This window comes from Talpa occidentalis, unplaced genomic scaffold (genome assembly GCF_014898055.3).
Source record: "Talpa occidentalis isolate TD23 unplaced genomic scaffold, MPIMG_talOcc4v2.1 talOcc4.14, whole genome shotgun sequence".
Classification (NCBI taxonomy): domain Eukaryota; kingdom Metazoa; phylum Chordata; class Mammalia; order Eulipotyphla; family Talpidae; genus Talpa; species Talpa occidentalis.
In genome coordinates, this window is record NW_023601433.1 from 3064718 (window position 1) to 3133489 (window position 68772).

The 68772-nt window shown below is 57.8% G+C and overlaps 2 protein-coding genes across 14 annotated transcripts; both read right to left on the reverse strand.

Annotated features, from left to right (window-relative positions):
- Positions 1-35263: 35263 nt before the first annotated feature.
- On the reverse strand, positions 35264-43815 carry ISG20 (interferon stimulated exonuclease gene 20). 2 transcript variants are annotated; one of them, XM_037510009.1, is made up of 4 exons: positions 43555-43815; positions 43063-43311; positions 36753-36953; positions 35264-35471 (listed from the first exon to the last, which is right to left on the reverse strand). In XM_037510009.1, the coding sequence occupies exons 2-4, from the start codon at positions 43288-43290 to the stop codon at positions 35385-35387; spliced, it is 516 nt and encodes a 171-aa protein (XP_037365906.1). In that variant the 5' UTR covers positions 43291-43311; positions 43555-43815; the 3' UTR covers positions 35264-35384. The 2 variants fall into 2 exon arrangements, with proteins under 2 accessions (XP_037365906.1, XP_037365905.1); XM_037510008.1 differs by having other exon boundaries at positions 43063-43314.
- A 4841-nt stretch (positions 43816-48656) lies between these two features.
- AEN (apoptosis enhancing nuclease) lies at positions 48657-59009 on the reverse strand. 12 transcript variants are annotated; one of them, XM_037510015.2, is made up of 5 exons: positions 58948-59009; positions 56591-56710; positions 54034-54590; positions 52148-52348; positions 48657-50459 (listed from the first exon to the last, which is right to left on the reverse strand). In XM_037510015.2, the coding sequence occupies exons 3-5, from the start codon at positions 54529-54531 to the stop codon at positions 50277-50279; spliced, it is 882 nt and encodes a 293-aa protein (XP_037365912.1). In that variant the 5' UTR covers positions 54532-54590; positions 56591-56710; positions 58948-59009; the 3' UTR covers positions 48657-50276. The 12 variants fall into 12 exon arrangements, with proteins under 12 accessions (XP_037365912.1, XP_037365909.1, XP_054550709.1 ...); XM_037510012.2 differs by having other exon boundaries at positions 58929-59009; XM_054694734.1 differs by having other exon boundaries at positions 54199-54590; positions 56591-56839; positions 58929-59009.
- Between the last annotated feature and the right edge of the window lie 9763 nt (positions 59010-68772).

Genomic DNA, 68772 nt, shown 5'->3' on the forward strand with positions numbered 1-68772 from the left:
TGGGTCCTGGGCCTCCCTCTCTGCGAGGCCGGCCAGGAAAGCCGGAGCTGCTGGAGCTGGGCTCCCCCACCCCAGGGACCACGGCTGACGTCCCAGACGCCCCCAGCTTCCTCAGCCATCACTGGGCCTCCCCTTCCTGCAGGACCAAATCCCTATTTCTGTCTGCCTCCTGCCGTCTCCAGGGTGGATGCGTTCCAGATGTTTGCAGTTTCCCAGGGACAGTACGGTTTCCGGTTCTTCTCCCCACAGCACCCCTTTCTACGCTGGTAGGGGGTTCCCTGCTTCCCCAACTTTGAGGCACAGAACATTCTGTGCGCGCTCACTCTCTCCCCGCTTCTCCCTCCCCTCAATTCTCCGGAGAATGAAAGACAAATACTTTCAGTGACAGTCCCTCCAGCCCTGACAGGTGTAATCGCTCCTTCCAGAACCTTCCCTGGTGTGGGGAGGCCTTTCTCATGGGGTGGAGGAGAGTGGGGCTGGACTCCTGGAGGTGAACTCTCGCAGACAGGGACGCGGCCGCACCTGTGCAGACGCCTCCTCAGGCACATCTGGGAGAGACCAGCAGATGCCCCACACCCCTGTGCCCCCAAGTCCTCTCAGCTTCCACAGCCCAAGCCTTCGCTCTTGGGGCTGCTTCTCCCGAATGCCCGAGCCCCTGCTCCAGCACTGCAGCCGCGGCCTCCCTGAGGTCCAGGGTGGTGGGTGCCCGCAACACGGGCCCCGAAGCCCCTGCTCCCCCTCACTCAGTGCCTCCAGCACACGCCTCTGTAACCATCAGTTTAGGGGCCCCCATCATGCTGGATCATTTCTCCCCAAACTGACCCATGAGTGGAGGGGCCTTGGCTTCGTTGAAATAGCTGGAGTTGCTGGTTTGAGATGCTGATGTAAGAAGTTCCCGGGACCATAACCGTAACAAGACACCCCAGGGAAGGGGGCTGTGGATGAGGACCCAGAGTTTCGCCTTGGAGGGCCTTGCCTTCCAGGAGGCACAGAGTAGGAAAACAGGGGCTTGGGAGGCTCCAGATGTGATGGGGGATGGGGCAGCCTTGGCACCCTCGGGAGAGCACCCCAAGGGGAGCACCCTGGGGGGGAGCATCCTGGGGGAGTACTCGGGGGGGTACTCCTTGGCAGAGAGAACCTATTGCCTCTCCGGAGGAGCTTCTGGGTTCTGGGGCTTACTTAGACCCTCTTCCCACTTTTGAGGAGACCCCCATTTCCTCTGATGACCCACTATTTCACCAGCTGCAGAGCGTGGGATTTGAGCGGCTGCTCCCCGGAGTGCTAGCCCATCTTTCCTGGACTCTACTCGGGATTTTTAAATAGCCTTGTGGCTTCCCGTGGACTTATTTACTTTTAAAGCAACAAAAATGTTTATTTCTCTTTTTTTTTTCCTAACAATATTTTCCTGTAGTTCCTTCTGCTAAAAATGGCAGCTCCATTCTGCACCCCCCATCACCAGGAGGCAGGGTTTAATCGGTGTGTTGAGGTGGCGGTTACCCACACAACCCTGCGTGGCTCCCTGTCACCCTGCGGACGGGGCCCAGTGTGCTCCCACGCTCAGGTGCTCCAGTTCCCATCCGGGCAACCATGGCATGTCTCCTTCTCAAATCTTCCTTCCCGGCTGATTTTGAATGAGGTTATTTCTGCTTTCAGAAAATGGGGGCACACGCAGGGCCCCGGACCAGGGATTTCCAGAATCCCACATGGTGTTTCCCTGGAGGTGCTGTGGGGAGCTGCGTGGCTCAAGGCTCTGCTCCCTGGAAGCAGAACTGGCCCTGCTGTGGCCTGGGACCTGTGAAGGGGTTTAGTGTTCACAGGTCCCACTGGATGGTGGGTGCCATTCATGACATCACAGGAGAGCAGCTCCCCTCAAAGACCTCACACTCCCCAGCTTCTCTGGGGGAGCCCTTTTCTCTCGCCCCTCCTTTCCACAGGATTCGGACGGTGCATATGGCCAAGCACCCCACTGGCTGGGCACCAGTTCCAGGCCTGTCTCTGGCCTAGCCACCCCTGCCGCACTCACTTAGCCCGCTCAGCACCCCTCTGCCTCCAGGCTCGCCCACTGTCTAAACCATGCCTTCGTTGTCAGTCCCGTTTCTACCCTGAACTCTCTTGGGACACCAGGCTCTTGGGGGCCATATCGGGTCACTGGCTACGTCCTGTCAAGCCTTGAATGGGCCAACTCCTGGAGGCATGGGCCCAAGCTCCAGGGCCCTCTCCAGACAGTCAGGCTGAGCCCTCCCATGTTGCAGACGAGACATCTGAAATGATAAAGGAGGGGGTCTGCAGAGGCAAAGTGGGGTGAGTGTGTGATTCTCTCCCCAAAAGCCGAAGGACTTCTACCGTCTCCCTCACCTTCCTTGTCATCTCGGCAGCTGAGGTTTGGAGACACTCCAGCCCTGCATGACCCCAAGCCTGATCTAGCTTATCCTCCTAGTAAGCCTGGTAAGCCTGAGGGTGCTAGTGCATGGTGTGGGTGAAGAGTTGGGGGGCTCGGGGAGGCTAGGTGGCACAGCCACATCTGCATGACGTAGGGCTCACCACTTCCATGGCCTGTCACTGGGTGGGCCTTGGAGCTCACACATGTCTAAGTGGGCCCTTCTGCTCTGGAGTGTCCTCATGGTGCCCCCAGGGGGACCACGGGGTCCCTCTGGTCCCTCAGGCCATATCGGGGAGCTGCCTCCAGCAGTGCTAGCATGGGCCCCCTCCCCTCTTCTCCATCTTTGGGGCTCCCTGTCCTTGCTGTGGGGTTAGGCCAATCCCCGTGGGGCTTCCCTCACAGAGCTCAGCGTTGTGTGAAGCTGCATTTCGTACAGACTTGTAGAAGGCTGTGGGCAAGTGTGAAAGATGACACCTTCTCACCACAGCTCCCCACAGCCCCCGGCCCCAGGGCCATGTCCAGATCTGCTCAATCTTTCCCTTTATAGACAGAGGTGACGCATCGAGGAGACACCCTAAACCAACTGGGATTCCTCGCCCACCCACAACTGTGCGCAGTGTCCATCCCTATGTGTGCACACACACGCGGGCTCCAGCCTCCCTGCCTTGTCCACAGAGCAGGCCCGTGAGTGCGGGAGGGCAGGGCAGGGCTGCTCTGTGCTGTGATGGGCCTCAGTTGGGAGGCTTGGCTTCCTCGGTCGGGAGCCCCACAGCTGCCATAATGCTGGACCCCAGGAGCTAGAAACTGAGGGGTGTCCATCCACATGCAGGGGCTGCAGTGCTCACCAGGACATCTTCCGTGGTGAGGGCGCTGGGCTGGACAGCCCCGGATTCAGGGACTTTACTACTTGTTCCCTGAAAGCCTAGACTAGGGGCATCCTTCAGTGCCTCCCGAGGGAGAGAAAAGGGGGGAATAAGGTGGAACGAGGCAGGAGGGAGCGGGGTCCCCTTTCACATCTCAGATGCACACCTGTAATGCCCTTTGGGGCCCTGCCCTGAGGGAGAGGTGGTGAGGGTGAGGGAGAGGAGGCAGACGCCTGGTCCCGGAGAAAGTGGTGGCCACTTCAGGGGCTGCTTCCACACGGGCCCCAGAAGTATCTCTTTTCAAACATAACCATGGAGTCGGCGTGATATGTTCAAGTGTGTTGGGGTCAAAGGTCATGCCCAGGCAGGCAAAAAACAGGACACAGATCGTCATATTTATTTGTCCACCCAGCACATTGATGTGCAGGCCCCAAGGGGCCAGGAACCACCGCCCCAAGGGCTCTGGGGGAGCTGGGTATGGAGGGTGCAGCTGGGGAAGGGGAGAGTAACGTCCTGGGGGCGTGCAAGGAGGCAGGGCTCTAGGCCGAGGGCTACTGCGCAGGCCGCAGCCCCTCCTTGCCCTGCCGTCCTGCGATGGCCCTCACAGAGCGGACGTGGCTGTAGCAGAGACCACTGAGTCCCCAGGCCTGAAGCAATTACCAGCTGCTCCTGTGCAGAAACTGCAGCCCCAACCCAGGCTTTAAGCCACCCAGGGACAGGAACGTTTCGTGTCTGGGAGCCCTGGCCCCACAGCACCCAGACCCACAGCACCCAAGCCCCACAGCACCCAGCCTGCTAGGTATCAGCTGCTCAGCACATTTGCTGTGGGAACAGAGGCGGGACAGGTGGGCCACAGGTGGATGCAGCAGACACCCTGGAGGATTTGGTGAAGGAAGGAGGGGGCCCACATGGAGCATGATTTTGCTCTTTGCCTTCTTGCTAAATGTCCTCATAATCCAGAATTGCTACCTGGGGCGGTCACTCTCGGAGGCCCTCAGCCGGCTTCCCCGAGCAGGTCACAGGCCCCTTCAGGGCCCATTTCATGCCATATTTCATTTTCCAGTTTCCTGTGCCTTGTGTGGGTGGTCTCACTGTTCAGAATGGCCCCAAGGGTAGTACTGAAGAGCTGCCTCGTACCCCCAGCACAGGAAGGCACCTGGTGGAGCCGCCATGCAGGCCCGATGAGCTCTAACCGGCCTGACTTGCAGGCTGAGGCCCTGAGTTTGAGGCTGGGACATCGACAGCATCCACTCAGTGTCTTTGGACAGGAGCACCCAGGGAACGGGGTTCTGCAGGGACGGGCGGTCAAGCTTGCTGCCAGGGGGCTGGCAGGAACCGCAGACCGAGCTCCCCAGGAGCAAGAGGCCCTCAGTGTTCACGGCACTGTCCAGAGCGCAGCTGCCTTGGGCAAGGAGAACGGGCTGTCGATCGAGTGAGTGGCGAGGGACAGACGGTCCATCCTCAGGCTGAGAGGGCAGCTTGGAAGGGCCAGAGGGTGGGAAGGGACCCAGGGCGGGAAGTGGTCCCGAGCAGGTTCTGGGGTGGAGTCGGGGCCAGCAGAGTGAGCCTGTGAGGACCAGCCCTGGGAAGCCGCAGCGAGGCCCACCCCTCACCCCCCACGCCCGCAAAGGAGGACTGAGCCCTAAAGAGGCAGCCAGAGGAAAGCAGTGGCGGTCAGCTGGGAGGCGGGGTGGCGGCCAGCCCCTGGGAGGGCAGGAGGGCACTGGGGTGCCGTGGGGAGCTGGGCCTGGTGCAGGAGGGGCATCTGCACCTGTGGCAGGGGAGATGGGGCTTCCTGGACAGGGAGGCACATGCTTCAGGGTCTGCCTGGATGCGCCTGGGAGCAGAGGAGGCTGCTGGGCACCAGGCCTGCCAGTGGGCCGGCTGCTGTGGGCAGGGACAGGGGCCCCAGCAGAGCAAGGACGGGGCAGAAGGCCAAGGCTAAGCTCCCCGGGGACTGGCCGTCCTCTCCCCTGTGTCCCTGGGAGGGGCAGTGAGAGGAACCCTGGGGCCCTCCGTTAACAGCCTGCCCCCCAGGCAGACTGGCTGGGTTGGAGCTGATTCAGTCCCCACCACGGTCCCCACCCCGTCCCACCCCAGGCACACCTTGTTGTTCAATGTTCTGTTTTCACACAAATAACCACTTATGAGTGTTTTAAAAAGAACCGTTAAGTCATAGGTTTTCAAAGTGGAAAGTCCCTCAGGAAGCCTGCTCCCCCGCCCCCAGCAACCCGGTCACCCCGCACATCACAGGTGATCACAGGTGAGGGCCATGGGCATGGGGCAGCCCCCTCTCGGTGGGGCTCCCTCTGCTCACACTGCCCCCCTTCTCTCTCTCAGCACTTTCAGGACTTGATTTGCTCCATCCCATCTCTGTTTGCCCCTAACGAGTCTCGAGTCTCGGGGTGCTAGCGTACCCTCCCCCTGGTGTTCTGGCCCCTGACCCCTCTGTCTCTGTCCTTGGCTGTTCTCTGTGGTCCCAGAGGCGCTGACGTGGGTGGGGCGGGCTCAGACCCTGCTGGGTTGCACCCTGGAGCAGGGCTCTGTGGCTCCCCAAAACAAGCCTTGCTCTGTGTACCAGGCCGCAGAGGCCAGCTGCTGGGGGAAAGGAAAGGAAAGAAATCTGTTTTAAAAAGCTCAGGTGAAGATGACCAAGACAAATACAGCCAGCCTAGGGAACAGGAGGGCTGGAAGCTTCCAGATTCGAGGCCTCCCTCCACCACTGTGCGGTCTGGGCCCGGGGCTGGGGGTGAGGGGTGGTGGGATGTGTCAAGCCCTGGGGCAAGGCCTTCTTTACCTGCTGCCTCCCCAGCCCCAGCCAGGGGCGTTTTGAAGGACAGGCCATGGTTGGGGGTTGAGGGGAGCCAGGAGGACTCAAGGCAACAGTGCGGCCTCAGGTTGCCCATGGAGGTCACCCACGGAGGTTGCAGTCAGCAAGCAGTGTGGACAATGCTGGGCTTTGTCCCGTGATCCCAGTGAGGGCACCCAGGCTTCTGCTCCCTCACCCACTCACTGAGTCAACACTGGGCTGAGCAGGGGGGCAGGGGAATGTGTGGGTCCCTCCTTTATTGCCGTTCTGGAAATCAGCCCTGGGCTTCATGGAAATGTACGCACAGAGGCAGCTCTGGTCTCCCGCGTGGACGTTTACCCAGGGCGGGCCATGAGTCAGGGGCCACGTGTCCCGAGAGGGTCACGCTGGCGGGTCACGGGCGGAAGCAGGAGGGCATTCTACTGCTGCTCACTCCTAACCCTGACTCACCAGCGCCAGGGAGAGCGCGGACCAAGCTGGCACTGGGGAGGCCACTCAGGCTGGAGTGGGTCATGGGCCTGGTTGGCAGAGGCTGGGCTGGGTCACAGCAGAGGCTGGGGTCACACACGGCAGCCCAGTGAGTGTCAGAACCAGGGGCATGTTGGCCCAGTGCCAGGGCGGACAGGAGACCTCACCACTGCTGAGGCCTCCAGGCCAAGACCAAACCTCTTGTCCGAATTCTCTGAGGGCTGGCATTGAGGAAAGAGGGAAGCCACCCTGTGTGGCTTGAAGAGGGACCTGGACCAACAGAGCAGAGTACCTGGGGTAGAGTTACCTTTAAAATAAGGGGAGAGCTTTTGAGTGGGGGTGAAATCTTGAAGGACAGATGATGTGTCTGAAAAGGTTACGAGTTACCTTCCTTCAGACTAATGGAGTAGCACCCCCGTGTCAGATGTCACTGACTGGGGGGACGGCTGCCACCGACACCCTGTAACTGCTCCAGGGACACGCACAGTGTAAGTGTCTTGGGCTCCCTGAGCCTCAGTTTCCCCATCTGAAGAGCTGGACTTGCCAGGCTGTGCAGTGGTGAGTACCCAGTGGGCCTGACCCCTCCAGGCTCTGCGGACATACGAGGTGGCTCTTAAGTGACCATGGTCAGCACTCCAAAGGGCCCTCAGTGTCCAGTGTGAGCCAGGCCTCGTGCACATTCCCTATGCCTGCAGCTCCCCAATCCCCGAGCGCCTCTCCGCTTTGTCAAGGGGCATCGGCCTCCTGCAGCCACCACCTGCCTTGTGAAGAAGTTTGACCTCAAAAATGGCCTAAGTTCCACAGGTCCGTGTGAATAGGATGGCCCCTCCGGCACCCCCTCCAGCCCAGGTGTCGAGCAGGCCATGCATCCAGGCCTGGGGACCACAGAGCCCCTCACAAGGCATTTCTCAGCCCCTGTCCCTGCTGCTGAGTGACAGCCATGAGCTGAGCTCCCCTCGGTGGGGGGCAGGGATGGCCCCAGGGGGAGAGTGTGGCTAAGGAGGATCGCCTCAGGATGCGGGATGTGGCCTCCAAGGGGTCCATCGGGTGAGGCTCCCCTGCATGGAGTGGGGCTGGGGAGCTTCAAGCAAGCCTGTGGGCTGCCCAACCCGGCCCAGGCACTGCAGGCAGCTGCACTCATGAGCATCTGCGGTGACAAGGGCACTGATTTGGGGGGAAGGAGTCAAGGAGCAAGCTGAGCCCCTGCAGGACAGAGAAACAGAGGATGAGGGAGCAGGTTTGACTCCCCCTACCCCGGGACCACCAGAGCTGCCTCACAGGGGCCCAGGAGGGCAACCCTTCCCTGTCCCTGGTGCCACAGCCCAGCCAAGACTCACACCAGGCTGACTGTTGCTCCTGCCCTTTGTCAGGGAAGTGGCAGGAGCAGGGACACGAAGCCCCGTGGCCCAGTGGCCTCACAGGCCCCAGTGCAACAAAGCTGCCCATTGAGGCGGAAGGCGTGTCCATAAACAGCCTGCGGTGGGGACACCGCTCCACGGCCAGGACGCACAGGGCCCGTTTAAAGACCCATGTGCACCAGAGTAGGCCGGGCAGGCCCAGCACCGATTGTCCCTGGGGCCCTGGGATTCTCTCCGAAGAGACTCCGCTTCCTGTTGACCCAAAATAACCTCCCCTGCCCGGTCCCAGCCATTAAAACAAACGACTTAGTCTAGCAGGACTTTTTCCCCTTTTCTTTTGAAACAGGGCTCAGCTAGTTCCCTCTTTGAGGACTCAGCTTCGGCCAAATATGGATGGTTGTGATTTAATTGTTTTGATGTCACCGAGCAAAGAGACTGGGGCTGTTTTGATTTCCACAAGGAGCTGTGACCTGGACACTCGGGCCACCTGCACTGGGTGCCCCTGGTGCTCGCCCTCTCCGCCTGATGGAAGAACTTCGGAAAGTCCAAACAAGAGCCAAACGACCCTGGGCAGAGCTACCCTATTGCACCCCGCTGCTTCTGCAGAAGGAAGACCCCACATGGCCAGGCACCCACCCTGGGGACCCCGCAGCGGTGGGGCTGGGGCCAGGTGGGAACCTCACCTTCTGTCCCCTCACCCATAGACGAGGATAACAAAAGAAGCAACTCCTGGGTGGTGGCCGAGGTGAAAGCATGTGACGTGTGCAAAGCGGCAAGGGGGGGCTGACTCCTGGGTCTTGCCCCATCAGCCACCAGGGTCATGCCCCCCTGCAGGCAGGAAGGGAGGCCTGCAGATGTCAGGAGGGCTGAAAGGGACCCTGCCTGGCCTGGCCCACACCTGACAGGCCCAGAGAAATCATGAGTCCCAGAACCCTGGCCTTGGGGACCCTCTTGGTGCCGTGATTGACACACTCAGCTCTCACCCGTGCTGCCCTGTTCCAGGCTCTATGGGTAAATGACTCCATTTGGTTCTTGTAATAATCCCCTGGGAGGTGGCTGCTTTTGTTATCATCTGCTTTTACAGATGAGAAACCTGGGGCACAGAGAGGTTAAGTAACTTGCCAAGGTCACACAGTGAGAACATGCTGGGATTTGAACCCCGTCTAGTGTCAGAATATCAAATATCCTGTGTCTAAAAACATTGAATCCGGCCGTCTGCCCCTCACCCTGCCCTGGCACACCATCCTGCTCCCTTCCTCCCTCCCTGCCTTTCCATCCTCTAACTTGGCAGCCACAGTCACGCGTCACTCAGCCCTGGGGGCGCGCTCTGACAAACGCGTTGTGGAGCCACGTCGTGCGTCACGGCACTCTTGCAGACGGCGCAGCCTATGGGGCCGCCGTCTCCCCTCCCCTTGCGAAGGTAACAGCACCCAGAACAGAGCTGTGCCCCATCCTGTACACTTTCAAATTTCCAGGGCTCTGCTTCCCAAGGTGCCCCCGCAAAACGGGCGGGAGACCTCTCTCCTCCTTAAACTGAGCTTTCTGGAAACGTGGCATTACCAGAGATGAGAGTTTCAAGAATGAATTTTGGGGTACAAATGAAATTTCAGTGGGGTCTTGGTATCAACCTCGGTCGACTGAAACCGTCCGTCCGACCAGACCAGAGCTGGGTCCCCAGGGCTCCTGGCGCCCCACAGGGGCCCCTGCCTCCCACCACCCCTGCTCTCCGAGCAGAGCGAAGCTGCAGCCACAGCAGGAGGCCGAGCACCCCTCCCTGCCAGGACGAGTGCCAGCTTGGGCACGCGTCACCTTGGGGGCTGTTCCCGCTGCCCCAGATGTACCAGGATGGAGCCTAAGCTCTTCTCTGCTCACAACTGGGAGTTCTGGCAGCCCCGGGGAAGGGTTTATATGTGTCCGCTGCTTTTCTTTACTAGCGGACGGATGGAAAATGCAGAAAGCCTGCTCTCAGCAAAACTGCCTGGTAGGAAATAGCTGGAAACCGCGTTCAGGACGCGCACAGGCGGCTTAGGTGTTTCTTGGAGCCTCTGACTTGGTTACATAATGCGCCGGCCTGGCCCCGGGCGAGCTGGCACCCTGGGGCTTGGCAGGCAGGCCCCCTCCGCTCTGGGAGCCCCCAGCCCCAGCCGCTCAGGGCCCCGGGAAGGCACAGACTTTCCCTGTGTTTAATGCTGCTGTGCTTCATGCTGGCTCCTCCCGAGCCCCTCCTGCCCCCCGCCCCCCGCCCCCTGCCACCGGCTTATTTTTCATGGAAAAACAGCCAATTCCATGATGAGCTCAGTGTGGAGGCAGGAACTGAACCTGCCTTGGCCCCTGCCTCCCCCTGGAGGGTGCAGATTGAGCGAGCCGTGGTTTTGCGCTCGGAGCCAACCTTCCGTGAGCCGACGGCTTTTCTCGTGGAGCAGAGTCTCCCGCTGCGGCGTCTGCAGCCCGGCTCTGGGGCAGGGCTCCAGGCTCAGCCAGCAAGGCCCCTCCTGGCTGACGCTGACTAACTTTGTCCTGCCCCCACCTAGCAACGCCAGACACACACATACACACAACACAGCGCACCGGGGTGGGGGGGGGCGTGCCCACGGGGGTTCTTTCCTCCTTTCATACATCCGCCATCCATTCATGTGCCCGCGCTCCACCCACCCATTCATCCAAACATCCATCCACCTGTCCATCCATCTATCCATCCACCCACCCACCCACCCACCCATCCATGTATTCATCATCCACCCCTCCGCTCATCCTAGCAGCCAGGCAGCCAGTTATCCATCCATCCATCCATCCATCCATCCATCCAATCCACTTATTCATTCATTTATTCCATGACTGTTCATTGAGCTCCTGCTAGATCCCACAAACACAGCTGGAATGTCCCCCCTACCCTTGGGCCCCCAGACTGGTGGGGCAGGGCAGCATGTAGGTCAGACGTGGTGATGCTGAGTGAAAGGTCTAGAAAAGCAGCCTGGCGGTGCACACACTAGAGGTGTCTCCCCCCCCTCAATTTACGCTTGTCCTCTCTGGACCCAGAATTTAGACTCACACCTTGAGGTGCCACGGTGGGGCTTGCGAGTGCAGAAGCTGCACCCACACCCAGAACCCCGGATAGTATCATGTAGATGATTCTTATCTTGCAGCATTAACTCCAAGCTCTAACATAAGAAGAGCAAGGAAGCACTCCGTCCTCACTGCAGAATTCTGGAGCTAGTATCACCATGTGCTCCAAGTCCTCTGGGCGGTCAGGGAAACCCAGGCACAGACTGGACAGTCACCTGCCGGCCTTCTGCAGCCAGGAGGCCTGAGGCAGGAGCGGGTCTTGCGGGTCCCGCCGTCCTTTGGCAGGCTCCAGTTCAGGCACGCTGCCGTCATGGCTTACATCCCTGCTTCCTAGAACTTTCCCTGGGAGGTCTTGAATCAGACGCCCGGCCGCAGCAAAGGCTGCTGTGCTAGCAGCGGGTGAGCTCATCCCGCGGCGGCGTGGCAGGCTGGGGCGGCAGGCTGGGCTGCGGCTCCCCTCTGAAATCCTGGATGGAAATAGCTTGCTGCGGTCTATTGATACCCAATACCCTGCCATCACATGAGGAAGTCAGTTCAGTGTCTGGCTTCCCCCCGGGCCTGCGAGTTGCACGGAGGCCAGGGACCAGAGCCCCCGGGAACAGGCTGTGAACCCTCTTGGACGGCACTGCCTCTGCCCCAAAAGCCAGAGGCGAGAGCTGCACCTGGCTGCACAGGGGGCCAATCGGGCAGCTCCCTGGGGCTGGTGGCAAGAGAGCAGGTCACGGCTCAGGTTGCAGGAGCGTCTGGCCCTCCTGGAACATGCACTGGAAACAGCTCGGGATGGGAGCTCAGGAACTTCCTGTGGCCGACGGGGCGAGGCCAGGCGGCTGGCTGGTATGACTGTGGCTGTTCCAAACTGGACCTCGCGACACTGAGTGTCCAGACCAGGCAGGGGCACGAGGTGTGGGCGCCATTCGGGCCACATGTGATTGGCAGGACCCGGGCCTTCTCCTCTCCAGCTCCTGATGGCCCCTGTGGGCCGTCCGTGGGAGGCAGAAGCCAGGCTCTCCCGGCACCCTCGGGCTGGAGTGAGCTGCAGCACCTTCCCAAGGAGTCCGGCCCCTGGGGGGCTGCTGGCCAGTGTAGCTGCACCCCTTTCCAGCCAGCTCCCCCTGACCCCCTCTGTCCCTCCTCTCATCAGGCCCTGGGGTCTAGCTTTCCTTGCTATGTGGGGAGAAAGGGAGAGCACAGATGCTGTGCTGGGCCAGCGGTTTTCCAGCCCGAGGATCTAACATCCGTGTCTCCCTTGGGCTTCTTGAAGAGTGTCCTCCCCCAGCCCCCAGGTCCACTCAGCGTGTCGGGGGAGGTTCCAGGAACACACATTGGAACAAGGTCCTGAGTGAGGCTGATGCTGTTGGTCTGGGAGTCACACTTTGAGAATATCTGTGCTAGGAGGTGACCGGTTGGGCAGGCGCAGCCTTAGCTGACAGTCAGGGGAGACCTCCGGGAGGAGGTGACACGGAGCTGGCACCTGGCGGTCAGGGAAGAGCTTGCACGCAAAGTCTAGGGCTTCCTGAATCTTGTTTGCCCCTGTTAATGGTACAGTCTGGTGGGGCCTTCGGTGCGTCCCCATGGGTGCTGGTGGGGGCGCAAGGTGATGCATACCTGGCTGAAGAGGGAAGTGACTATAAATTGAATTGCAGCTTGGTGCAGGAATAAGAAGCCCTAGAGGAGTGTTGGGGAAGAGGAACAGTGAGTGCCACGTCCCTGGGGTGGAAATGAGTAGGCGGGTTGGAGGACTAGGCAGTGGGGGGCTGAGCTCAGGGGAGGGAGCGCCAGCAGGCTCCTGGTATGGGGCCATGTTTGTCTGTGTTCCCAGGCAGGCTGTTAACCGGGAGGTGTGGCTGTCAGATTCATACACCACAAGACCCCCCTAGCTGCTGAATGCAGGGCGGGGTGTTAGGGGCTGGAGGGAGGGTGGCAGAGACCCAGCCGGACTGCACAGGAGCAGGGCTCTGCCTCAGACGCAGTGGGGGGCCGAGGCATAGGTGAGGGAGCTGCCCAAATGCTGCACACAGCAGAGGCAAAGGAGGATGCAGCTGGGTGAGAGCCTGGCACCAGCTCCAGTCCTAATCCACCGTGTGACGTGGACCGACGTCCCCGCCCTGGCCAAAGGCTCCAGCGGGTGCAGGGAGGCTTGGACGAGGCTCTGACTGTCTGCCCGACTGCTGCCCGGGGGTAGGTGACACAGGCAGCACGGGCGCCCCTCTGGCTGTCCACCCAGGCCTGGGGGCTGTTTTGCCTGCGAAGGGGAGCTTGGCACCAGGACGGGGGCAGCCTCGGCAGCCAGGTGGCGAGGTGATGGGGAGACAAGGTGGCGAGACACCTCCGTTCAGCGCCAGCAGAGGCACAGGGCGATGGACTGAAGGCAGCTGAGGGGGCGGGGCTGGCACCATCCTCCCCTCTTCCTGCTCCTCCTCCTGCCCCTCCTCTCTCCTTCCTTCCTCAGCTCTTCCTCCGTCTCACCCTCCTCCTCCCCTTCTTCCTCTTCATCCTCCTCCAGGCGGAGGCACTAGAAAAAAAGGAATGGGCAGAGGGACCGACAGGGCAGTGGGAAAACTGCCGCCTCCCCGCCTCTGCTTGCTGGCTCCCGGGCCAGGTGCCTGGAGAAAAGAGCCTCCCCACCCACGGGACTCCTCCGGCCTCCTGTAGGGAAACTGCTTTTTCCCACTTCATTCCCACAACTCTTCTTTCCCTTGCTCAGATTCTTGTCATTGCAGTCTGGCAATTGCCTCTGGAAGGCTCCATCATATAGTCATTCAACAAACTTAATTGAAAAACTGGCTCTGAATTGGGCTCTGGGGGCCACACATATGAAGACTTAGTCCTTGCCCAGGAAAAGCACTAGCTTAGTGGTGGAGGCAGAAGGGCAGAGCAGTGAGAACTGAGCACCCACTGTTGGCCTTGTCTTTGAAGGATGGGGCGACAAGTATCACAGTCAGCGCTCTCTGTCAATCGATGGGCAAAACTTGCATTTACGGTAGCGAAAGCTCTCAAGAGGTGACTCTCTTAGAATGTACAGGCCCCTTATGAGGCCCGCCAGGATGTCTACAACTAAAAGGATGGAAATGTCAAGTGTTGGCAGAGATGAGAACAATTGGGGCCTACATGCTCTGCTGGCCGGAGTGTCAATTGCTGTAAACACTTCAGAAAAAGATTTGGCAGTTCCTGTGAAAGCTAAGCACACAGACTCCACTCAGTGTAGCAGCTCCACTCCCCAAAGAACCAAGTGTTGATGTCCAGCAAAAGATGTGTTTGAATGTGTTCATAGCTGCTTTATTGATGTCATATTCAGTGCCCCAAAGAAAAAGCATAATCAAGGGAAAGGATGAATAAAGGGCGGTGGGAGCACACAGTGGATGGAATATTAGACAGCAGTGAATATGGACAATCTAGATGGAGTTGGCTCTGATCCAGCAGGAAGGGATGTCCTCATTAGGGGCCTGCCTGACCCATACTAGGACATCAGTAATGTAAGTTTCCTCCCTGGCTGCTCCCTGCTCCCAAACAGTCACAGACTGTGCCTAACACCCATCACCGGGCACTGCCCGCCCCAGCCAGGACCAGAGGGCAGGCAGTCAGGGCCCCAAGTCCCAGGCTAGCAACGCCTCAGCCAGGTGGAGGGAGGGGCTGTTCCTGATTCTCCGCTGTGAAAAAGCCTCATTGTGGGGTCCTTGGGGGGAGTGTATTTATTTTGTTTCCTGAGCTGTGTGAACAGCGCACTGTGCCTCCGCCGGGATGAGAGGGCTCTGTGTGCCCGGGGAGGGCTGGTTCCCTCCCGGGTGGTGTGAGCGAAAGGCCCCATTCAGCCAGGCCAGGCTGTGGGGCTCCCGCGGGGCGTCCTGGTTCCCCCCCTCTCCCTGAGGTACAGCTTGGGGTTGGGGGCTGGGGAGGCATTTTATGCTCAGTCCTGAGGGCTCAGCTCACCTTAAGGAGGGAGCCTCATGCTGCCCACTTAGGGGTGAAGTCCCCAAGGGGTGGGACACAGAGAGCCGCAAGTGGGTCTCACACTCGCCAAGGGCCTCTCCCGGACACAGAGATTCTCGGAAGGAGAACTTCACCATCAACACTAAATTCACGTTCGTTCCGGGTCGCGTTGCCCAGGGCCCTCTGAATGAACATTTGTATAATTTCTATGATTATTTTGTGAATAGCATGATTATGTTGCATTATGTCTGCAGGGGTGTGTGTGTGTGTGTGTGTGTGTGTGTGTGTGTGTAAGGAGTGTTAATTTGTTCACAGGAAATGTTTTAAACACATTTCAATTTTTGCAAGCCTGTTTTGGCATTTCTTCCTTTTTTAGCATACCAGGAACCTCAGTCCCTGGAAGCGGACCTGGATTTTCTGGACCCTGCAGGCCCCTGGCAAAGGCAGCCTGAGTGTGGCAGGGGCGAGGTGGGCAGGTGACCCCAGCAGCTGCAGGGTGGGTTCAGGGCTACCTCCTGGCCAGGCACCCCAGGGGAGGCTGGATCCCCATCTGACCAGAGCCTGGTAGGAACACGCAGTCAAGGTCTTAACTGGGTGTGTCCTGCCTCCTGCCTGGGGCCAGGCTCCCGGGCCTGGCTGCCTCTCACTGGACGCGCCCCAAGCCCAGCGATGATTCCCCCACTGCTCCACCATTCTGTGCTTGCCCCGTCTGCGTGTGCTCGCAGCAGAGACAATATGAGCTCAAGTTTGGGCGACAATGAAGCCACAGAGCCCCCTGAAGCCATGGGGCCTTATCTCAGGGAGATGAGGCACTACCTTCCTGTCTGGCACTGTCGCCACCTCATGACCTCCCCTTGGGAAGGCACCGAGACTTGCACTGGTGGGGGTCACACTGATTGATCTCCAAAGGCCCTCTTGGCTCTGAGTTTCTTCCAGTCTAGGATTCTAGATGCAGATATAACTGGGGTCAGATGGATATCTTTACACGGGCACCTGGGGATCATTCTGGGGTGCTGGAAGCTCCTGGACATTGGTACCCACACTCCTGGGGAGTTTAACAGTGTTTGGATAATACATAGTCTCCATGTCCCTTCCCCCTTTTAAAACAACCAGAGAGAAGCTGGCATTTGGAGCTGAGGCGGGTGGAGGGAAGTTGAGGCTAAGGAGGGAGGGCGTGGGCTGCCCTGGAAGGGGCACTGCTCAGCCATGAGATACCTCGAGCGCCCAGCTGCCTGTCCTCAACTAGGTGAGACCTCAGATGATGGGGAAAGAGACCTCCCCGCCACCCCCCGCCCCGGAGAAGCATGAGGACCTTTTACTCTCCAGAAAGGCCTCCTGAATGGGAGGCCCCTTTGTGTGTCAGGAGGGACCAGAGCTTCCTCTTGACCTTGACCTTGTGCTCGAAGGTAAAAGGAAGGTGATGGAGGGGGCATCCATGAGAGGCCAGATTCACTGAGGCTTACCCAGGACATTGTCTGGGCTGGGGGATGGGCTGTGGCTTCCCTGGAGTATTCTCGAAGAACCATAGGGTGGATTCATGGATGGATGGAGGAATACAATTGAACCAAACTGAGGGAGGAATCCCTGATAACTTCTTGCAGATGACTGACAGGTAAACAGGAGAAGAAAACGAAAGTTTGCCTCAATGCTTTGAGCCTGAGGGACTAAGAGAAGGAGGCAAAGCTTGGACTGTTGGCCACATTGAAGGAGGCAGAGGTGTGCCATGAAGGAGAATGGGAGCAGGCGGGAAGACCTGGGTTGAGAGCTGTTGAGTCTGAAGCAATGGACGAAGAGCCAAATGGGTCAGGGACCCTGGTCGAGGTGGGGCGTGGAAACTTCATGGCTAGAGACGGTAACAGTTTCCTATGAATGGGTCAGTCCTCAAAGGAAGGATACTAAGAGAGAAGAATGAGGACATAGGTAAGGATGTTCATGGTGGGAGGACTGGTCAGCAGGGGCCGGGGGTGGGAGAAGTATGGGATCCAAGGCAGGAGGATGTTTTAGGAGAGTCAACAACATCTAATGCTGCAGAGTTCAAAGAGCAGGAAAGCAAGCTGGGTGGCTCTCTCGGAGTCCTGGGAGATAATTTTGGTCAATAGTTGGTCAGGGAAGCCGTGATGGAAGGGCTGAGCGGGGACTATTGGTGCTCTGGATGGTAGATGGAGTGGGTTTTGCCTCTGGCTCCTCCATCACGTTGTCAGTGGTGAGACATTTCTGTACAACCAGCAATTGAAACTGTTGTGTACTGTGCATCAGGACAGAGTTCCCAGACACAGAGCACACTCCATTGTCTGCCATCTAGTCACTTGCTAGTGATAGTGTGGCACCTTCAGAGGCAGGAGAGCTGGTTCCTGGTCCTGCTTCTGACCTTGACCCATGGGTTACCATGGCCCGATTAATCAACCAGAGCACTTCCCTCCCACAATCTTGGTTACCACTTCTTATCTGGTACTGCCATTCATGTGGAACTCCTCAACACATTTCCTGGCACATTGCAGCTGCTTGATAAGTATATTTGTTGTGTGGATGTTTGGATGGATGGATGGAGGATGGATGGATGATGGGTAGAAGATGGGTGGATGATGAATGGATGGAGGATGGATGGATGATGGGTAGAAGATGGGTGGATGATGGATGGATGGATGGATGGATGGATGGATGGATGGATGGAGGATTGATGGAGATGGATGGAGGATGGGTGGATGACGGATGGATGACTGGATGGATGAATGCTTGGACGGATGACTAGATAGATGAGTAGGTAGATGAACAAACTCTGGAGCTCACTTTGCCCATCTATAAACCAAGAGATGAATTCAAGCTTCCTGAGATTCTTTCTATCTCTGTCACCTATGGCTATACTTTCAGATCTCAAACAAATTTCTTCCAAAGTTGCTTAAAGCCAGCACACCTGGGCCATTTAGACTCTCACAGGTAACTTGACTTAATCTTCTTGAGGATAGGGACTAGGGCATCTTTATCTAAGCATTTGTTGAATGAAAAATAAATCACTTCCAGCTCTACTCTGACTCCTGAGAGCACTCAGGATATGGAGCATGTGTTCTCACAGTGGACACCAGGCTCAAGATTACCCTTAATGATGGGTCAGTTCACGTCCCCAGGGCCAGCGTCTGGTGTGACTTTTACATGTGGTTTTTCAGCTCCAGGTTTGGGTTCGCACCACCAATGGCCAGCCCATCAAACAGCCTCAGGAAGCACCGTATTTGGGTGTGAAGGGAAGCCAGCAGCTTGCAAAGCAGCAAGAGGTGAGTGGTCAGGATGAAGAAGGGTCTGGAAATGACCGTCAGTGAGGAGTGGCTGCAAGAAGGGTATGAGCAGAAATGAGGAAGACAGGCGAATTGTCAGTGAGTACGGGAAGTGATTCTCTGGGCAACTTGGACTCGATTTGGACTTTCTCCCTGCCGGGGCCTCCTGAGAACAGTCTCTGGGGATGCAAGTTCCTGGGAGCTTGGTTTCAGCTCAGTCTGAGAACTTAAGAAGTATTTTTTTTCTCAACTAACTTACGGGAGCCCAGGCTTGGCTGCCTGGCAGCTGCTAAGCGGGCGCAGGGGCTCTTCGGTGTGGAGACTCCAGGGTGCTAGGGGTGCCAGGGCCAGGGCCAGGCTTTGCCTTGTCCAGGGCCACGGCTGTGTGGTCTAGCACGGCTGCATGTGGCTGGTCCCCTCTAAACGGTTCTCTCTTCAGCGGTTTTGCCTTCCATCTGAAACAACTCTAAACCTCCCGTCTCCCTGTCTTGAAATAAAAGAGAAAGATGTTTTTCTTTTCCAAATGAAGACCTTAGGAGGCAAGATTGTACCCAACGGAGCAATCCCATCAGAAAGAATCGAGCAAACAAACAATAAAACTTCAGACCAAAATTATATACCAGTGAAGGCCAAACCTCCCAGGCCTGTTGCCTGGCTGGCCGCAGGACAGAGCTTCTGCCTGCTTGCCTGCCTGTCTGTCTGTCTGTCTGTCTGCAAGAGCTCTTCAGGGATGATGGGCTGACATGACCCAAGATTGGACACATCCTATTCAAATCTGGGGGCTGGTAGGTGGGAACCCTTTGGAAGCTCACCCCCCAAAGTGGGGCGGGGGAGAAACCTGTTCTCCATGGCAACTGGGGTCCCAGCTTTAAAGCCTCCCTCCCACCTGGAGCCGAGTTCTCTGGGGTCTGGGAGCCCAGGCCCCCTATCTGCTGGTGATGTCAGCGAGGCCTCTGATGCAGCAAATTTCTTGGAATCACATGTCGTAGAGCCCAGAAAAGGGAAGGTGTGGATCGGCTGCGAGGCTGGAAACAAGGAGGCCTCGGCCGCCACGTCGTGCCAGGGCCCCACCAGCCTGGAGTCCCCTTGGCCCCTTGGTCCAGCGCCTCTGTTCAGAGCAGCGCCGGCTGCCAGCCCCAGAAGGCTCGCTAGGCCCGCCAACCCCCTCATTTCGCAGATGAGGTTTTGTTTGAAGCTGAGCTCCGCGCGGGCTTGGCGGCCCACAGGAAAGCGTTAACATTTTCCAGAAGCGCGCTCCCCGCCCGCTGCCGAAGTCTCCCTCTGCCTGGACTGCTGTCTTGTTTCAATTAGCTCTGGGGCTCTGGGCACCGTTACTGGAAATGGGTGAGCAGCAGAGAGGAAGTGATGTCACGGGAGACCCCAGGTAAAAGCCAGGCGACGTGATGAAGGTGGCTGCAGAGCCCTCTGGCCTGCTGGGCGGGCAGCTGCTCTGGACCCTCCAGGCCTGGGAGGCGGTCACTGGCCAGCAGCGGCTACTCTGGGAGAAGGCCCCTTTGGAGACAAGACTGGGGCAGCTTGGGGTCCTCTCGCCACCAAGCTGGGCCACCGGCACAGGGCACCCCCAACTGATAGCAGACATCCAGGGGCTCCCCTAGAGTGTCCATGGTGGGCAAAGCATCCGGATTGAGCTGAGTGTTCTGGCTGCGCCCCCAACACTATCCCCCCACTAGCTGAGCCCCTGCCTGCTGCCTCTTGCAGGGAAACTGGAATCTCGCGCGTGACAAGGTGCCCTACAGGGCGTGAAGCCCTGGGGTGTGGGGACTCCACAGACCCACAGAAGCCTGAGGCCTGGTTTCTTTTCTGAGATCCAGGGGAGGGGACACTGAGGGGAAGTAGTTGGGGTGGAGGTTGTGCTGACAATTGCAAGTCTGTTCTGAAGTCCAGGGGAAAAAGTTAGTCCAGACTAAGAGAAAGAAAATTTCAGGGTTTCCAAGAATACTTAAATAATTGCAGTTATTCTGGCCCCGGGATTGGCGGTTTGTTTGAGTAATAACTCTGGCCGGAGTTCTTCACCCCACACTTTGTCCTGGCGGCCAGACTGACTCTGTCAGGTCTGTGAGGGGTATCCTGGGTGTGTGGGGTTCTGGGGGCACCCCATGGTGGTGCTGTAAGGTCTGGTGGTGAAGAGGGCATCACACCACTCAGGGACATGTCCACGGGCTCAGGACTAGCCCCTTTGGGGGGCCCCTAGAGATTTCACGGGAGAACTCTCTGGGGAGTGAGCTCTCTGCCAGGCCAGCGCCCGGCTGCCCCCAACCCAGTCTGGGTGCACAGAGGCAGCCAGCATGCTGGTGCTGGCAGGAGCACTCGGCTTGCTCCGAGCTGGGCTCAGCGGGACCGTCTCCGCTTCTCGTGTCCGCGAAGTGGTGGGTGTCGCTGTCTGCGCGTGTGTCTGGGCTGGGACTGTGCGTCAGCCCAGATTTGTGCTGACGCCTCTTCCCGCCACACACCAGGATTCCAGCATGGAAGTGTCTTTTCTGGAGGCCCCAGAGGTGCCAGAGCAGGAGATGCAGCGGGCCAGACTCTGGAGACTGGAGTTCTGCCCTGACTCCACCATGAGGTGGCTCTTGGGCACGTAACCACATCCTGCTGAGGACGGAGGAGCAGGACACCCCTGTCTTGGGACATACAGGCTGCAACCCATTAGCCTGGAGTCAGAAGATCAAGCGGCCCTTCTCAGGGTGTCTGTCAGGGAGCTCTGCGGATCGCCTCCCCTGGCCTGCCTGGGGATTCACCCCAGGGCTCAGCACATTTGCCCTCTGACTCCTGATGCACAGAATTTCCAGGGCAGAGGGGCTCTTGAGCCCCAGTCCTGACCCCAAGAAGCTGGTAGTTTCCAGGGGACCCAGTTGTCCCCTCTGTAGACTGCATCAGAGATGACTTCCCAAGAGTGGCCATGGAACACCTGTGGTTAGAACAAGAGCTTGCATGTACCACTCGTGGCCCATAAGCGAACGCGGCCCTTGGGCCCCTGGTGCAGTCTCCCTCCTGCCCTCCCCTCCCCTGCCTGCTGGCCTGTCACTGCTGAGCTGAGAGCTCCCTGGCCCACACCTTTCCCTTCAACTTTCAGCCAAGTGTTCACTGTTCCTGGCCTGCACTCCCTCCCCGCATGCCCAGCTCTCTGACACACCACCCCTCCTGGCTGACTTGCTCCCATCTCAAGGCCTGTGCCTGCCTGGAGGTGACCTGGGACATGGCCACCTCCTTCTTGCCCCTCAGTTCTCAGCTGAGCTGCCACCTGCTTAGAGAGACCTTCCAAAAGTAGCATCTGCCCTCCTCTACCCCTGCCTCCTTGTAGTGCTGGTCCCTCCTCCAAGCCAAACCATTTATAGGTTTGTCATCTGATCTCCCGATTCAAGGGGGGCCCCTCGAGCACAGGGCCTTGCCTCTGCTGCCCCCCGGCCTCTGGCCTAGCACCACATTTGTTTGGCATGGACACAGTGTACTTTTTGGATGAACAGCTGAATCCGTGCTCCTGGCTGGGGTGGGGTCTTATCACACACATGCTAACAGAGGTGGCGGAGCCAGGAAATCTGGGGGTGTTTATGTCTCTGCCTTGCTGGTGGTGACAGTCCCGGCGTCTGCGACCTCCCAGATGCCTTGTATTGGATGCAGTAGAAACCTACAGCCACTAAGATGGTTTAAAAAAAAAAAAAAGGTAATTATGAGCCTTGCATGGTACCAGGGGAAAGACATCATATATTATAATTATAATCATCTAAAAGCAAGTTTTTACATGCGTGTAGGTCACACGTTTGTATCCATGAGAAGAGAGGCAGAAAGGCAAAGACAAGCATTGGAGCGTGTCACATACAGGAGCAGCAGAGGCTGGTGAACTGGGAGCCACACAAATACAAACTAGTGGAACCGCAAACCCCAGCCAGGGTTTAGGAGCTGAGGGGGAGGGCAGTGGAGGAGGGTCGCGGAGGGCTGAGGGTGGCGGTGGGGAAAACAAGTCAAGACAACACTCGTGGTGCTGCAGAGAGGATGCTGGAAGGGACCATGTGTCTGAGCACCGTTTCCACCGAGGGTGGCCCCAGGCCCTGGGCACCGCGCAGGCCCTTCCTCCATGGCGGCACAGACGCCAAGTCCATGCGGAGCAGGAGCGAGCCCGGCCTTCCAACACAGGCCGATTCAGAGGGGCGCCTAGGGCCGCCCGGCCAGCTCGGGGCAGAGGGGCCTGAAAGAGGCCCTTGTCGGTCTCACTGTGTGGTCATTCACCGGGACTGGCTTGCTTGGCAGGGGATTTTAATTTTTTGAAAAATGCAAACCATCTTGAAACACACAGCCAGGCGTCCAGGTGCAGGTAGGAGGATGAATACTTGTATTGGGGAGGCTGTCCCAGGAGCCCACAGGAGGCAGGCTTCCCCCCAGAGCACTCCCAGAGTGGGGGAGCTGGGGCAGGGGCGGGGCAGCAGCTGGAGGGGAGAGGTTCAGGGGGCAGGGGAGAGAGGTGGGGTTACAGCTGCCCCAGGGACCCCAAGAGTCCGGCCCTCTTGTCCCCCATATCATCTGGACTCATTGACTGCTCCCTAAATATTTTGTACTCTGCCTTCACCTGCCACCCCCAAATTGTGCTTCCTGAGGCCCACATCACACACCTGGGCTGTGGACGAGCCTCCAAGCTGGCTACTCTGCAGCCCTAGTCCCCCGCTGCTGACGGCTCCCAAGGAGGCGCCCCAGAAAATGCCTGGGAGTGTGTCCAGAGAAAACCCAGCTCGCCCCTCTACTCCACGTGGCATCCCCACATCTCCCTCCCTCTCTGTCTCCCCCTCATGTGCAGGTGAGACCCCCCCGCCACTGCCGTGTCCCCCCTCAGGCTGCTTCACTGCGGGCAGAGCCTCCTTATCCTGTTTCAAACGTTGATGGAAAGACCCAGCTCTGGCGCAGGCGGTCGCCTGGATCCAGGACCCAAGGGCCTCCGGGAAGGTGACCCCATGGAAACTGCTCTCCTGATGCTACAAAAGAAGCTGGTGTCTGGATTTTCACAGGAAATTAAAGTGCTGTGCTGCAACCAGATGCTGAAGGAAGAGCCGGTACCACTTGGACATGGGCTCATCCCGAAAACCAGCACACGCAGGCGCCAGCCAGACCTGGAGCAGCGACCCGCCCAAGCCGAGCCGAGCTGAGGGTGGGCCCACCTGAGGGCCGGCCTGGCCTCCAGAGCCGCTGTGAGCAGCGGGGCAGGGAGGCAAGAAGAGGACATTTTTAGTCTTTTTAGCATTTAATGAACTATGTAATTATAAATCGCTGCACATAGGGGAAACTGAGGCTGTTAGGTAACATGTCCAACCAGAGTTACCTCCACACCCATGGCCTCTTTGTAACTCAGTGACCCGCTTCCTCCTCTGTCCTTGCTCCTCTTCCTTCCCTCCTTGGCCCTGCCATCACCTTCCTGGCATGCACAGGGCATGCAGGGCTCCCCCAAATCTGGGGACACCATTTACATGCTTACCCATTAGAATGAGGGAAATCCAAATAAGCCTCTGGCTTTTTATATGGGGATTTGAGGCCAGAGAGGGCCACACCTGGCCAGGCCAAGCCGCTCCCCCAAGCCCTCCCTCCGTGACTTTAAATGGGGCCCCCTAAGGCCCCTGAATCTCCCTTTCCATTCCATTCTAGGCCGCCTCCCAGACTGGGAAGGCTGGCACCCCCTGGCACCCTTTCTGGATCCCCAGGCATCGCTTGTTGCACCAGGGCCCTGGCCAGAATCCACGCAGCCCTCTCCCCCTGCTGCCCGGACCTGTATGGCCCTGGGAGTGTTCTGGAAAGGGCCACCCCCAGAGGTCCAGGTATAGGTGTCCCCTCTTTCAGATCCTGACATTCAAAGGGGACCTATAATCCCCCAAGTCCCACCATTGCCCCTGGGGCACATGAAAGGCCTTGAACCTCAGCGTCCAGACACCAGGCCCTTTCACTCCCAATGCCTGTCTCCTGTCTGGAAGCTGCTCACGGTCTCCTGGGTCCAAAAGACCCTCGACTCACACCTGCATGGCAGCCGGGGAGCTTGGCAGCCGAGCTGTGCGGGGCCCTGTGGCGTCTGCCGTGGAGTAAAGCGTGCTGTGTCTGAACTTCCCAGATGGAGGGAACAAGGTCTCGGTGGCAAAGCATCTCCCGGATGATCAGCGCCGAGGTTCAGACCCAGGATGCCGGTGACAGGGTCATCCCTCCCTGCAAGAACGGCTCCCATCGCCCAAGTTCCAGTCTAGTTTGTATAAATAGGAACCATGATCGCTGATGTCAAAAATGCAGTTATTCTTTGTGTGGGGGGAGACCTGTCGCCTGTTGTTTTGATCTGAAGATATGCTGACGCCTCCTATGTGCAGAGGAGAGCAACCTGGGGTTCAGTCACCTCCCCGATTAGAGCGCCCTGCAGAGACGCAAAGCCTGGGCGCCCCCCCATGAAGTCCTCAGATCTGCTCCTGGCAGTGCACCCCCGTGTCGGGAGGGAGCGTGTGGGGGCACGCAGCAGGGTGGGCTGATGGGGAGGCTCACCAGACAGCCGACGGGGGCCCCAGGGCAGGCAGATCTCAAGAAGTCAGTCTGCATTTTACTCCAAAGGTGGGGGACCGGGCTCTCGGGCCTTACATTTTCCTAAATCAAGTTGAGCGCACCTGGGACCTCATTTTTCAGGATGATGGGAAATCCTGCCCCCGACCGAGTCACAAGGCAAAAGCCCCACGCAGCTGCTTGTCCAGGCCTCAGGGCTCATGAAGATGCCTTCGCCCTCCCTCCCTGCCTGGAGGGGACTGAGGATCACTTGTCACAACTCCAAGGCCGGTGCCCTCAGTGTGGAGTTCCAAAGAAAGCCCGAGTGGCTCCCACAGAGTCCACCCTCCTTGTCACGGAGAAGGCACCTTGAGCCCCGAGGGGAGGCAGGAAGTAGCCAGAGTCACCCCAAGTGGGCCGAGTCAAGGACAGGACCCTGGCTTCCTGGCTCCCCAGCCTCCGTCTTTGCAAGGCCACCTGCTTGGTACAAGAACCTCAGCAGCATCCCCGGGCTGGCGCGGGGCCATGGCACCCCAGTGCCGCCACGAGCCACTGCATCACCCCAGCAGGGAATGTTGCTCCCCACTGAGGATGCAGTCCTCTCATCCACAAAAGGGACCGGAGTTTCCTGTTCCTGCCCAGCCCTCCCTGGACTGTGCGGCCTGGAGCTGCCACCTCCCACTCCTGCCCGCCTCCCTGCTGGTTTTCCTCTGGCCTGCTGGTTCCTGTTATTGGTAAATCTCACCTGATTAGATGGCCTTCCCTCCCTCCCTCCCTCCCTTCGAACTCTGCTTGGCTGTAAACATATTTCTCTTTCATAAAATGTTTCCTCGGTCACTGACCGGTGGTCACACTCCTCGGTGATGCTTTTCAAAACACAAGTGATTCCATGTGACCCGGATCCCGGCTTCCTTGTTCCTACCCATTCTCTGCCTAGCCCTCTTGGGAGTCCTGCTCAGCAGCCCAAATTCTCTTGTCCAGTTCGGGTAGCTCGTCCTTCCTTTAGTGGACAGGGCCTTTCTGCCGGGAGCACCAAGAAGCTGACCCCAAGGAAGGGAAGGAGAAAGGGAAGCCCAGAGAGAAAGCGAGGTGCAGACGTGGGTCCCCAGCTGGCAGCCAAGGCTGGTCCATGATGGATCCACGGCTGGTCCATGATGGGTCCATGATGTGTACGTGACCGGTCCATGGTGGGTCTGTGGCAGGTCCGCCTTGGGTCCAAGGCTGGGTTGTCAGTAACATCAGCCTCTGACCCCTGCCCACATGACTGCAGCCCTGGTCGTCCCCTGTGGACGAAGCCTGAATGCTGTGGCAAGGAGAGCCCGGAGCGCTAGCTTCCATCCAGTTCTGCCACAGGGTAAGTCATGGCCACGTTCAGTCTGATCCCTGATCTGAGTCTCAGTTTCCCATTTATAAAATCAACAGACTGGGCAAAAATCACGTTTTTTAGGCTGTGTTCTCTGGAGTCCTAGGGTTCTGGTGAGGCCCTTCAAAGGGCAGGCAAGGGTGATGCAGGCAGCAAGCGGGTGTTTGTGTCACCCACTTCTCTAACCAGCACGTCCTGGCATGCAGCAAGCCCTGCAGAGTTCTCATGTGAAAAAAGATTGGAAACAACCTTTGTGCTCATCCTTGGGATACTGGTTAAGCAACCTTCACTCGGTGGCAAAATTGTCTCTCTTTCTTAAAATACGCTTTTGTCTGTGAAGTTGCCTAATAATGTATTTCTCTGAATGTGCTCCAGCCATTAACGGATACATAATTGTGCAGTCACATGTGGAATACTATATAGCTGGTAAAAATGAGGAAACTCTCAAAACAATGATAAGGCACTGTCTCCATGGTATATTCAGTAAAATAATGTGATGCAACGTTATATAAATAGTATCATTACATAAATTACATCATTGGGATACTGGTTAAACAACCTTTGCTCGGTGGCAAAATTATGATACGATCATATCATAAAAAGCAAGGTAGCATTTACTACTTTTTATATAACCAAAGTGGAAAAATATATTTATAAGTGTTTGATTTGCATACGGGAGCACTGGCGGGGCAGGGGCTCCTCTCATGGCCGGTTAGTGGTATGGGGCTGGGTGGGGGGCTGGGGAGAGGGAGGGGAAAGGTTGATAGAGCAGCAGGTAAAGCCCAGGTTTCTTTTTTTTTTTTTTTTAAAGATTTATTTATTTATTTATACAAGCACTGGGTACAGTCAGAAGCGCGGGAGGGTGAGAGAATTCACCAGAGCCAGAGCGGGGAGCAGAGCAGGCAGACAGACGAAGTACACTGCTGAGGGGAGCAGCAGGCAGCAGGAGAGGTCTATGCGCCATGTGGGACCCTCCTCCGGTGGCCGAGGAGCAGCCCGGGATCGAACCGGCGCTGCAGAGGCTGCGGGCAGCTTCACAGCCCAGTGCTCAACCGCTGCGCCACCGGGGAGGCCCAAAGCCCAAGTTTCTTAATGTAGCATTTTGATTTTGAACCCTGCAAATATATACCTGTTCAAGAACATAAAATTTAAATTTAAAAACTACCAAGTGGGAAAAAGGTCAGGGGAAAAATTCGTCAGCCAGAGGACGTGGGAGCCTTGGTGAGCTGGCTGGGAGAGGAGCTAAGAGATGCCCACAGATGCCTGTCTCCAGCAGCAGAGGGGGAAGGGCTGTGTCTGGGGCCCAGGAGAAGGGGGAGCTGGAGACACAGGCTCACCTGCTGGGTGGCCAGAGTGTTCCCCAAGCCTTTTGCACAGTCTGTGGAGAATCTCCCCGGGACCCAAGCCTCGGGCCTTTTCTCGCTCCCCTACCTGGCCTGGGCTCCCTGTCTCGGGGCAGAGACCAGCGGCTGGCCTCACCAGCCGGCCAGCCAGAGCGGTCCCACCCACTGGCCAGGGCCTCCTCCAGGCAGGGCAGACTCAGCTGACGCCAGCCCCAGACTGTGGCCTGAGCTTCGTCCAGAACAGAACCCAGGGCACAGATGCTCCCATTCTCTGGCTCTGGACGAGCTTCTTGGAAAAATCACGGAGCCAGCCTTCCTCAATCCACCTTTGAGAGGAGAGAAGAGGGGCCCTTCTCTCCTGCAGCCGCGGCACCTGGCTGCCCGCCCTGGGGGCCAGCCACCACGGCCAATCCATGCGGCCCTTGTCTGTGGGGCTGGCTCTGTCGGAGGCCCCTGGAGGGAGGCGGGTGGGCCGAGAGGAGGTGGCGAGGCTCCAGCCAGCCTCGCTAAGGTCTCCCTCTGGCTTTTTCTGGCTGACTCCCCAGCAGGAAGTGGTCTGGCGGAGAGGGTGGTGCGGCTGCAGGACCCCGAGGTGGGGCGCCGCAGACAGACCAGGACTGACTCAGACGAGAGGGAAGGGGTCCACATTTATTGAGGCGCTATTATGTGCCGAGCTTGGCATGGGACAGACTTGTACTCCGATGCAGGCCCCGTCAGGGACCAGCTCTGACCTGGAGCCAGCTACTCCGAGCCTCGGTTCTGTCAGCTATTAAGCGGGATGACAATAGTAACAGCCCTGAAGATGAAATGAAGCAAGGGTGGTGTAACACCTAGTCGGAGGCTGGCACAGAATCACGCTGACCACCCTCTCCCTCTGGACTGCGAGGTGCGGGCAGGGCTTGAAATCCTAAATCCAACAAGCTGGGTCCAAATTCCACAGCTAACACTGCTGTGTGATGTCTGCCTGGTTACTTAACCTCTCTGTCGTGTGAAAAAGGGAAACCCAAAGTGTATATTTGGGAGCACATATGTGAAAGGAAAAGACTTCAGACCCCAACCTGGCATGCGCGGGCTCTGCACGCTGTGCCTCTTGTCACTGTCAGCCAGTGTGACACGAGACGTGTGAGCTGCAGTCTGAGGGTGCCCTTAAGAGCCAGGCCGCCTGCTGGGGTCTTTGCTTGGGTCTGCTGCTGACCAGGTGAGAAGGGACAGGGGAGGTGGTAGGCGCAGGTCGGCCCCCTCCCCTTGGGAAGGTGGAACCAGTCCCCACCCCCAACCAACATCTGTTTTCCATAAATGCCTGCAGCGGTTGCCTGGGAAGGAGAACCAGTTTCCTCAGGCAACAAAGGCCTTCCCAAACCACCCATTTGGGCCCCCAGGCTGCTCGTGGGGGGGCGGGAATCCCTTTGGGCCTCCTCCCACCTCCATCTGGCCCTGAAGCCTCCGGGCCTTCACCGCCCTCTTAGTGCTATTGCCCAGGTCAGGCTCTCCTTCAGGCCGCCCCCATCTGCCTTGCGCACACCCAGCTGCCCGCTGCTGCCAGCGGCACACCCCGGGCCACCGGATGACCATGGCCTTCAAGTCCATGCTGAGCCAAGGACCAGCTGCCCATCGACCCAGAACTACTGCCCCATCCCTGTGCTTATGACCCGTAAGAGAAAGAGCATGTGGTTCTCTCTGGCATTTCAGGTAGAAGGAGGGACTTCCAGAGCATTCTGTTGCTGACCCGGGTGAGCACCCAAAGGATCTCAGCCCCCCAGCTTTCTCTCCCCACTCCCATACACTCAGCTCCAACTTTGTTCTTGGTGTCAGCCAGAACTGGCTCAGCACTCCACCGAGGCCGTTTTCAGCATCCTCCGGCCAACAGGGTGGACGGCCAGCAGCCTGTTGGTAGGCGGCATCGCTGTGTCCAGGAGCCAGCCCGACCACGTCCAGGCCTGCGGCCACAGCCCCCTGGAAAACAGAACCCTGTCCTCGCCTTCAAGGGCAGCACAGGTCTGCAGAGATGACCGCCAGAATCGGCCCTGCCTCACTGACCACTCGTCGGCAGCGCAGGCAGGTACGAAGGTGTCCCGACCTGCTGGGTGTGTCGTGAGCCTCCCCTGGGGGCCTGTGATGGCCACACAGCCAGTCGCCAGCGACACGCCTGGCAGGTGCCCTTGCCCTTGGTGACGAGTGACCGCATGGACCCGCCGCGGCTGCAGTCTCCGGTGGGGAGTCCCGTGCTGAGAAGACCTGTGCCTATGAGTGAGCACAGCAGGAGCTCCAGCCACCCGAGTGGCCTCCGACCTGACTCCCACCCCAGCCTCCTTTAAGGGGTCCTTGGGGTCGTGAGGTGAAGTGCCGTCTCCCTGAACCCTCCAAACAATTGTGCAATGGAGATCTTCATGGAGGGAACCACCGAGCCCCTGCATTTTCCCATATTTGAGGATGTCCTCAGTGTGTGTGTTAGTGAGAGGGTGGGTCTCACTCTAGTTCAAAAGGCCAGTAAATGTCTGACCTGCCCCCACAATCAGGGCCTGGACACACACACCAGGAGCAGGGGACCCTGGATGCAAGATGAAGTTTGTTTCCGGGGGCCTGCAGTGGTGTCCACTGCCAGAGAAGGCCGGTGCAGGTGCCGTGGCCGTTGGCAGTGCCCTGGCTGCCAGCCTCCCTCTTTACTGCCCGGGCTCTGGGCCTGGCCACACCCTGCACTCCTCCACGCGCCCAGGGTCCTTCCTGCAGAGCTGACCCCCACTAGTGCTGCCGAGAGTGCTTCTGCAGGGTACAGTCCAGAGCCACGATGGCAAAGGCAGATGCCCTGAGCCCCATTTTCTGGATGAGGGAGCTGGGGCTGCTGCACCCTGGTCTCAGGGGTCAGAGGAGACAGGGCAGCCCATGGAGGGGAGGCCGCAGATTGGGCAGGGCCAGCTAGACGGACAAATTAACATCAGACAAATTAATGGGAGAAAAGGCCAAAACTGAATAACAGGCATGGAGGATTTACATGGTTGTAAATTCTAACAGATCGCAGAGAGAATGGGTATCTGTGTTGGGGTGTCAAGGAAGGGGTGGAGACCTCACATGGCACACAGAAAGCTGCACCCTCACCCTGATCTGGGAGTAAGGTGAGGTTCTTAGAGAAACGCTTTGCCGACAAGCCCAGACAAGCCCACGACTGGATGAGATCTCCCCTGGGGGACCTCCCCTGGGGGATCGCCCCATGACAGAAGGGGGACCAGCGGTTGCTTCTGTGATCCAGGCAGGGAAGAAGCTGAGTGACGGCCCCTCTCAGTTAGGGGGAAGGACTCGTGAGGACAGAGCTTTTCCCCAGCCTCGAGGGAATTCATTGCTCTTAGTTCCAAATACTCCGCCTGCCAGTGCAGGGTTCTGGAGGAGACCGGGTCTGAGAATCTTGGGGTGGGGGGCAGTCTAATCTGGCACCTTCACTAACTATATTCTGGGGGCACAATTCGTTGAATTGAAGTGTTTCTTCCCCTCAAATGGGGTGTGGCAGGGGTGCAGCTGGGGCAGGTGGGCGGGGCTGTGGATGATGGGGCCCAGCTGGGGCAGGCTGGTCCGGCAGAGTCCCTGCGTTTCCCTACCTCTGGGTCAGGGGGTAGGGGACAGGAAAATGCAGAGGCCAAACTACCCAGCCTTGAGCCTGGGCAGCTCTTCACCAACGGTGTGCCCTCGTGGCAGCAGAGACCAGAGGGCCCCGCCCCGTCCCTCGCAGCACGTGCTGGAAGTCAGGGTGCAGACCAGCCGGGCTCGCCTGCCACCCACGCCCCAGCGAAGCTCCTCAGACTCCGTCTTTCCCTACAGGAGACACATATGGTCCTTCCACATAGAGGGGAGATTGTTCCACCAGTGAGTAAGCCTCTTGGCCCGGGCCGCAGCTCTTCCCGGGCAGGAAGCTGGGCAGCGCTGGGCCGGCTGGCTCCCCACCCTAGAGAAGAGGGCCTTTGGGCTCGTGGGGGCGGCAGGTGAGCCCACCAGGGCATGCTGGACACCCTCAGACATCGACGGGGAGGATCGGCTCTGGCCTGGAAGCCCCTTCTCCACTTGGGCTGGGTGAGGTGGGAGGGCAGGGCAGGTCCTCTCCTGACCCCTCACTCTGTGGCCGCCAAGGGTCTGAATCAGAGGTGACTCAGGTGTGCTCAGCAAGACAGGGCCATTTTTAGACTGTTTCCAGCCACCCTAAATTCTTGATGCCTTTGGGGTTAGGTGGCAGGTGATGCCCCCACCCCCTTGTTCACTGTGCCCGCTGGGGCTGCTGCTCGTCCCGCGGTGCACGGAGCCCCTTCCTTCCCGTCTCTTCCCTATTTGCTAAGAATCCACTGAGAGGTGCCCGGGGGAAGTGGGCAGAGAAGGGGCAGGGAAGACAGGGTGTTGGGGTGCTGTGCTGGGGAGGAGGCACATATGAGCTGCACTCCTCCACGTGCCCAGAGCCCGCTGCTCCACCCACCCAGCTGCTCTTCACCAAGAAAGTCATAGGCTGAAGACGCGGGGCACGTGAAATTCTTTGGTGTTGGCAACAGGCCACGTGTTCAAGAGACATTGCAGTTATCCCTGGGGGGAGCTTCAGTAGGGCAAGCCCTGCTGTGAATTAATCGGGGGCCTAGTCTTCTGAGGGTACATTTTGGGAGGTGAGGACTCTGTGGACACCTCCCAGCCAAGGGAGGAGAGCCCTCCATCCAAAGGAGAGGTGTCAGGTGAGGTCAAACCAGGGTTGAGGACTCAAACTGGTGCCGTGGGCCAGACACAACCCTGAAGTTACCTCTCCCAGTCAGCTGTGTGGGCCGGCGCCCTCAGGTCGGTGGGCACATCAGGCTGAGCCCTCTTGTCTCTCACCGGGACAGACCCCTCAGGAGCAGAGGCCCTGACCACACGCGCCCTTCTCTCTGGGTTCATGCTGCAGGCCCAGCACACCAAGGCCTCGCGTGGGCCTAACTCAGTGCCCCACAGCAGAGCCCAGCCTCCTGATCTGGACCAGCGACAGTCTCCCATGGTGTGAGGGGCAGGGAAGCATTCCCGGGACAGACACCCTGAGACTCGCACCAGAAGGGACAGAATGAGAACGTGTGCACTCCCCTGGCCCAGGAGGCTGGTCTAGGGAAGGATACCAGCTGCAGTGGGCCTGAGGGAAGATTAGGGGGAAGCATAAGTGGTTGCTGGACACTCACCTGGGGAAGCAAAGTGGGACGGCTAGAGGGTTTGGAAAGAAGAGACAGGAAGGCAAACCAGCACAAAGCAGCCCCACTCTGCCTTCTCCCTGGGTGCCTGGAGCAGACCCTGATGTACACTTTCAGAACTATGGGCAGAAGCCCTGAGCACGGGCATCCCTAGGGAATGCGCTCCACCCCCTGCACGTACAAGCTGGGGCAGAGTCTGAGAGGTTGCACTTCCCTGATCCCTCTGTTTCCACCAAGGCCATGAGATTTGGGACTGATATTCCCATTTTGCAGAGGAAATGGCGTTAGTGTGCCCACGGCTGAGCCCAGATGCTAGGTGACCGTGGGGCTCCGCGATGCGGCCCAGATCTGCTTTCTGAAATGCTCAGGCCACCGTGAGCAGGTCTGCAGGGGCACAGAGCATGGGCCTGGGAGCTGGGCCTGCTTGCCTTTGGGTGGCATGGACATCAGTCCCCTGCTGGGGTGCTGGAGGACCAGATCAGATTGTGTGTGAGGGACCAGCACAGAACCAGCCACAGAGCCACCTCCCAAACTCCACCTTCCTTGCTCTATGTATGCCGAGGCACTGACTGCTTGAGCCCCACCTGCCTGAGTGGGGAGTGGACCTGGGGGACAGCCTGGAGGTGGCTTTTTCTTTTTACTATGAGCAGTAGGAGTGGGTGCTATCTCAGGGTTTGACCACCCCCGGCCCCAAGCTGGACACCTGAGTATGAGCTCTTAATCCTCTTCTCAGCCCATTTGATGGAAGAGAAAAACTGAGTCCCATAGTGGGGGACACACCTCTACAGGGCTCAGGATCTGTGCCACAAACTGTGCTTGGCTGAGAAGCCAGCTGCGTGAGCCATGAGGGCCGCAGGGCCCGTAGGGGTCATGGGGGGGCCCATAGGGGCCATGGGGGGGCCCTCTGGCTGGCATTCTTCCTCTTAAAAATGAAAACCTGTGCCATAGACTGTAACACGACTTGGAACATGTTATGTTTGTATGAGAATTAAAAGTGGAAAATGTAAACTTTTTCTCCAAAAGCTGAAGTGAACCTGTTTCTTGATGTTTTTGCCTAATGTAGAAGGATGATTCTGTTTCTCCAGCATTTGTAGATTCTAATGTTCATGTCTCTTTATTTTCATATTGTATAGTAATTTGATGTTGTGATTAAATTTCATTTAGTTCCAGTGCAGTTGAGACCGAACTGTCTGTGGGGCAGTCACAGTTGATCTGGCCTACCCGTGTAGAAAGGGCCTTGAAGGGTAGCGGCTATTAATCTCCCTCAGGACTTCTTCGCATCTAAAACCAAAAACCTCTCGCCAGCCTGCACTGGGGGTTCCTCCCCTCTTCTCTGGGGGCAGCCACCCAGGCACGACGTGGGAAGCAGGCAGGAGGATTTCCTCTGGGGATGCTGTTCCTTTGAGGATCCTGGTTTGTTTCTCCTTCCAAAGAATCCTAAAGAATCCTTGTGCAAAGGAGCTGGGACTGGGAGTCACGGCTCCAGCCGGGTCTGAGCCCCAGCTCCGTGGCTGCCTATGGGCAGCAGAGCCCCTGAGCCATATTTGCAGTTGGTCCTTCAACCCCGAGGGTGGGCACGGTCCCCTGGTTCTGCCTGAACGGTGGTCCCAAGGCGCCACCTGGTGGCCAGCCACAGCCAGACAGGGCAACCTGCGGCTGCCAAGGCTCCGCAAAATCCTCCAACAGCTGAGGTCAAATCCACAGCCTGAACAGACAGGGCAGGAAAGAACCCAGCGAGTCCACCACCCACCCCGCCCTCCTGCTTCCCAGAGAGAGTGGACGGCACCACCGCAAAGAAGTCAGTGAAGGGACTGGCTTTGAATCCCTTGGGTCCTTAGCTGCAGTACCTGATGTCCCTCCTCTGAGCAGGGGCTCATGGAGCAGGGGCTCTCTGCACGAGCAGACAGCCACCAGGGGAGGGGTGGGTGGGGAGGCTACAGAGGCCACAGGAGTCCACCCCAGGAGGTGCACCCCTGCGACTATCAGATACCTCTGGTGCTTCCCGAACCATGGTCCCCAGATCAGTAGCAGCAGCAACAGGGAACTTGTTAGAAGTGCAGGTTCTCAGGCCTGGCCCAGACCTACTGAGTGGGGGGCGGGCTCAGTGTGGGGAGCCAGGGTCGCCAGGTGATGTGGAGGCACAGGGGTGAGAGAATGCTGTGCTTACCTGGCAGGACCCCAGTGTCCCAGTCACCAGAATCACTGGCCTTCTTGGGCTTATTGGGAAACTGAGGCACAGAGAGTTAAGTGACTCATCCTAGGTCACAAAGCTACTAGGTGGCACAGCCGGGTTCTGACATGGGTCTGAGTCCTGAACCCGACTCCCTTTGCTTCCTTGATTTACCACCACGAGGAGGGATGATTTGCTGAAGGTCACCAGGGACGGAACCCATGTCACCTTCTGCACCTGAAGGTGTCACAGTGCCATGGCCCCAGGTTCAAGCCGGGATGAGTGGACCTCTGCCTCGGGTGCCGCCCCTAGGAAATGACTCCCCCGCCCCGGCATAGACCCAAGTGGAAATGGGAGGCAGAGGCAAAGTCAGATGCTGCCAAGCTCCCTGGAGCTGCTTCTTGGGCCCCCAGAGTTCAAGAGGATAAAGAACTTGGCCTTCGCCCACCCAGCCCAGCCCTGCCCAGTGGACTCACTGTCCTATCTTGCACGGTCCTGTCCACTGTTCCCCAGCTTGAGAGAAGAAAGGAAAAGACAAGAGGATCAAGTGATGAAGTTGAGAAAATATGAGCTATTTTTCTACAAAAAAAGCATTTTCCAAAGGCACAAGGGTGGCTGCTCTAAAGGACGTGGCACTGGTCCCGGAAGAGCTGAAGGGAACTGCGGTCAGTCCTGTGCTGGGCGCCCTCAGCGGTTTCGGATGCGCTGGGAGATGCGGTACAGCTCCATGGTGGCTCTGGCGTCCTCCACAGAGCTGTGTCCAGTGCTGCTGCCCTGCAGGCACAGGCGAAGGGGACTTGGGGTGGCTGACCCAGCCAGCCCCCTGCTCACACCCAGTGGCCAGGCCCCGTAGTCTGCACCCTGCCCCTTCGGCTTCCTGACCGAGCCAGTGAGGGTGGACGTGGCTTCACCACATCAGCCCTGGGCCGGGCACAAGGTCGGGCCTCGGGAGGAGCAGACCGCCCTCGGCACTTACTGCGGGGTGTCACAGGGGGCCACAGACCTGCTGCCAGACAGAGGGACTGAAGCAGCTCTAGGGGGAGGCGCCAAGGCCCACAAGAAAGGGCTAGATGCAAATGGGACAATAAAGGGGACGTTTCTCTAGTTCTTATCAAGTTGAGGTAAGCGTCATTCAGGGCTGCCCCAGGCTGACCATGCCACACCTGCAGGCCAGCGGAGGGACCGAGCCAGGCCCATCCCCGCAGCCCCAGGGGACACACCCCTGCTGGGGGACTGCTCTCCCCACTGGCACCCCTCCTGGCCTCTTCACGGGGGGCCTCCGGCTCCATTCAGATCAGGTCTGCCCTGTACCCCGCCCTCCTGCTGGTCTTGGGAGGAACCCCTGCCTGGGCAGCCACACCCCCAGGCTGTGCTCAGAGACCGGGATGGCCAACCCAGAGTCCTCAGGACAGGACCCTGCTACCTCTGTAGCCCTAGCCCTTGGTCCAGCCGGCATACAGCAGGTGTTTAATAAACATCTCGACACCCACATGTAGACATGGGAGTCCATGTCCCCCAGCCCCTGGGGCCCTCCCAGCCCCAGCTCCTGACCTCAGCCCTGTAGCTTCCCTGGGCCCAAGAGCAGCCCCCACCCCCACGCTGACAGCCCAGGCCCCCGGTCAGCAAGTCAGTGTGGCCCCCTCATTTCCCAGAGTCCCCCTGGGGTCAAGCTCTAGTCAGCCATGGGGTAACTGGCTTGACTTTTACAAAGAAAAACAAGAACCCTTCCCAGGGTGCCGTCCCCTCCTGCCTCTTGTGATCACCGCACTGTGCTCCCCCATCACCCCTCAAACAGCCACACGCCCCTGAGTGTGGTGGGCGGTGCAGGGCAGGTCTCTGGAGGCGAGGCCAAGCGGCCCGAGTTGGGGGCCATCCCCCCTGCGCAGGGATGACCCTGTCGCTTCTCCGGAGCCTGTCCCGTCGCTCAGCGAGCATGACCACAGGCGTCCTGCTCTCTGCCTCTCTGCTCTCGCTTCTGGGGAGCCCGAGGGAAGGCCCCTGTGGCACCAGCCTCTCAGGACGCAGGAGGCCGAGGTCTTTGGCCAAGCACCTCACCTGGATCCTGCGCCCCAGCAGGCGCTCGCTCAGCACCCGCAGGGACACGCGCTTGCAGTAGTCCAGCCGGGCCTCGCGCCAGAGCAGCCGGTCGGTCGCCGTGTCATAGATGCTGTACTTGCTCATGTCTTCCCTCAGTGCCTGGAAATCGTGCTTCAGGTCATGGCCCACCACGAGCTTGCCCTTCAGGAGCTGCAGGATCTGGCAGGAGACACACCCCACGTCACCCTAGGTCTGTGGCAGGACTAAGCAGCTAGCCCGGGCCTCCCCTGTGTGCTGTGTGACCCGGGGCCCATCGCCTGCCCTCTCTGGGCTTCAGACATCTCCTCCCTGAAACCAGGAGAGCGGAGCAGGCCCCTCCTCGTGCTCAGCACCCCAGGTCTGTGCCAAAGGCCACTGGAAGTTTTGGGCAAAGGCCAGCGTGACCAGCACGCTCACGTGTCGGGCACTGGCTCACGTCTGTCATACAGCGTATCACTTGATCCTCTCAACGGCCCTACTGTGCAGAATGGCCCCCCAAAGATGCCGGGACCCCACCCCCGGATCCTGGGAGCAAGTGATGTAACAAAGGGACATTAGTCACAGGCGGACTTTTGGCTGCTAACCAGACGGCCTTAAGAGAGGACACTCTCTCGGTTGCCCAGCAGGTCTGGCAGTGTCCAGGGCACCTGCCGGCAAGGGCAGCATTGGCGCGTGAGGGCTGGGCAGGCAGCTGCTGCCCTGCTGGCGGAGGACGGGCAAGAGCCCAGGTGTGGGCACGGCCTCGGGAGCTGGAGTGGCCAGATGGGGCTCCCACGGGGGCTCAGTGGGACCGTGAGGGGCTTCCCAGGACCGCACCTCGAGACAGATGGGTTTGCAGATGAAATCACTGACGAGCCACCGAGAAAGTCCTTCTCTGATGGCTTCAGAACAGGGCTATGCTTCCTGACACCCCCCACGAAAGGACAGACTCTGACTCCCCTCGCCTCGACTATGTGAGACACCTGACATCCCTGGGGGGCCCCAAGGCCACTGAGCCAGAGAAACGGCTGAGCCTGAGGCCCGAGGAGCCGGTGCGGCTACCAGTCAGGCGGATGAGCAAACCCTGCTGAGACCCCAGATCTGCCTGGGTGGCCCGCAGACCAGGCCCACCCGCTGAGACCCCCGACCACCGGTGGGTGCAGGAGAGAAGTGAGCAATGCCGTGGTTTGAACTGCGGGGTTTGGGGTGGTTTGCTAGACAACATGATCGGCCCCAGAGCTGGCGAAGGCCGAGAGCCCTGGAAGCCGGGGGCCAGCTCCAGCATTTTGCCCACACAGTGGCCTGCTCTGGGCCTCCGCAGCCCAGGGTCCAGGCTGTGGGGGCAACTCCAGGCATGCCCCAACCCGCATGGGCACATGTGACAGGCCTCTCGGCTCCAGACTCATCCCCTCTCTGGACCACCCTGACCAAGAGGCCGGTAGCCTCTCTCTGGGCTGCCCTGAGAGATGGGGGGGCGGGGGGTGGAACCTGAGCACAGACTTGTGGAGCTGCACCAGCTCTGGGCCAAGGGGTGCTTTGGACAGCTTCCCACCAGCCTTCCCCCAGAGGGAGCCTTCGGGGGGCTCAGCCCCGGCTTGCTCCTGGTGGCCTCCTGGAACATCACACGGGGCCTTCACAGAGGAGGACGCAGAGGCTCAGCAGGTGAGGTGATGTGTCTGTGCTCCCCCTGGAAGCGGGGTCTGGCCTTCACAGTAACAGTGATGTCATCAGTGTGGGGGCCTTGGGGACTGCCCTCCACACTCATCCACAGACAGGGAGGCTCCCCGCAGCAAGAATCTGTGCCTGTGGGCGGCCAGCCCTGGAAGTAGGGGTCACCAGGGAAATGCACCGAGGTCTGGATTCGGGTGCTGGAGTCTGCGTTTCTGACAGGTCTTGACCTCCTTGTAGTGGCCCTGGGCTGGGGGGCAGCGGTGGGGGCACCGCCTGGCAGGCAGCAGGAAGGGGATGTGTACGCTTCCGGGAATGTTCTGGGCGGCTGCGGGTCACGCGCCTCTTCCTGTTGACATCCTTTACTTGTTTCTGAACAACGGGGCCTGTTTTCCCCCCGAGGGGAGCTGGCCCGGGGCCCAGTTCACACGTCTGTCATCGCAGAGGCAGCCGCGCAGGCCCCAGGCGTGTAAGAGGGCCCAGTCATCAAGATGAGGATTCCCGGAAAACCCATCACTTCCTGAGGCGCGGAGATGCAGCAGGAGACGTAACCCGGGAGGAAGAGGACGCAAGGACGGGAGTGACAGGCCAGCGACAGCTGCGAAGACCTCGAGGTTGAGCCGCAGGGGCCTGCTGTGCCCTCTCAGGGTGTCAAGGACTGAAGTGTCCCTTGTGTGAGGGGGGCCTGGGCGGCAAGGCCCCAGCTGATCCTCACCACCAAGGTGCTGCAGGGTTCTGAGGCTGGGTTTAGGGCCAGGTGCCAGCTGGCAGGGCCCTGGGGCCTGCCAAGTCAGTGTCACGAGGCAGGTGTGTGTTTGGGTACAGGTATGGGGGGTGGAGGCTCTCAAATTCCTGGAAAGAGCAGAGAAGAGGAGAGGGGCGTGGACGGATGTGCACCTCAACCTGGCTGCGAACCAGGTGCTTCCCTTGCCTGCAGGACGGCTCCCAGCAAGGACAGCCGGGTTCCATCACATTCAGAGCAGAGGGCTGGGGACCAGAGAGGGTTAGCAGCTCTCCCGGGTCACACAGCTGCTGCCTCAAGAGCGCCTGACTGTCACTCTTAGAGTCGTCATCACCCACTCCCCTGGGGGCGCGTCAGCGGTGGTAATCCAGAGTCACGAGCTCCTGTGTCCGGGCCCGCACTCGGCGACATCTGAGTCTGGATACACCCCTGCAGGGTGGGAATGACCACACCATCTTGCCAACAGGAAAGGGGCCACAGAACAGCGTGTACCCACGTCACCCGCCAGGGAGTGGTGGCCAGCTTGCCGGTGATTGCCCGTCCCCCCAACTCCCTGGTGTTTCTGTCCAGTTCCAAGCGTTTCCCAGATGTGCCTGATCTGGGAAACTTGTGAAAAATACGGGGCGTCTTACTCCAGACCCACTGAGTCCAAACATGAGGGAGGGGCACCAGCCGGCTGTCCTGGGGTATCTCCACCTCGAAGCCATGAGCAGCTCAGAGCCGGCTCCTCCGTCGTGATCCTCCATCTGCCTTTTCATTAGTTCATTCCTTCCCAGCTCCAGGGGTGCCAGGAGCTGCCAGGGGTGGACCCTGAAGAATGTTGTCCTTGTGGAGAGCCTTGGCCCCTCTTCTCTCCTGTCCATGGGTTTGTGGGGAGCTCTTGGGGTCCTGACCCCGCAGGGTCTGCTGCCTTCCCGCAGATGGCTTCCCTGGAGAAACTGGTTGGTGGCCTCCTCTTTCTCGTGTTCCTGCCCACTCTGGCTGAGGCCCTGAGAGGAGGCCCAGGGCTCCAGGCTCCTTGCAGAGGAAGTAACTGCTGTCCACCAGCTGCCCCGTGCCCTCCCCGCGGCACCATGGTACACTGGGTCCAGTTTCTTTACTTGCAAACTAACTCCAATCACGGAGTAGACACTGCTCGTACACTGGCTCCAACGGACAGAGCATTAACTTAAACAAGTCACAAGCTACTGAAAATTACCATGAGAATCTGAAAAAGATAAAGCGCATGGACATGCCCGGCGGAGTCCTGAGTCTGATCGCTGACTCATGTCATATCTGACTGTGTGTCCTTGGGCAGTCACTGGCCCTCTCTGGCCCTCCACCTCCTCATGGTCCCCTCCTGGCTGACAGTCTGATTTGTGGGGTTTCTAAGCCTGAGCACTACTGGTGCTTCTTTGGGTGGGGGGTGTCTGCCTATCTGTCTATCCACCCTGTGCGTCATAGGATGTTCAGCGTCATCTCTGACCTGTGGGTGTCAGCAAAAGACCCTGTTATGGCAACTAGAAATGTCTCCAGAGGTTGCTGAATGTCTCCTGGGGGGCAAAACCACACTGCAGTGCAACTGAAGTCCTAGGGAAGGGTAAGACCAGTGCTGTCGGGACACAGAGGCAACCGCTTCACATTATGAAAGTCATCACGTTAAGCAAAACCACTGAAAACTGGGAGGTGGAGGAGGGGCCCGCTCACCCTCTCTTGCCTACGGCAGTGGCACTCCCCGCTTCCTTGGACAGCTTGCTTAGCCCTCCCATGCCTCAGCTTCCTCTATGGAGTGATGATCACAGGGAACCACCCCCAGGGCTGTGCTGGGAGTGCACACAAAGGTGTGTGACGCACCGAGAACAGTGCCTGGCACAGCTGGATACCCTTGCCTGACCCCCCCAAGCCCATGTTCGGGATGACCGCACAAAGAGGATCAGCAGCACACCAGAGGCCCCAGGCAGGCGAGGTGGAATTAAGGGACCCACAAACAGCTACGTCAAAGGACTGCGCTGCTCCCGGGTTGCTGTGTTGCTGCAGCCCCCGGCCGGTGGGGCAGGCATGCGCCGTGCAGTGGCTACAACTCCCTGTTCACTGATGAGGAAACCGAGGCCCAGGAGGCCCAGCGGCTGGCAGAGGGCACACAGCAGTAAGTGGAGGAGCTGACATCCACCTGGCTTCCAGACCACCTGCTGGCTGTGCCACCTGCAGGGCCTGCCCCCTCCTAGCCCCTCCTGGACGTGCTGGCCAATAGCAACGTCACGGGATCACACAGAAGGTTTCCCGACCTCTCACAGCCGTGTTCCAAAAGGTAAGAAGAAATAAGTGAAATTTGTTTCCTTATGTTTTATTTACTCTAATGTATCTGAAATATTAACATTTCAACATGTAATCTCTATATAGAAAACGGTCATGGTACTTGTGGTTCTGAAGTTTGCCCGTGAGGCCTGGGCCGGCCGGTGCTGGTGGTACCCTCTTGGCCGCTGGCTCCAAGGCCGGGGACCTGGACTGTGAAACCTGACCGGCGAGTCCACGTTCTGGTTTTCTGAACTTGTGACAGTCACTTGGTTGCCCCCATATTTGGTTGTTGACATACTAACCTTTGAAACTCATGTGTCTTGGGTGGAAGTGGGTTATCCCAGATGTAGCTAGTGAGGATGAGACCGCGCTGAGCAAGGTGGGCCCTCATCCCATGAGCAAAAGAGGTACAGAGGTGCACCCGCAGGGAGAACCCCAGCTGAACATGGATGCAGAGATTGGGGTGACGCTTCTTGGTCCATGGGACCAAGGGCCAGCACACCCCAGGAGCCAGGGAGAGCCAGGCTGACTCCCTCACAGCCCTCAGATGGGCTCTACCCCGGATCTCAGGCCCCAGCTGCCAGAACTAAGACCACATGTCTCTGCTGTTTGCAGCAGCCCTAGCCAACCGACACTTAGTTCAGGTGAGCCTCAGTTTCCCCATCTGTCATATGGAAGAGCAGAGAGTCAGCTACTGGCCTTTCTCAATCTTCGCAATCACCCTCAAGTCCCTACTGGAGTCATACCATGTGCTTTTAAGGACCGGATACCGTGAGGGCGAGTCACTCAAGGAGTGGGATTAACGAAACCAGCTCACACCTGTCCCTCCTGACCAACTGCCTGCTCCCAGCGGCCTCCTGGCGGGGCTGCTCATCAGGCGTGAAGGAGCTCTCTCCTCAAAGCCGCGTCACCTGCGCTCTGTAAACAACAGCGGTTGCTGTGATTTTCTCCACGGTGCTGGGAGCCTGGCAGTGTGTGTGTGGAATGCACTCTGTCCTCTGCGCTCTTGGGATCCCCCAGTCCCGCCAACTGGGAAGCAGGGCTTTCTTCTGTTCTTATGCCTTCCCAGAAGGGACTGGCCCTGGCACCCCTCTGGGGACTGAGTTTGCTTTCATTTCTCATTCGCAGAAACAGAAAGTCAGGCCTGGACAAGGAACCGAACATGCCAAAGGGCAAACAAGGGAACACCGTGGGGCCACATGGCCCGAGGAGGGGACAGCCAGCCAGGGCCGGAACCCTGGCCTGTCCTCCAAGACCAGGGAGGGGGAAACCCACGGCAGCGGTCCAGCCACTGAGGGTGTCACTTCCCTGCAGGGTTCACCGGTGGCAGCTGGAAAGGACACTGAGCCCCTACCTCACTGAGGGGACTCAGTTTCCCCAGCCTAAGACTGAGGAGGCAGACCAGATACCCTGAGGCTGCTCCCAGCGGTGAGTCTAAGGTTCTCTGGTGACTGGGAGTCTCCAAAGGATATGATGGGGATGCCAGGGGGTTCCCAGCCTCTGGTGTGCCCCATGCAGGGGTCCCTGGTCACACACCTGGCACCAGGAGGGGTACGGGGAAGCACGCGGATGCATGGGGGAAGGGCATCTACAGGGTGGCCTGGCTGGCGTCCAGCCCTCACTCACCTCTAGTCTGGCCACGGCGAAGGGGGTGGCCCTCTCCATCAGCTGAGGCGTGACCCCACTGACCGGGGTCCTGTAGTCCGTGATCTTGCCCTCGGGCCGGATGAACTTGTCATAGACCACCTTGCCCTGGAGGTCCACGAGGCTGCAGCGTGCCAGGCCGCTCTCCTGGAGGGGCCCCAGCCCCACCATCTCACAGTCCATGGCCACCACTTCCATGCCGCTCGCCATGCTCCACAGGGACCCTAGAACCTGCTGGAGACGGGGCGGCAGGCGGGGCCTCCATCACTCCAGGGCCGCAGCGGCCCCAGGCATCCTCAGCACTGCCCACCAGGTAGCACCATCTGCATCCCCCTTGGCCCTATCACCACCTGGTCACCAAGGAAGCTGCCCTCCTGCCACCCCGCCCGGCTTCCTCAGCCCGGAGGTCCCAGGATCCTGCCCAGGTGGCCCCTCCCACCGCCCACCCTGGCCCCACCAGCTGGCCCCTCTCACCTGCACCTCCTGAGCCCAGGCTCACTCCTGCCTCTCTGCTGCCACTTCTCAGCCACCGCAGTTGCTCTGAGCAGTGACTCACCCCTGACTTGGGCCGGGATCCTGCCTGTTTCAGTTTCTGGTTCTCAGCAAATGAGCGGAGTCAGGGGGAGGGGGCCTGGAGGGAGGCTGGGCTGCTGCATCGCCCAGCACAGCCAGGTGGGAGCACGGTGTTCTGAGTCAGGCCTGACGAAGCTGGCAGCAGAGCTGCCTTTGCCCCTGCCCTCGGCCCCCTTGTGACGCAGCTGACGTGGACAGAGTAATTACCACATCCTTCTCTCCTTTCTCACCGCCCCCCAGTCCACAGAGTAAACATCCCAGGGCCGGAGCCCAGGGACTGTCCCACAGCTTCTGGGGCCACCACAGGGTCTGACACTTCTCTGGGGCTGGGTAGGGGGTGGGGGGCGCCTTCTCGTGGGAGTTTGAGGTCACTCTTTTGGAAGGGGGCCCAAGGAGGATAGGAGGTGGGGAGGTTAACCCCAACCACCCCCGAAAAGGCATGGAGGCAGGGAAGCGTCATACAGCCTCATGCAGGGGGCATCTCAGAGGCAGCCAGTCCTCTGCCTCAACAGGTCCTGCTGGGCTGACATGAGGTCAAGCAGACACAGACCAGGAGGGGCCCCACGGGCCAGGGCGTCTCTCCTGGGGCTGTGCTCTTCCAGGCTGGCCCTCTGACCCCAGAGCAGCGCCTCCCAGACAGACACACCCCCTATTTATTGAATGAGTGAATTATAACTGGGGCACAATAGCACTGGCTTTCCATGAGGAAATGACCCTTCAGGATGGGCGGGGCAGCAGTAAGTGCGGGGTGGGGGGTGGGGGGGCGCCCAGATCTTGCAGAGCCAGCAGCGGGCTGTCCCCTCTGGGGCCCCGGTTGTCATAGATTTGTGGCTGGGAAACCAACTTCCTCAGGACGGTGGTGTTTTCTCCAGGTGACATCCACCTTTGAAGAATCTCAAGATAAAACCGAGCACGGAGGCAGCCGCCGGGAGACGGCTCAGCAGGCTGGCCCGTGGCCCAGACTCCAGGTCCAGGAGTTTAACTTTTGGCTCCCATCCAGAGTGGGCAACCCAGACTGGGGACTTTCTGGTTTCCAAATGCATGCAGGTTTGTCCCCCGAGGTGGGGGAAGCCAGCAAAATCCCCATCCCTTTTGCTAGGTCTAGGTAGAGGGAGACCGACGAGCAGCGGCGGGCAGCAGGCAAGGTGCACACACACCGTCGTGGCCCGTCTGCTCCGAGTTAAGTTTCCAGCCCAGCAGCGTCTGGAGGAGTGCAGGGAGCCATGCTGTCTGCACACCAGCTGGGCACACGGGGACCAGTGTGAGGCCAGGGGCCCAGGAGGGGCCCAGGAGGGCCCCAGGGGCTCCGGGCTGGACATCCTGGGCCCTGCAAGCACATAGGCCTCCTCACTGCTGAACTGTCCGCTCAACTCACTGTAGCGGCCAGCTGAAGTGAAATGTGAGGGTGGCTTCTTCAGGGTGCTCGCCCCGCCTTCCAGATTGCGGCTGTCTGATTAAGTGCACCTCAAATATTCGTTTCCTGTGTCTGCTTTATTGGCATTCGGTGGTGACAGGTGGCCTGAACTCCAGTCTTCCAGTTACACTTTGGGTGAATCTGCATTCCCTACAGACCCAGGGGGGCTTTCCGTTTCTGAATCCTGAGAACCCCGCACCCTCTGGTGACCCCCACACATGCTCCTCCTCACCTCCTCTGGCTCACAGGTCTGCAGAGGCCCTGCACACACCCCTGGGCGCTCCGGTTCTGCCTCTTCTTGGCTCACCCATCCAGTCCTCACCCCCGTGGGCGCCACCTTCGTGCCCTGCTCTAGGCTGCCCTTCCAGGCCGTTGCCCATGTCTACCCCCAGGCATGTCCCTGCTAAGGGCTAGAGCGGACTGTGTCCAAGAGAGGATGGCCCCAGGCCCTGCCATCTGCCCAGCCTCCCCAGGCTCATCTTACAAAGGTCTTCATTTTCTTCAAGAATAGTGCATTTATGAATATGACTGGGTTTATTTAATTTCACATTTTTAAAATCAAATTTCATTGGCTTACCATCCATTTCCATAACTGTCATTTCAGGGTACCGCTTCATAGCTGCCTCCCTCCCTGCACAGGGCTCCCCCTTTCCTGCGCCTCACCCCTCTCTGCCCCCTCCCTCCCCTCTGGCAACCACATTCTTCAGTCAGGAGTGGCGTTTTGCCAATTTGTTTCGGGTTCCGGATATTGCAGAGATGCGAGAACCCTCCGGTACCCGCCTTTCTCTATCTTGCTCCACTCAGCATCCAACCTCAGCTCCCACTCACATTGTCCCCAGATACTGTTTCACCTCTTCCCCTGGTGGGGGAGCATTCCCTGGAGTGCAGCAGGGTGAGCAAAGTGATCCCTCCCCCTCCCGCCATTAGCATCTATACCTGGGTCCTGCAGCCTTGCGTGTAATGATGGGCACCTGGGCCCAGACAGCCCTGGGCTGTGTGTGTGTGAATGGGGAGCCCTGTGCCCAGGGGTCTGAGGCAGGGCTACGGAGGGGAGACAGCCAGGGAGATACTGCCAAGGAAGCTGGTCTGTCCCCTGGCCCAGCATTCCAAGCCTATAAAAGCCTTCCAAAGGCTCCAAAATTATTTTTCTTCGCCGAGAACTGACAGTGAAGCTACCTGGCCCGGGATGGCTGCAAAACCAGCCTCTATGCCAAGCTGTCTTTACCCCGTGTCTCTCAACGCTGCTCAGACGGGTTCCGTGTGTTGACCGTGTGGATAACCTGCTGGGAAGCCGGCCGCAGTCCCTCCTGCCAGCGTGTTTGCGCTCCTAGGTAAGCACCAGCACTGGTGGTGCTGGGCTCATGACCACTTTTTTTATTAAAGATTTATTTATTTGCTCATTCAAGAGCTGGGGTATAAGCCAGAGGGGCAGGGGGTGAGAGGATTCACCAGAGACAGAGTGGGGAACAGAACAGGCAGACTGACTGAAATACTGCTGAGGGGAGCAGCAGGGAAGCAGGAGAGGTCTGCTGCGCCATGTGGGTAGTTCCCTGGCCAGGGATCGAACTCGTGCTTCAGTGGCTGTAGATAGTTTCATAGGTTGTGTCTTAACCCCTTACACCACCAGGGAGGCCCCCCATGACCGCTTCCCAAGGAATCCCCACCAGTCCTATTCCCACACCAATTTGTTTTTCCTCACCCCCAGGCCAACACTTTCTTGTGGATCCACTGGTGGCTGCTCCCATGGGTGCCCCTCCCCCCAGACACTGGCGTCTTGGTTCCCAGGGCATTCGCTCTCCCCATTAAGGTCCTCCTCCAGGGTGCCTTCGGGGTGTGCCCTCACACCCCCAGGACTTTCCTGGCCTCTACTTAAATCTGCAGGTCCTGGCCCCCTCCTGATTGTTTCTACAGGAATCACTGCATCCAAAATAGCACATAATGTACTGTTCCCACCTCCCTACATCTCGTTCACTGCCCCCGCCCCCATGTCTTCCTAGAACCCTACCTGGGCCTGGGCCGTGGGGGATTTTTTTCATAAGTACTAAATGCTCCAGTACAGGGTAACAACCCAAGGAGGCCCCTTCACCCCAGCCAGGGCAGCGGGCAATGCCTCCGGGTTTGGTGGGAGTCACCCAGCGGCGGGGTGAGCCCACAATCCCATTGGGTCAGGTGACAGCAGGAGAGTGACTTGGAGCCAGTCTCTTGGCTTTATGAGACACAGCGCCTGCTGCTGAGGTGGGCTGCAGGTGAGTGAGGCCGGCCCTGGGGCTGTCCTCTGGAGCTCTCTGAGCCCTGGTACCAGGTGCAGGGCCCAGGCCAAGTGGAGGCTCAATGTGACGGGTCAGAACCCTCACCCTACAGGCCCCTGCCCTTTAGACTCCAGTGCAGCCGGCGACAAATGCAGCTGGGCGCGTACCCCTAAAATATGCACATGTGTAAATCACACGCAGCAGGCGGAGCCACTTCAGTCAAGCAGCAGCAATTTATGTGGTACGACTGAGCATGCTCCAGAAGACTGCGGGCTGATTAAAAATAAGATGCCGCTGGGGCCAAAGGCAGGCTGTCTCCAGGACGAGCCAGAGTGGCAGGCTGCTTATTCAGAAAAGAGGAAAAACTTGAGCCAGAACTGAGGCTATTATCCACCTCCCTAAAATCTGGAAATGGGCCCGGGTGGTCTTGGAGGTGGCCAGGCCTGCAAAGGCCATTCCAATGCTCTGGCAAGAACACTGCAAACCCCTTTCTTTAAACTCGAGTTTCTTCTGAATTGCCTTTGCTGCCCTAGCCTATGGCCCCTTTCTAGAGGCTAACCTCCCTGGAATGACGTGGTCAAGTCCCCGTTCTCTGGGCCCCTTATGCACATAATTAAAGTTAATTAAAGCTCACCCTTCCCCTTCCCCTGCTAATTTGGCAGTAGGGCAGACAAAAAATAATAATAAGAGGCCCGGGGGAAATTCCCCACAAACTTCCCCTTCTACACCAAGAAGCCTGTGAAAAGGCCCTCCAGGCCACTGGGGAATGAAGCAAAGCCATGGAGAGCCAGGCCCTGCCCATGGCCTTCACCATCCAAGATGCCAGTGGAGAAGGAGGGCCCCTGGGGACTGGACGGGATGGCCAGTGGGCAGCCACTGTGGAAAAGCCCGGCGGCTCCTCCAAAAGCGAACCCAGACAGTCCACCACCCGGCAGCCTCAAAGGGATGGAAATTCTGACATTACAACATGGACACTGTAGTAAGAGAAACAGCCAGCGACAAAGGCACACCTGCTATTTCCAGGAGGAGCCGGTTGGCACCTGCCAGGAAGCTGGCAGAGGGGCCAAGGTAATGGACACCGTGGCCCTGGGCCAGGTGATGGGGCGTGGGCGGCTCTGCCAGATAGTCCCTTCGAAGGTGGTCACTCCAGCTACGCCTCCTCTCCAATGAAGACATTGTTAAAGGCGTACACAGCTTCGGGGAGAAACAGGTTGCTGGATGAGCGTGTGACTACAAGGGGGTGCTGTGGAGGAGGCTGCATACATTCTGGAGCTCTGGGGTTTTCCTGTGACAGGGAAAACCCCAGGTATCTTAAAGCTTCCCACTCAGAGGCCCCAGCACCTCTCCACCTAGCCCCCCCTCACCCAAGGTTGAGAACTCACAGAAAGGCCACTTCACTTTTCCAGTTGAGTTTTATTCCAGAACAAGTGGTTTTACAACAAAGCTGACTTAAGCCCAGGATGTTTTCCCCCCGGGAACAGCTTCTTCTTCCTTCACCCACAAACCAAAGAAATAAAGCTACTGTTCAGCTGTGGGTCTGGCTTAGTAACCAACTTTTCTGGATTCTAGAACAAAGCTCTGGACAGGGGTCAGCTGCTGGCGCCAGTGACTCGGCCAGGTGCCTGCCTGCCAGGGAGGGCTGGCAATGGAGCCACCTGTGGTAGAGGCCTCGGTGGTGTCCCCTCCTGGGCACAGGGCAAGGGAGAGACCCAGACCCCTCTGTGCATCCCTCCTGGATGGGCCTGGCTGCTGGGAGGATCCACCAGGGATATTTCTGCCTGGGCCATAGTGCCCATGGCCAGGCGCCTACTGGGCACTCAGCATGTCCCTCCACCCCCTCATAGCTCCCAGCGGGCTGTGCCACTGTCCCCATTTTACAGGTGAGGTGGTGGGCTCCAGAGGGGTGTCACAGACTTGTGTTGGGTCCTAAAGCTGCTAAGAGGTGAGCACAGAGGTCGGTGTGACCGAGCTCTCGGCTTCCTCAGTGCCCCAAGATGACCCCTCAGGAAACAAGAGGTGGCGGGGGGTGGGGGGAGTTCGGTTTGGAATCCTGACAGAACATTTTTAGAAATTTGGAGAAAACCAATAACCACAGGGATTGTCAAAATGCCCTTGGAAGCACCAGCCCAAGCGTGGGTCCAGGGCACAGCTGCTAACCCCCACCCGGCCGAGGACCGCAGAGGCCCCCTGCAGACCAGCCGCCTGGCTCTTAGTGATAAAGCAAGGTCCTCGGTGCAGTCCGCACAGACCCCAGGGCTGGCTTGTGCTTAGGAGAGCCAGTGCTGGAGGGCTGGAGGGAGGTCTCATTGGGGTCCAATAAATAGGCCACAGTATCCACCCAGAGCTTTCTGCTTTCCCTCCTCCCGAAGTAGTGCCTGGTGACTTGGGTGCCAAGCACCGAGGGGCCCGAGCCCATGGGCTCTGCTGTCCCATCCAGCCTGGAACCCAGATCCTGCAGCGGCCAGAGTCAGGGGTCCAGCTCAGAAAGGGAGAAACGTCTCCCTGAGGGCGAGCCCTCACTCTAGCTTCAGGGAACCTCTGAGCAGAAACAAACGACCCTGGAGGAAGAGGTAGGACTTTACCACCAATAAGGGAGCTCCTGGATACGGATACCTCCCCCCGTCCCTGGGGAGGGAGATCTGATTTCCTTAGATGGCACGGTGTGGGGGTGGGAAGGCCAGGCAGCAGGTACGTCCCCTACTCCTGCCTGGCCCTGGAGACCAGGCCCTGCCTTCTTCACAGCGCATGAGATAAAGAGCTAGCAGCATACCCATGGGGGTAGGGAAGGCCGCAGCAGCCTGGCCCAAGGTTTGGAATCCTGACAGGGACAGGATTTGGGGGCTCCTGCCCCCCAGCTCCTGGGACCGTGGGGGCTGCAGCCCCCCCACTGCTCCCTGTGCACCTCCCCAACTCACTCCCTTATGTCCCGTGTCCCCCACCCCCGGCCCTCCACTGGAGGTCTAGGTCAGGTCCTCGGGCCAGTATTGGTCCTCCATGTACTTCTCCATGTCAGGGCTGCTGTCGGGCTCTCTGGCGCCGGGGTGGAGGCTGCTGGCCTGCTGCTCCCACCGCGTCTCCACCAGTCGGTACAGCTCCATGGCCGTCATGGCATCCTCCACAGACGAGTGGCCATGCTGGCCCACCTGTGGGAGAGTGCATACCACTGCCTGACCCAGAAGGCTCCTGGCGAGGCCCAAGAACACGTCCTTCCAGGAGGGGGTGCAGCTCGCGCAGAGAGAAGGGCATGGCTCTAGTCACACAGAAGAGCTGCCCCACCACCAGCTACTCCTCTGAGCCAGGTCCCCAGCTCGTAACAAGCTCAAAACCTCCTCTTTCAAAGGCAAGAAAGCAAATGGAGCTATGACCTGGAGCAAGTGGGAGCGAGAGTCCCACGGAGAACTCGGTCCCCGGCTCTAAGCCCGAAGGCGGGACAGAGCCAGGGATCACGTGGGGGGCAGACAGGAAGGGGGCCCACCATAGTCCAGGAAGACACATCTGAATGTTGAAATTTGAAAGATCAAAATCCCTGAAGTCTAAAATATCAAAAAATCAAAATCCTGAGAACGAGGCTTGGTGGTTGTTCCAAACACACCCTCCATCCGAGAGCAAAGCCAGGAAGCCCAGCGGCTCGGGAGCCAGAGGCTGAGAGGAGGCCCCTCTTGTTACAAAATGCACCCAAGGGTCAGCGCTCCAGGATGCCCAGCAAGGGCACTGGGCAGTCGCTACATCTAACCTGACATGTCCCTCTGGAAGCGGATGGGCTGTTACACTGTCTCCGCTGTTTCTTATCAACCACCTGTAACGTGAGCCTAAGGCCCTAGCACACCCGGCTAGTTTACACCTGAGTGACCGGAGAGTCCAGGCGCCGTCAGCACTTCACCTGAAGATCTGGTGGGCGCTGCAGAAGAAAGCGAACTTCAACTGAACCCCCAGATCATGATGACAGATTTGGAATTTAGGTGCAAATTTCACTCGAGTTTGTAAGCGTGAATTTCAAGGTGTCCCAGGAAGGGCCACTGGCTCACACCAGCGCTTGGTGCAGGCTGGCTCCCCGAGGGGGCCACGCTCAGCTTCCCTAACCCTCCCCTTGCTGTCTCAGAAACACCATGCATCTCACCGCCCCAAGCTTGGTGCAGCCGCTGCCTCTTAGTGAATTGAATGACAAATGGAAGTGTCTGTCCTGTTTCCATGTTTCTCAAATAAATCCCCTTTCACAAACATGTCTTTTGAGGGAACTCTCGTTAGCGGTGAGCTCAGTGCTGAGCACACACATGGGGGTCCTCAGCCACAAGCCCTGGGCACATGGTTATCACGCAGTGTCACCTCAATGAACTTAAAAAAATCTTCCAGCAGGGCCTCCCCAGTGGCGCAGCGGTTGAGCGCTGGACTGCGAAGCTGCCCGCAGCCTCTGGAGAGCCCGCCGCTGGCAAGGGTCCCACATGGTGCTCAGACCTCTCCTGCTGCACCCACTGCTCCCCTCAGCAGTGTATCTCATCAGTCTGCCTGTTCTGCTCCCCGCTCTGGCTCTGGTGAATCCTCTCACCCTCCCGCACTTCTGACTGTGCTCAGCGCTTGTATAAATAAATAAAAATTAAAAAAAAAATCTTCCAGCAAAAAATGGCATCCCTCTCCCCCATTCACGTCTGAGACTTTGACCTGTGGGAACTGTCTTCCAGGTTACGAGCCAAGCCCAGCTGGAAGACAGTGGCGGGACGTCACGGTCCCCTGGGGGTGCAGGGTAGTGAAGCGAGAACCCTCTGAGCTGCCTGTGCTGGTCTTGGGGAGACAGAAGCACACAGCCCACGATCCTGCCCGGACCCAGCTCACGCACCTGGATCTTCTTGTGGAGCAGCTGCAGGGCGAGGTCCTTAAGAGACACGCGGGTGCGTGCGGGGGTCCCGGGTTGGCTGAGGAGGGTGGGGACGTGGGTGGTGTCCCGGGTGTGGCTCCGCGGGTGCACGTACTTGAGGGCCTGGAAGTCATTGTGCAGTGCATGGCCCACCACCACCTTGCCCTTCAGGAGCTTCAGGATCTGGGGGCCAGACAGGAGTCAGTGGGGTGCGCCCCTGCCTCCAACAGGGCTGTGGCTCACCTATGGTGTGCCAAGCCTGCCTCCCCGCCCATGCCCACTTTCTGGCTTCAGAGAGTTCCTTCCACCCTCCCCCAGGACCCCATTTCAAGCCTTCCCACCCCCATCTCCTGAGCGATCTCCCCAGGAAAAGTGTGGCCACCCCTCTGTGCTGCCTGCATTCCTTACGCATTAATGTGCGAAACCATGCTACCATTTTTACAAGGTTTCAACCTTTTCATTTGGGGGTTCACTGATGATTTCACCCCATTTCCCCCAAAAGCCCTGAGGTTTTGGGGGCGCAAGTCTGCACGGCACAATGACTTTTGGGAACGGACACAGTGGGGCCTCCCCAAAACGTCCGTTGTGGGGACTAGGCACCAGGACCCGGGACTTAGTGGTGTTTCCTGTGGTCACACATGCCTGGGAACTGCTGCGTCCTTAACGCCACCCCAAACACAAATCCCTTAACGAGTATGAAGGAAATAGAGCAGCACATCGGCACCCAGGGGTGCAGGATGGTGGACCTCGTGGATTTTATGGACATGTAATGCTTCATCACAAAGACCATGTAAAAGGCAAGTTGCTTCACACCTCACAGCCGGAACTGCCCTTACCAAACGTGATCAGAGCCAGTACCCCCACTGTCACCGCACCCAGGCGGCTCAGCTGGGGGAGCCAGCAGCAGCAGTGGTGTCCTCACACCTGCTGCTCCCCCCCAAGTCAGCTGTGGCAGTTGCTCCTCAGAGACCTTTTATGTAAGTGTACTACCTGGATTGTGGAATGGACCAATCAGGTGTGAGCTATGAGCTGATCGGTGCTAAATGGCCCAATCAGCCACAGGATTGAAAAGTAGGCCAATCAAACTTGTGGGTGGGGCACCCTGAAAGAGGATATAAGCCAGGATTGGCAGGTGGTGAGGGAAAAGGCACCTGACCAGGAAGAGGAGATACAGAAGGGACAATGCCAGCCCCGAAGAAAACACATTTCCAGCCCTCAAAGGAAGAAGGCAAAGCTGTTCCTGGCCTTCAAGAAGGAAGAAGCACCCAGCGGCCAACCTCCAAGGAGGGAAGAAAAGCCAAAGGCCCTTGCAGGGACCGGACCCCGTCCTGTCTCTAGCACTGCCTGAGAGGAGCACCAAAGGCCTGGGCCTGTTTGCTGTTGGTGTCACCCAACAACTCACACAGAGCTGGGTGAACACTGGGTGTCCATGACACTGCCTCTGTGGGACCAGTAGTGACCATCACTGGCGCTATCTGGGTGAGGTGGCGGCCACCTGTGGGTACAGTGAGCTGTTTCCTGTTTATAAAATTAACTCCATGTGGTCCTGTGGTCTCTTGCAATTGTGCGTGCGGGTGAGAACCCTAGACACTGGCCTGTCCTCTTATCGGGCACTGTCCTCTGTTAGGCTCTGGCCTGAGGCCCCTAGTGTGTGGGCGTTGTATTGCTATGGCCTTGGTTTTGGTTTTAGGCCGTTTAGCCTTTTGGGCTTTTTTGGTGGCTCTCTAGTCTGAGTCCGGGCAGGTGGGTGGCCGCTCCATCCTTCCATCCAGCCTCCTGCCTTGTAGCCCTGTACACCCCTTTTCACCACCACCTGTGTAGAGACCTCCCCAGCCTGTCACAGATCCCCCACCAGCCCCGGCCCTCACCTCCTTCTGGGCCACCTGGAAGGGGATGGCCTGGCGCATGTGCTGCCGGGCGATGCCACTCCAGCGGGTGCGGTAGTCCACGATGGGCATCTCGGGCCGCACATACTTGTCATAGAGGACGTCGCCATGGTAACTGACCACGGAGCAGCGGGCCAGCTCACTCACCCGCCCTCGGGGCCCCGTGCCCACCATCTCGCAGTCGATGGCCACGCACTTGCTGGGCCAGGGCGCCGCAGCTTCCTTGCGGGCAGGCTTTTTGCTGGCCGGGGCCCCTCCGGACTCAGCCCTGGGGTGCATCTCTGATGGTGCCAGCCTGAGCCCCAGTGCTGGGGGTGCGCTCAACAGCCCCTGCTCCTGCAGCAAGGCCTTGTGGGCCAGGAACCTCTGATGCTGGCGGCTCTTCCTCTTGTGCTTCCTCCGAGGCACGTCTTTGGCATTTAGGCCGGCCAGGGGAGGGCACAGGCCCTGGGCAGATTCAGTGGTTTCCCGGGATACCATCCCAATCAGCTCACCGGTGCGGGAGGAGGCCTGGGAGGTGACTACCAAGGAGGCAGCACCTGGAGAGAGCAAACAAAGGGCAGAGGGCTAGGGTGAGGGGTGTGCTGGGCACGGCAGCCCTGGCCCCCACGCTCCTGCAGGCTCCAGGCGGCCCTGAGCCCTTTGCTTTGTCCCAGGCTCCAGAATGTGTCAAGGACCTCAAACAGGCAAATCGCTCCAAGTACTTCAGGTGGAATCACTCGCTCTTCCCAAGCAAGCTCACAGGGGAGAACCCGCAGGCAGAGAGGACAGTTGGCTCGCTGGGTGAAAGTGAGGCTGCTAGGGCCCGAGCCACGCTCCCAGCCTCCAGCTGCAGTGCACCCCCAACTCTCAGGCTTGACAATGTTTACGTAGCTGTGGCGGTGGGAATGCACAGGCTACAGCAGAGCATGGGGACATAAGCCCCACACAGCTTTTTTTTTTTAAGATTTATTTATTTATTTATTTATGCAAGCACTGGGCACAGTCAGAAGTGCGGGAGGGTGAGAGGATTCACCAGAGCCAGAGTGAGGAGCAGAACAGGCAGACTGACGAAGTACACTGCTGAGGGGAGCAGCGGGCGGCAGGAGAGGTCTGTCGCGCCATGTGGGACCCTCGCTGGTGGCCGGGGATCGAACCGGCGCTGCAGAGGCTACGGGCAGCTTCGCAGCCCAGGGCTCAACCGCTGCGCCACCAGGGGAGGCCCAGCCCCACACAGCTTTAAGGCTCCCCCCTGCCAGGGAAGGCACAGACCCTCGGCAGAGCCGCTGGGAAACAGCACAGAGAGCCACACTTGGGTTTTGGGAACAAGTTAACCCAAATGAAGTAACCAATTGAGCGACATTTGTTCCTCCCCCCGCAACAGCATCTACCAACATCTTTTTAAAAGCTGGGCATGCTGGTCAGCCCCCAGAGCTTCTCTTGAAAAAGGGAGACGGGCATTCGGCTGGGTGCCCCTTGAGTCTGCCTCCCCCGCCTGCAGTCCCGAACCCCAAAGAAATGTTTGCTGGGGGCCTCCCTGGCGGCGCAAGGGGTTAAGCACCGCACTATGAAGCAATCCGTAGCCTCTGCAGCACGAGTTTGATCCCCGGCCAGTCAGGGAGCAATGTACATGGCGCAACAGATCTCTCCTGTTTTGCCCACTGCTCCCCTCAGCAGTGTGTTTCAGTCAGTCTGCCTGTTCTGTTCCCCGTTCTGTCTCTGGTGAATCCTCTCACCACCCCCCACCCCCCGCATCTCTGGCCTGGGCCCTGCTCTTGTATGCATAAATAATTAAATCTTTAAAAAAAAGAAATAACAAACAAGAAATGTTTGCTGTAACATGTGAGTGGTAACACTTCTGCCAAAACACAAGTTACATGGCCTCCACCACGACGTGGAGCTCAGAGCCCACCGCTGTGACAGCATCACCTCTGCGTGACACGCGTGTGACCCTCGGGCTCTGACACAGCTGCTAGAACTTGACCTCACCTTGGCATCTCCCTCCCTACAACACCTCAACAAAGGAACACACTGTTATGGAAACGTTCAACAAAAAGGAGAGGGAAAGCCCCAACTTGAGCTCCGCAGATGTGGCCCCCCCAGCCAGCTCACTCCAAGCCCCCTCGCTGATTCTGGAGCCCCTGCTGCAGGTGCTGAGGGCACACCTGCCAGCCCCACACGCAGCAGCCACTCCCAGAAGCACCGGCTCCAGCCTCGCCTCGCGCGGGGCTAACTCAGCGGCACATGTTTGACTGAACAGAAAGCCAGGGCTTGGCAGGAGGCCGAGCAGGGGCCAGCTCAGCTCTTTCCAAGAGACCTGAACCAATAGGCTTCAGGGTCCTCTTGTGCACACTGGCCCTGCTGCCCCTTCCTGTGTGAAGAGGACGTGACCATGACATGGTGGGGTCTGCTCAGCCTCTAACGCAGGCTCCCCGCTCCCAGACAGCTTCTGGCTCTTGCGCAGGCTGGTGACTGGCTCTTCCCAGGACGGTGTGGCCTCAGCCTGGACCACCTCCCCGTCCCAAGCCACAGGCCTTCCTCCTCCTCACATTCCTCTCACCTGTCTACATCCTCCAGGAAACCTTTCTGGAACGACCCTTCACCCTCCAAAGAGCAGTGCAGGCCAGTGTCATGATGAAACTCTGGAGTCCTGTCTGCCAGGAGGGTCACAAGGTGGGTCCTGCCAAGGCGGAATGGAGGGAGGTGCGGTGGGGGCTGAGCTGGAGGTGCTGTGCAAGAGCAAGCTGCCGCACAATTCTCGGAAGCCCCCAGAGGAGGTCAAGCGTTTATGAAGGCAGAAGAGGAACCCCTGAGGAAGGGGAGGAATTAGGGGCAAAGGCTCAAGAGGCAGCCATGGGCAAGCAGGCCCTCCTGCAGCCTGCAGCCACCGAGGGTAAGGTGGGCAGCAGCCGGAGGGGCTGGCTGCCCCTGTGACCATTTCACCTCTCCTCCCGCTCTGGGTGCCCATCACACTCTGGTGGCCCATCCATGGACACCACCAAGCTGGTGTCCCAGACTGCTCTCCGCTGGTCGATGGCAGGAGCCCCAGAGGCTCCTGGGGAGTCTTGGACATCAGCCTAGCGGGGGGACAAGAAATCCAGGCCTCTGTGCTCAACAGCATGGCACAGTCGAGAAGAAAGAATTTCCTCTCCAAAGTCAATGGTCAGTCTCCCCCAGAGCTCAGAAGGTTCACCCCAACAGTTGGAGGGTTTGGGATACATTAGATACAGGAAAGTCTGCCTGACTGCCCAGGTAGGAAGGGCATCCATATGGAGACACACTGGCAGAACCCCCCGAGGCACCATCCATCCATGGGAGGGGGGCCAGGGGTCTGGGGCAGCAGTCACAAGGTGGGAGGCAGGGATGGGGGGAGCCCTTCCCAGAGGGGCTAACAGTTACGGTTGAATCCAGAGATGGATGTGGTGCCAGGGGAGGGCAGCAGACCACAAAGGGCAGCAGATGGATGTGGTGCCCTCTCAGGGGGAGGGCAGCAGACCACAAAGGCCTCCGGGAAGCCTGGAAAAGGTGGGGTCTGAGCAGCAGTAATGGAGATGAGAGAAATGGGGTGTGTGGGTGTAGGGACCAGGACTTGGAGCTGCCTGGGCCAAGGCAGGCGTGGTGACCCATCCTGACTCACCCTCTCTCTGCTGACTCCTCCCTTCCCCAGGAGGCAGTGCCCCCTTAAAAGGACTCACCAGTAATATCAGCTTTGTCATACTAACAAGCACATGGGGACCCTGATAAATATGGCACTCAACTGCCTGGCCCAGCAATGGGAAGGAACTGAGGCTGACCCAGGCCAAGACTGACTGGGCGGGGCAGTGAGGGCAGCTTAAGGGCTCTCCCTCCCCTGAGGAGGCTGAGGGAGGCCTCCTTCACCCTGCTGGCAAGGTTTCAAAGCAGCCAGGCGTCAGGCCTGCATTTCAGGAGATGAAAGCTGCGTGTCACGCCCCAGACCTGGCTGACAGGTCAGCATCAGGATAATTTACCAAAGGCACCTCCCAGTCCGGTCCCCAGCTGGTGCTCAGGGAGGCAGGGGAGAAGCTTCTGTTTTAGCAATGATAACACAAATCTCTCCCCAGGCCCGGAATCCTGGTTCCAGAGATCTGCAGCCACCTGACCTGGGGTTGGGGCCCAGGTCCAAGGGGAGGGACAGCCTCAGAGCAAAGGCCCCTCAGGGAGCAGGAGAGACAGAACTGTCACTGGCACCTGCTGGCTTGGGGAAGGCAGTGGCCGTCTGAGTGGGATAAAGTGGACAGTCACTGTCCCCGGATGAAGCCTGTATTCCCCAAATGGAAGGTTAAACCAAGTTAAGTGCGTCCCCAAAGCAGTTAATTACCAGGAACAGTTAAGTTTGTTTAAAGCTCCATTCCCTGGCCTCCCCCACCTTCCTAACTGCCATGTCGGAGGAAGGGGTCCGAGAGGGCCCCTTATCCCAAATCAGGGTACTCACTGTCGCCCACGTTTGAGAACGCCGGGCGAGATCAGATCCCGGCGCTGCCGAGCAGTTCTCAGGCCAGCAAAGCCCGAGGGCGCCCCACTCCCTGGCCCAGCCGCGGGCGGGACGCCGGGGCGCACGGGAGGGAGGCCTCACCCCGGGACGCGCCGGGCGGGTCACCCCCTGGCCGCCGCGCCGCCCGTCCCCGGGCCCCAAGGCCCAGGCCGCCCCCCGCCGCCGGGCCGACCCCCTCCTCCCAGCAGGGCGGGGGCCGGGGCCAGGCGGCGTCCGGGCCGGGCCTGCACCCCGGCGGCCGGGCTCAGCGGTCGGCCGGGCCGGGTGTCCGCCGCCGCAGGCCGAGGGCGGCCTCCACGCGCAGGGGGCCCGCGATCGTCGGCAGACCCGCCGCGCCAGCCCGCCCCGCCCCGCCCCCGCCGCCCCGGGCCGGGACCCCGGTCACCTGGAGCCCAGAGGGTCACCTGGAGCCCAGAGGGTCACCTGGAGCCCAGCGCGTCCGCTCCGCCCGCACGTGGCGCCCGGCAGCTCCCCCGCCCGGCCTGCGCCGCTGCGCCGCCCGCCCATTGGCTCGCTGGCCGGCAACGCCCGCCCAAGGCCGCTTCTGATTGGTCGGGATCCTACATGCCGCGGGTTGGCCGCCGGCGCAGGGGGCGGGGCTCCCCGAGGGGGTGGCTTGTGCCCGGTGGGTGTGGCTTGTGCCCGGTGGGTGTGGCTTGTGCCCGGTGGGTGTGGCTTGTGCCCGGTGGGTGTGGCTTGTGCCCGAAGCCCGCCCGCCGCGGGATCTTCCAGAGAGGCGGGACGGACCGGGCTCCCCGCCCGCCTGCCCGTCGCTTCTGCCTCCCCGCCCCAGCCCGCCCAGCCCGGGAGGGATGCCAACTCGAGACGGAGCCCGTGCCACCACGGGCACAGTGACTCACAGAGTGCACGCTCGCGTTTGCAGAAGGACAGTCCCTGCCTCCTCCGCGTCCACCAAGCAGGTGAAATAACGTACACGATAGGTTCTAATGAAGGATTTTTTTTTTAAAAAAAAGATTTATTTATTTATGCATACAAGAGCTGGGGTGTAGGCCAGAGGTGCGGGGAGCTGGGAGGACTCATCAGAGACAGAGTGAACAGGCAGATCTACTGAAATCCACTGCTGAGGGGAGCAGCCGGGAGACAGGAGAGGTCTGCTGCGCCCTGTGGGTAGCTCCCTGGCTGGGGATTGAACTCCTGCTGCAGAGGCTGCGGATAACTTCATAGGTTGCGTCTTAACCCCTTGCGCCACCAGGGAGGCCCTAGAGAAGGAATTTAAAGATCAGATGTGCGCCTTGGGTGCTATTTGTTTCAGTTACCCTTTCGCAATACTTTACTCAAAAGTAATAAATCCTGGAGCCTCCCTGCTGGCGCAAGGGTTAAGACCCAACCTATGAAGCAATCTGCAGCCTCTGCAGCACAAGTGTGATTCCCAGCCAGCTAGGGAGCAACCCACATGGCACAGCAGACTTCGCCTGACTTGCCCGCTGCTCCCCTCAGCAGCGTACTTGGGTCAGTCTACCTGTTCTGTTCCCCACTCTGTCTCTGGTGAATCCTCTCACCCTCCCTCGCCTCTGGCCTGTATCCAAGCTGTTGTATGCATAAATAAATAAATCTTTAAAAAAAGTAATAAATCCTTAATATGGCTCTGTCGTGGGACACACAAAAAGCAAAATCCCAGGGCCTCCCATTATCAGTCTGGCGGGTAACAGAGGTTAACAGATAACTTAATGCCATGTCAGTAATATCGAGAACAATAATAAACGTGGAGCCTGTGAGTCCTAACTCTAGGTGGTCTTAAGGCGTCAATGCCCTCAACTTCTGCGGAACCGGACCTGAGAACCAGCTTGAGTCCTTGGAGGTTAGGCTTTTCTCCCCCTTTATAGCCGTCTCCCACTTTACAAAGGAAAGGCACACACAACTCCCCATCTAAATCTTGCTCTGCTGCGTTACCCTGAGAAAGAGAGCCCCCCGTGGAGGAAACCCCAGACACAGCTAGACGCCAGGTTACTATCCAAGACTGGGCAAGAAATTCTTCTACCAGGAGGGTGACTTCTGATTCCTCATCTTCACTAAGATCCAAGGAGGATTTAATCACGTCAGCTAATAGTTCATAAAAAGTGTTTTTGAGGCTAGTGATGAATTTCAAGAGACATTGCCAGAATAAGCTTCCTTTCACCCCCATCTTTTTATGTGAACACAAAGTTTGTCAGAGCTTACAGTCATAAAAACAAAGGGCCCAATTCTGTCTCATGCTGGCAAAAAAAGTAATATTCATCCCCAGATTTATACACTTAATGGAAAAATAACTGACTCAATCTATCTTTTTAAGAGACCTATTTGCAAAGGCATTTCTAATGAAAATTTACCTTCTATGTCTCAAGATTATTGCTCATATAATGAAATGCTATAAATTTGTTACTTGATCACACTTACTACTAATAATTGCAACAATTATGTCATAATTGCAACAATTTATATAATTCCTTCTTTATCTGGTAGGGAAAAAAGAACAGTTAGAACCTCATGGGTCACAGAACACTTTCTAGAATTAACAAGTTCAAATTTATATATGCAATTTGGTGATCAAAGAAAAGTACATCAGGTGCTCCAGGGAATATTCTCAAGCATGGAAAATGTATTAATCTAGGTTAAAATGCCATCAGAAATTGAATGGGAATCTAAATTCAAGGAGAAAAAAGAATGTTGGCTACAGTGTGAAAAAAAACCTGGATTTGGCAAGGATGGGCTTTATTGGAAAGGATTTTGGGAGGGGTGTGTGAGAACTAAGTTGGCAGCATGGAGGTCAGCGACCTCTGCAGGGTGAGGCAGAAAGGTTTTTCTTTTATAGGGAGAAGTAACAAGGCTGGAAAGGACAGGGCATGGGGAAGAGGTAGGAATGGGAGGAACCAGACTCCCGAATCTTGTAAATGGAATTTCTTTACCTTTGCTCTCTGAGGGGCTATTATGGAGGGTTGTAAATTGGCGAAGGCTGAGGGTGGGCCAGAAGTTCTGCACCTGCTGGGAGAAGACCAAACAAAGTTTGATTAACAAATATTTTTTTGCCATTGATTTGTGTATTGTAGTTCAGATGGTCACTATGAGGCCAGGGATGGGAGTCTGGAGTCCATCTCACCTGGTCACTCGTACCCCAGGAAGAATCTGACTTATCTCATATGTAAAGGCGTCTTTGCATGAATCCTTTTCTGGAACATGATTGAGAAATTTTTTAATCCGGAGCAGAGGGCTCAGGCAAAAGTCAACACTGATTTTTTTCATGTCCTTTAAAATGGATATGTGGAACCAAGCTTAGCCGAGGTTTCGCCATTTTGTATATCCTCCACCTTGCTATGTTAGTCCTTGTCCAGCCGCATTCCGGAGATAGTTTCAGCAGTCACAACCCTCACTCCACTTGGTGACGAAAAAGCAGACCACCCCAGCCACCAATGAGGGCAGTCCTATCCATAAATGGGACAGCATCTCTAACTGTCCAATCAGTTTGAAACTAACCGCGCGCGCCAAAATGCCTTTGTAGTAGCCAATGAGTAATTGCCAGCTTCTTGCAAAGTTCGCGTCACTCGCGACCCAATAAGATACCCCTGCTTCCTCTGTTCGGGGCTCTCGACCTCTGCCGTTGCATCGGTGCGTGTCGAGGGCCCGGTCTCGAGCCCGTAATAAACTCCCTTTTGCGTTTGCATCAGCTGTCTTTGGATTCTTGGAGGCTATGCTCGCCGAGTCTGCTGATCTTGGGCACAACATTTGGGGGCTCGTCCGGGATCGGCTAGCACAGACCCCAACCACCAAACGGCTGAAGGGAGCCATTAAAGCGCGCAGGTGAGTGGTGAAGTTTGAGTCTGCAGACCTGTAGTATTGAGTACCTGTATTTGTATTTTTTGTGCTCAGTACCTGTAAAATTGTTTGCAAACCTGTAAAAGTACTGAGTACCTGTATTTGTATTTTTTGTGCTCAGTACCTGTAAAATTGTTTGCAAACCTGTAGAAGTACTGAGTACCTGTATTTGTATTTTTTGTGCTCAGTACCTGTGGAATTGTTTGCAAACCTGTAATTTTGGTAGCCAGACGCTTAAGTGGATGCGCTGGTAGGTGTCTTGGCGTGGACCAGGGGAGACGTCCCCGGACCACCTGAATGGCTATCCCCTGTGGGGCAGCACTGGGGTAGCATTTGTATGGGGCCCATTTGAAAAATTTGTTTTTTGGTTCGTTTAGTGTGTTTGTTCTTAAAACTTTGGTGTTTGTCTCTACCCAGGGACCTCTAATTGGTTATCCGTACCCCTTGTGGGGCAGCACTGGGGCAGGTCCCCCTTTTGGGGAAAGTTCAAAAAAAAAAAAAACTCCCTTTTGCGTTTGCATCAGCTGTCTTTGGATTCTTGGAGGCTATGCTCGCCGAGTCTGCTGATCTTGGGCACAACAGGATAATGTTGGTGTCAGATGACTATGATATTTAGGCCCCATTGCATTCATTTACGGACACATTATTTTTTAAAGATTTATTTATTTATGCATACAAGAGCTGGGGTACAGGCCAGAGGTGCAGGGTTGAGAGGATTCACCAGAGACAGAGTGGGTAGCGGAACAGGCATATCTGCTGAGATCCACTGCTGAGGGGAGCAGCAGGGAGACAAGAGAGGTCTGCTGTGCCATGCGGGTCAGCTCCCTGGCCTGGGATCCAACTCATGCTGCAGTGGCTGTGGCTAGCTTCGTAGTGCTGAGACTTAACCCCTTGTGCCACCAGGGAGGCCCTGGACACATTATTTTTTAAAGATAAGATTTACAATAGTGAAATAACAGAAATCCAACCAAGTGAATTTAAAATATCCACTTGATTTTATTAAGTGATTCAAGCCTGGGGCAGCCTCCCCTCTGACAAGGCCTGTGAAGTATACTCAGTGGAAGCCTTTTATGGGCAGCAAGCAGGGGTGTCGGGCAAGTTAATCAGGCTTTTTACATCACTAGCCTCTGTAGCTATCACCTATGGCCTTGAGCGTGTGGCTGCGGAGGGCGCTTGGGAACGTGGGCAGGGGGCACGCGTGCCTGACTGTGGACACCTAGAGCGCGGGTGTGGGCACACGTAAGTGCACACCAGAGCCCAGAGGCTGGGCTGGAAGGGCGGCCAGGGAGGACAGAGCTGGGAGAGGAAGACCCCTGTGACCGTAGAAGAGGCAGAACTAGGAGAGCCAGCAGGGAGAGCCCAGAGAGGTGAAGATTCGTGGCAGGGACTGGGGGCCCTGGGGAACTCCGTTGCCTGCCTGCCTGCCTGCCTGCCTGCCTACCGGCTCTGAGCCTAGTTGCCCCACTCCAGGGGACATAGTTATTAGCAAAAGAAAGACCCTTTTAGGCAAAGCCACTTTCTACCAGAGGGAGGGACTGGGGAGGCGGGCTCAGCGCCATCACCTCACTGGAGCCAGGGGAAAGCCCTGGGGTGGTTTAAAGGTCTCTTTACCTAGGCTGGAACTGCAACTAGGTTAGGTATTAAGTCTTGGTGGGGCTCCTCCCCTATTTGGGGGCTCTTCCCTCCCTCCCTCCCTGAGATAAGACTCCCTCACAATGCAGCCTTTGTACTAAGACTCATGATAAAAAATCTGATCAAGCAACAAAATAAATACAAATTTGAAGCCCTCCCCCCCCCCACTGTTTTCCAGTGGCCCAATCCGGGCAACCCCACACCTGGAGACCTCACCTTCTCATTTCCAGGGAGAATATCCCCTCCACAATGACTGGGGCTCCTCTACCACGAATCCCCTAGGAGCTGGGGCTGGGGAGTGGGTGGGGGGATGTTGGAGAGGTGGGGAGGAGGGCCCACCCCCTATCCCGCACCTTGTCTTCAGAAGTGCTGGAGAAGTGGCATTTGATCAGTTTTGCGGTTAAAAATCATTCTGCCAAGACCCGAGCGCCATTCTGCCTGCCTCGTGCCCCTGTCTGAGGACTCTTCTGGAGACAGTGGGGATTCTCAAGCTGCCCATCAGGTACAGATTTGAAGGGGGTGTGGGCCAGGCATTTTTTAGAGCAGCATTCACAGCCCAGGCACCACCTGGAACTTGTGGGACCCGCCCTGTCAGTCATGCGGGTGTGGGGCCCAAACCTGTGTGTTTTAGCCAGTGGACCAGCAACTTCCTGGAGCACGTTCAAGCCCAAGAGGGCTGCTTTAGCACATCAAAGCTGGAGAAACTCTGGGCGCCACCTGTCCACCATGAACTCAGTCTGGTCCAAGCCTCTAGTACCCATCTGCATCCAGCAGCTTGGCGCAAACTGGACACTACCCACCACCAAGATATGCATGGGCCCTTTCCTCCTGCCTGCACTCCTGGGGACTCCCAGGATTCTTAGGTCTCAGTTACTTCCACAGGAGTGATTTTTTATGCACATTGGAGGGACCTGACCAGGGGTTAGTCTCCCAGTTCACTTGCTCCATCCTAGACAGCAGTCCCTCCCTGTACAGTCCATTCATCCACAGCCCCTCTGTCTTGACTGAGTATGGGAACTGCCTGCAGAGTTTTTAAAAATACTGACTCATAGCCCAAGATTCTGATTTCACAGGTGTGGGGTGGATCCTGTTGTTTAATGTAACAGCTTTTTTTTTTTTAATTGAAAATCCCAGGCCCAGGGGACAGTGGATTTTGGTTTTTTGTTTTATTTTTAAAATAATTCTTACTTATTTTCTATAAGACATATTGGGAACAAATACAAAAAGTCTGCAGCATCTTCTGATCATGGAAGTTTGGTTTTAGTGGGGGAGGAGGTGCAGGAAGCAGGAATAATGCAAATTTCTTGTGTCCTTCAGTGTGAGAAAGGTCCTTCCTTCTCTGATGTGCCACATAGAAGCGTAACTGGGGGAAAGGCAGAATGTGGGAGACTGCTGTTGGAATTAGGAATGCATAATTGTCAAAGGAAAAGTTGCATTTGCTAGGTGAACTGATGGAGAACAGTTTACCTGTTTAGTTTACCTGTTCAGTTTACCTTCGCACAGGTCACTGTGCAAACAGAGCACTAGATAACTTCTGTGATCACCCAGGCAGTAACAGGAGGACACTGTCTTTGCTCTGCCCCTCTTCATGTGAGGTATTACTGCCCATGCTAGAAAAACTCTTTTTTTAAAAAGATTTATTTATTTATTTATTGTTTATTTATTTATATATTTATTTATTTATTTATTTATTTATACAAGCACTGGGTACAGTCAGACGCGCCGGAGGGTGAGAGAATTCACCAGAGCCAGAGCAGGGAACAGAACAGGCAGACTGACGTAATACGCTGCTGAGGGGAGCAGCGGGCGCGGCAGGAGAGGTCTGTCGCGCCATGTGGGACCCTCGCCGGTGGCCGGGTATTGAACTGGCACTGCAGAGGCTGCGGGCAACTTCGCAGCCCAGCGCTCAACCACTGCTCCACCAGAGGAGGCCCGTATAAAACTCTTGACAGCACCTAGAGAGAAGGCAGGCCAATAGGAGATAGAACAATTCCTATTGCACAATGTATAATCTCTACTAAGCTCTGGTCTGGAAGAAATTCAAAGGCTGTTTACTTGGATAATAAAGGCTGGTGGCCACCCTTAGCCAGGTATGCTCTGAGAGGCCAACAGCTAGCACAAGCCACCCACCGTCACCACCACATTGCAGGTGACCAGGTCCCGGCCCTTCCTCTTCCACCCGAAGCAGGCCTGCCACTTCCCTTCCGTGGCTGCAGTCGTCGCTTCTGCAGGTCCAGTGCCTGGAGCCCCTGCTCTCTGAATCGAAGGATTTTAATTTTGCAGCCAAGAGAGAATAGCCACCAAAGCACAGCTACCTTGAGAACCCAGAAGAGGGCGCTGTGTCCTTGTTCATCCTGGGAAGCAGCCTGGAGCCAGGGAGCCAGGGAGCTGGGGGTATGCAGTTAAGGTAGCCGCCACCTACCTGCTTGTGTTCTGAACCTATTAGAAAGTTACCTTAAGAATTAATCAGCAGTCTATTTTGCAGAATGACCTAGAAGTAAATCACAGGACCCCTCCAGTTTGGCTTTTGTGGCTTTAAAAAAGGGTGGGGGTGTTCCCGGGATCAGGCCTGTCTTCATTTCTTTCCGCATATATTGGATGTCCTGGAATGGGTGAGACTGGTCTGAAAGGGGATGATAAACATTTGAAGAGGACAAAACCCCCACGAGGTAGGGGAGACTAATTGAGAGAGAGGGTGTTCACTTGTTTCTATTCCAGGGAGGGTATCTGTGGGTGCCCTGAGCAGGGAGGAGGCAAGCAGTGAAAGAGAAGGCAAAAGAGCCCCCTGCTGACTACCTGCGTACCTCATAAGACACTTCTCTTAGTTGTCATGCCCGGACAGCTGATTGATTCCATTTTACCAGGAGGCAGGTGAAACTCCAGATGTTCAGTGACTAGTTCAAAGTCTCACAGCTGGATATTGGCTGCACCAGGATTGGGACTGGTTTGTCTGACTTCAAAGCCAGAACTCCCTTTCCACACACACTCCCACCCTGCAGGGCGTGCCTCTGAAGACACCTGTTCACAGGACTTTCTGATCCACCTCTCTATCCGCTTCCCTCCCAGCATGCTTCTTTCCCAAGGCAGGGTCTCCCCCTAATCTCTCTGTACCAGCCCTGGACGCTGAGGGCTGCCTGGTAGAGGCCCACCCTCTCTTCTACAGCCCCTAGATCTGTTCCTCCCAGCCCAGGCCCTCCTCCAGCTAAGGGCGCCCCCCACTGTGTGCCACCAATTCACAGCTTCCTCAGGTGTGAACAAGATTTCTAATAGGACTGGTTGCCCACTGGCTTCTGGCACGGTGAGGACAGAGAAACCTAAGAGGCAGGAAATAGTGAAGAAGAGAGGAGCTGAAGGAGCAGCTGAGGCCCTCAGGGCAGCAGCTACCCTTAGCCTAGAAGGGTAGTGCTGCTTGGTTCAGAGAGGTTAAGTGCCCTGCCGAAGGTCACACAGCTAGCTCAAGAGACAGACAGGGTGAGATCAGTTAACAGTTGCATTTTTAGTGTTCCCTGATGGCACACAACTCCCAACCCCACTGAGGCTGGTAAGATGCTTTAGTATACCATAGCGAAGGCCTCTCCAGCCTTTGCAGTCTCCCAAGGCTGCTGACCACACAGTCCTATCTCTGGCCCCAGGACACCAGTGGCCCAGGGTTGCTGTGTGGCTGGAGAAGGCAGTGGGGATAAATTTGCAGGGAACAGGAACACTGGAGCTTGCTGTTGGAAATGGATCTTTCCTGGGGTCTCGTCAGCCACCTTAGGGCCCTCACACTGCACACTGAGAGTGGAGAAGGGCTGGGGGTGGAGTGAGGCCGGGGGACTGCAGAGAGGTGGGGGTGGAGACAGGCTGGGAACAGTTTTAATCACCTCTGCTTTTGCTACCTGGGGGTGGTAACTAAGCACAGTTTGGGGCTGGCCTTCCCACCCCATTTTTCCCAGGTGACCCTCGGGCCCAGCAGAGCAGACTTTGAAGCCAAGAAGCTTCATACCTACAAGTCCACTGGCCCAGAGTAGGCACCTGAGAGAGCCCGGGAGCGGGGCAGCCGTGTCCTCCACCTCGCTGCCAGGGCACCACACCTCGTGAGCACCTGGGGGTGAGCGCCTGCCCCCTGTGCCTGCCCACACCAGGCTCTCCCACCAAGAAGGCAACCAGATCCTGCGCATGGGGTTAAAAGGTGCCTTCACGTGTGTGCCTGCAATAGGTGTTGGGTGAACCAGTGAGTAATTGAGGGGGATTCTCTCCCTGGCCTTTAGTCAGCGGTGTGGAAGGGCCTACTGCTCCCCCAGGACAGGGACTGTCACCTCCACCCTGGCTCCTGTTTCTCAGCTCACCCTTAGCACACTATAGTCTGTCTGAGGTTTGCTTCCTGGTGTTAATGTGCTTCCACGGTGCTTTCAAAGACACAGGGAGAGTAGGCCCAGAGGGAACACCTGGAAGGAGCCAGCAAGGGCCTGAGGGCCCCCACTTGCCCCCCAATCCCCACAGTGGCAGGCGCCGTAAGGCAGACTGGGACTTGTTGTTGAGCGAGAGACACAACAACAAAATCACTAGTCTTCCAGACAGGGCGAGCCGGTCCTGGTGGCAGCCCCCACCCTGCCCCATGCGCCCCCACACCGGCAGCAGCGACTTCCGGCCTCCTGCTCCTGAGCCCCCCAGCTCAGGAAGCAGAAGGCAGGGATTGTTGTTTCTTTCCCTTTCCCTGGAGTATCCCCTTTCTGTAAGGAACGCACTAACTGTAATAACAAAAGGGGAGCCTTATTTTTTAAAGGATGAGGGCGTGCAGCGTTTCTACC

Excerpts from the sequence above, each read along its gene's own strand:
- ISG20 (XM_037510009.1), bottom strand. The coding sequence starts at position 43,290 with ATGGCGAGCGGCATGGAAGTGGTGGCCATGGACTGTGAGATGGTGGGG. Across the intron at positions 36,954-43,062 it reads TCGCCGTGGCCAGACTAGAG|ATCCTGCAGCTCCTGAAGGG; the intron begins GTGAGTGAGGGC and ends GTCTCCTGCCAG. Across the intron at positions 35,472-36,752 it reads TGCTGGGGCGCAGGATCCAG|GGCAGCAGCACTGGACACAG; the intron begins GTGAGGTGCTTG and ends CTGTGCCTGCAG.
- AEN (XM_037510017.2), bottom strand. The coding sequence starts at position 54,531 with ATGGTATCCCGGGAAACCACTGAATCTGCCCAGGGCCTGTGCCCTCCC. Across the intron at positions 52,349-54,033 it reads TCCAGGTGGCCCAGAAGGAG|ATCCTGAAGCTCCTGAAGGG; the intron begins GTGAGGGCCGGG and ends TCTGGCCCCCAG. Across the intron at positions 50,460-52,147 it reads TGCTCCACAAGAAGATCCAG|GTGGGCCAGCATGGCCACTC; the intron begins GTGCGTGAGCTG and ends ACTCTCCCACAG.